This window comes from Rattus rattus, chromosome X, assembly GCF_011064425.1.
Source record: "Rattus rattus isolate New Zealand chromosome X, Rrattus_CSIRO_v1, whole genome shotgun sequence".
NCBI lineage: Eukaryota > Metazoa > Chordata > Mammalia > Rodentia > Muridae > Rattus > Rattus rattus.
Window position 1 is genome coordinate 102,598,982 of NC_046172.1, and position 72,089 is coordinate 102,671,070.

General features: G+C 42.6%; 1 protein-coding gene across 1 annotated transcript; it reads right to left on the reverse strand.

Moving 5' to 3' along the window:
- Positions 1 to 2,191: 2,191 nt before the first annotated feature.
- On the reverse strand, positions 2,192 to 46,662 carry Kiaa1210 (KIAA1210 ortholog). Its single transcript, XM_032890026.1, is given in 19 exon segments — positions 2,192 to 2,468; positions 4,235 to 4,333; positions 6,809 to 6,945; positions 7,857 to 7,983; positions 7,986 to 8,589; positions 8,591 to 8,854; positions 8,856 to 9,520; positions 9,582 to 9,744; positions 9,796 to 9,891; positions 10,084 to 10,454; positions 10,457 to 10,515; positions 10,779 to 10,975; positions 11,099 to 12,759; positions 15,050 to 15,181; positions 16,431 to 16,596; positions 24,587 to 24,736; positions 32,730 to 32,856; positions 36,861 to 37,029; positions 46,635 to 46,662. Coding segments are annotated over 19 exon segments (5,382 nt in total). The 3' UTR covers positions 2,192 to 2,301.
- Positions 46,663 to 72,089: the final 25,427 nt, after the last annotated feature.

The following is a 72,089-nucleotide window of genomic DNA, read 5'->3' on the forward strand; positions in this document are numbered from 1 at the left end:
CATCCTGGAACTTGCTCTATAAACCAGGCTGACCTTAAATTCAGGGATTCTTCTGACTCCCAAGTACTGGGATTAAAAGCATGAGCCACCACCACCAAGCCCATAAAGCATGTTTTATTGGTTGATGTAAATGTTGATATTTCCAACTGGTCTCCAATTCTGGAAATCAGTTAATCATTTCACTAGCCAGACTAAAGAAATGGTTTAGAACTCTTCTGCTTCCTTCACTGTGTGCCATGAATTTTCTGCATGATCCCAGTGCCTCCATGATGGTTCATACACCCAATCTTTCTATAAGACTTAGACTCAATCCTCAAGCTGGCTGGGTTATAGCCACCATGTTCCGTGTCCCTTCTGCCACCCAACAAGGGCACACTTGGAGGCCATCAGCTTTTGTCAGCTATAGCAACATGGAGACTACTTCTATACAAAGCAAACTCTTTTTTTTTTTGAGTTTTTTTTTATCTTTATTAACTTGGGTATTTCTTATTTACATTTCGATTGTTATTCCCTTTCCCTGTTTCGGGCCAACATCCCCTAATCCCTCCCCTCCCCTTCTTTGGGTGTTCCCCTCCCCATCCTCCCCCATTGCCGCCCTCCCCCAACAGTCTAGTTCACTGGGGTTCAGTCTTAGCACGACCCAGGGCTTCCCCTTCCACTGGTGCTCTTACTAGGATATTCAATGCTACCTATGAGGTTGGAGCCCAGGGTCAGTCCATGTGGCTTAGTCCCTGGAAACTCTTACAAAGCAAACTCTTAAAATGTTGTTCCAGTGACAATCTTCAGTCTGGGTTGTCAATATTCTATATCCCTCCTTCCCTCATTTCCCAGAATGAAATGGACTACAGAAGGATCTTTACTGCCTTTATTTGCTTTGCACTGATAAAATACAAAGAAAGCTAAAAAGAAAAAAAGAAAACTTATCAGAATATATTTTAAGACATTACAAAACTTAACCTTATAATGAAAAACTGGGTTTTCTTAGTAGTGGGAGAAATATTAATGGGGAGTTCTCAAAGTGAGAATGAGGTAATGGAGGGATAGGCAAAAAGTTGGGAAGGGAAGTGTTAGAACTGATATACTGGAATTACCTAGGTTAAGGGTATTAATTTAAACTATTCACTATGGTAACAGAAGTGGAATGAAATCCAATCAGTCAAAATGTACCAAAAGGGCAAGTCTAGAGGAGCAAAATAAAGAGGTGCTTTATAGATTAAGTGAAAAACGTCCAGCATGTTGTTGTACAGTGTCTCATTATACCATTATAAGAAAAAAAAAACAGCACAGCTATGTAAGCTGGCTATAGAACCTCATTGCCTCTCTAGACTTGGTTTCAAATGTAGAAGCATCCAACATAGATGTTCAAGGCTGCATTTCTGTTTAAACAAACACCAAGGGACAGAAGTAGATGCCCTGTGGATCTAGGAAAATGATCCTAGGTTTACTCTTAAAGCATCTAAAGGTGACTTTCTCATAATGTTTGCTAGAATTGAGAGTAAAATAAATGTGGAGAATTTATATAAAGTTTAACTAAGGTAGGGAAACCCCACCCACCGTAGGTGACACTATTCCCTACACTTGGATCCTGGACCTATGTATATGAATGGCAGAAGTGAGTTGAGGACTAGAAATCATTACTTCCCATCTCTTGCCTGGAAAAGCAATGTGACTAACTTCCTCAAGTTCCTGTTTCTAGGAATTCCCTTGTAGTGATGGGCTATGTATTCGAATTCTGCCAAAATAAGCCCTTTCTTCATTAGGTTGATTTTATCAGAGAATTTAGTACAGCAACAGGAAAATTAACTAAGACTCTGAGTTCCACAGAGTTCTCTGCCCTCATCTTGGAGCCAGAGAGGAAAGTCACTCTCCAGAGGCTGCAGACACACGGTCTAACCAGTGAACTTGCCACCTGCCTGGTGGAAAGTACATCCATACCCTGGGCTAAATCACCTGAATCTTTCCGATCAAATTATTTGGTTGAAAGGAATGGCAATCTTTAAGTTGCTGAAGCAAAATAAGGTTGTTTTCTTTCTTTATAAGGCACAATGTCAAAAGTTAAGGATTTTATAGTTCTGTACTATAGCTTTTCTGGAGAACATGCTGGGTTTGGGTATGTTGGTAGTGTGTTACTGAGGGTTAGACTTTAATAGCATTTATTTCATTCAAATAATTGAAAATGTTAATTCCTATTTCTAAAGTTATTTTCCCTAATAAAAACTAGCCCTGGCAAAAATACTATATGGTATTACCATAGCTACTGGCAACTATTACTGAAATGCTGAAGCCCCATTCAGGAGCTATTTATTGCATGAGATCTGCCATTTGGCTCCAGGCCTGGGATTTCTTCTTGGCCATTAAGAACCACTCCGGTTCCTGAGGTTGTATAAATCTGGGTGGAAGACTTGAAGATCGTCTGGTTTCTCTTTCCCTGGTGTATGGGTGAAACATCGTCTGATCATCAAATGCAACTGGAATTACAGCAAACAATGCGAAGTCAGAAAACCCAGAGACATTGGAATATGTTTCAAGCTGAAATGAAGCGGACCGTTCTTTCAGGTTTTCTCTGATCACCCAGTACTTAGTACTTTCCAACCACTGTTCTCTTAGAAGTCGCTGTTCTAAAAGTCAGTGCTTGGGCAAATGTCACAATAAGTATGTCCAGAAACAACATCAACGTAGATATGGCCATGGGGTCATAACCATAGGAAGGGATGTGACATAATTCTTGCAGTATTACAGTCAATTTTTTTTGTTATTTGAGACAGGGTTTCTATGTTTAGCCCTGGCTGTCCTGGAACTCACTCTGTAGACCAGGCTGGTCTTGAACTCAAAGATCCTCCTGCCTTTGCCTCTCAAGTGCTGGGATTAAAGGTATATGACACCACTGCCCATCTGTAACAGCCAATCTTTTGACTTTTATTATTTGGATACCTTATACTTTTGAACTCACATCCAAAAGGAAACATATTATACGTGTTCATTTTTTTAATTTAAGATCTGTTTTTAGCAGTCACTGACATTGTAAAATTAAATGACTGAAGACTCAATAGATCTATCTAATAAAAGCCTATGAAACAGTAATCTGCCAACTACTGTAGCCAAACATACTACTCTGTTTCCCAACTCCACTGCCTCCCTCACCCTGCTCTATGGATGATGAAACTAACTCAACGGTTTCAGCTAAACCAGTGGTTTTCAGTTCTAAGTACATATTGGAACCACCCAGGAATTTTTAAAAAAATACTGATGTATCTGGATGTGATGACACATGCTTGTAATCCTAGCATTTAAGAGGCTGTGGCTGAAGGCCTAGGAGTTTAATGCTCTAGATTGGGCAAAAATCAAATGACAACAACCAAAGAACAAAGAAACACACAAAAAAATAGCAGTGCTCACGCAATTTCTTGAACCAATGGAATAAGTAAGATAGATTCAGGGTCATCTATCATTTAGAAGCTTCCTGGTGGTTCTACTGTTCGGGAGAGTCGAGAATCACATTTCAGGAATAAGCTCGTAAGACCTGGAGCAAGGGGATGGCTGCTATTTCCACAGTAAATAATGGGTTCACGAGTCCCCAGTCTTTTTTTTTTTTTTTCATGAAAAGGATTGAAGGCAATAGCAAAGCTAAATGTAAAGCCATCCTCACTCCTTTAGCTCCTGGTGAGGAAATCCCTCTGGCATGATGAGGTCACAGTGTATCATTTCCTGTCACATTTATTTGCAGCTGTCAGCAAGCCTTTTCAAGTTAAAAATAAATCATTAGTACTGGGCCTTTGCAGTGGATTTTTGTCAACAGTTTCATTGAGGATAGAACAAGTGAAGACATATTGCTTTGCTATCAGCTAGAAAGTGACTTAGTCCTTTCTTCTCCCTCGAGAAAAGACTGTTTTGTGCCTTGCCTTGAAAGCTGCTTCGGTGAGGTGAAAAACTAGAAAGGGCTATGGAAATTACACACTGGACTTACCTATAACAATTGGATTTTCTTAAACTAAGTTAATGTCTGTTGCACTTCATGGAAGAGACATGAAAGAATCATGAAGCTGATTTAGAAATATTTTGCGTGGGGTTGGGGATTTAGCTCAGCAGTAGAGCGCTTGCCTAGCAAACGCAAGGCCCTGGGTTCGGTCCCCAGCTCCGAAAAAAAAAAAGAAATATTTTGCGTGAAGTTGAAATTGCGAAACATTTCACCATTCCTCCATGGCTATTTTTGACAGGTCAGAATGAGTGTTCTCACCTGATTTTATAAGCTGCCTTGACTGTGGCATCTCATGTCTGGGGTTAGTGGAAAGAAAAGTCATCTTTCCTGTGGCATCAGTTACGGATTCAGATTCCTGTAATGTCAAAATAAAAAAAAATTTAAGTCCTCACAATAAAGACAGCAAATTTCTTAGATGATTGCACGGTCCAAGCCCTGTCCAGAATACTATGAGTTCAACAGTAGTCAAAAGAAAAGAGTTAGAGATATTGGCTATAGGTATTGAGCAGAACTATACATGTAGGTAGAAATATATAAGTATAGGAATTAACTATATAGATCCATAATAAAAGATAGCGCAAAGCTCCTTGATCTTGGAATACATCCACGCATACGATTTAATGGTTGCTGTTGCTCGTCCGTGGGATATGTTCTTCTCGCTGGGTGCCCTTGTCCAGCCTCAGTGCCTAGCCCTTCAGAGATTTGATGTGCCAGGGTGCGGGGATACGAGGGAGTCTTCCACCTGCTCAGAAGGGGGAAAGGATTGGGGTAGAGGGTGACCAGGAGGGGGGCAGTGAGTGGGATGCAAAGTGAATTAAATAAATAAGAAAGAACGGTGGATTAAAAAGATGGTCATGAGGTGCGTATGGGTGGTGGAAACTGAGCCCATGTTCGCTGCAAGAACACTAAGTGCTCATAACCACTGAGCCACCTCCCCTGTCCCAGAACTTATATTATCAACAAAACTCAAACTAACTCAAGTTTGCCACCCTTCTTTCAGACTTAGAAGAAGAGATAGTGTAAACAGATTGAGATAAGATTACCTTCTTTTTTGTGTATAGACTTACCACCCTGACTGTGCTTATCTCCGCTGATCTCACAAGCTCACAAGGCCAGACCTGGTTATTGCTTGAATGGGAGAACAACCTTCTCTCTGGCTTTGTACCACCTCATAGCTGTGAGCTTACCGAATATTACACATACAAAGCCCATCTGTTGGTTGAAGTGAGCACTTTAAGACTTCTGCCTTCCAAAATGTGTTGTTATATGACTGGAAGTGCTTTTTCCTGCTAGGAAATGGTGTAGGTGTATGTTTAAGCTGATCTCTACACAACTGTTCTAAGACAACAGGTTTACACACACGAGGGTATTTTCCCCTGAAAAGAGGTAACCAGAGTGGGCTTTACCCTTACGATCCTCCTTCCACTTAAACACTAATGACTAGAAAGGGAAAGCTCTTTTAAGAAAAAGGTTAACCGCACCACATGATTCCTCGGTAAATTTAGGCAGCATTTAGAAGCATAGAATTTCAGATATAGCTTTTGATATGTAAATGTAATGTGCTTTCTTGAAGTCCGCTTTCTGCAGATTTTCTAAGAAGAAAGCAAGGCATTGTGCATCATTTCCTCATCCCCGATCTTCACGTCCAGCCCATCCTGAACATTTAAAGTCTGCAGGTAGGTATGAAACCAAACCAATCAGTACACAGAAATGCAAACATCAATACTTAATTCATGTTAAGGGACTGATATGAAAAAGTACATGTAATGAAACTCTGGATGAAAAATACATACATTTTTCTTGTGGTTTTTCTTCCCAGTTTTAATAATGCATGGTCAATTATAGTCTAGAAAATGTTCAATGAGAATTTTCATAAGTAGTTGATAAACTTTACCTTGAATGCCATATCTGGCAGCATAGAAGTCTCATCCCTCCTCATCCCAACCTGACTATGAATCTTCCCTTTGTCTAATATGCACACACTGTGCGCTGAGGTCTCTTGCCTCTTAGCTGTCTTAAATGTCTGAGGCCCTGTGATGGTATCATCATAGTGCCTGTTTCCAGACAACCTTTATTTAACACAATCATACCCCCAAAGTACAAGAGTACAAGGAAGTGGCAGCTACAAGGAAGAGAAGCTACAAGATGCCTCCATTACACTAATAAGCAAGAATCATAAACTTACTAAGAAAATATAAAAACATCATATGCTGAAGTTGCTAAAAATCTATGGTAAGAACAAATCTAATTTTGAAATTGGGAAGAACACTTGCTTTGAGCTCAAATTTAAAAGGTAACAGCCACAATGGATAAGTAATGAGTTAACATGAAAAGGGCATTCAGTCGCAGGGTTCTTTACTGTGTGAAGCCCAAGCATCCACTGAGAACCTTATTATGTATTCTCTGTGGGTAAAGGGGCCTACTGTGGTTATAGTTTGATTCTCATTTATGAAAATCATATGCATGTACTTGAAGCATATAGTTGCTCAGTCTTTACCCTACTGGTTATCTCTGTGGTTGTTGCAGTATTGTTTGTACCAATAGGACTGTTGTCTTATCTACTCGGCAACCAATTTCATGGAACACTGCTTAAGAACATTTATAGCAGGGTTTGATTTATAGACTCTCCTCATTTATAGATCCTGTAAGAGTATCAAGGCAGATATATCTGTGTGAATACAAAACAAACACCCTTGAATTGTCCTTCATTAATGCTCCAAGTAAGAGACAGTGACTGCATGTCTGTATGTCTGTCATAATTCCCAGTGCAAGCTTAATCAGTGGTTCCACTAACCTTTGATAGAAGCTCCATCTCCGGATCATATTTCGTCTCATACCTAGGTTCCTTGGTCTCAGCCCTAATTTCAGACCTGGCCCTGGATTTTTTAGGAAAGTGGGATCCAACGCCTCTTTGCCGATGTTTCACCATGGCGATCCAAGTTGGATCCATAGAGATATCTGCCTTCCAACTAGAGGTCTTGTCTGAGAAAGAAATGAGTATTAGAACCGAAGCCAGGCAGAAAGGGTGATCAGTCTGGTTGATGTTACCCACAATAGTGTTCCAAACGGGATCCCTTTGTTGGTTGCCAAGCAAAAATAAGTAGATGCCAATTGGAGAAGGGCCATTCTCTTTTGTACCCTTCCTACAAACCGGGAAGGCAGAGATCGCGTAGTTAAATAGCTATGCATTAAAATTGTCAATGTGCCACTTACTGGACCCCTTATTTCCTTTAGCCATACTCTTCCCATCACCACATCAGGGAAAACAATGCTTGACAGTTAGACTGAGAACATTCTCAAGACATCAGAGACTCAGACCAACTCTAAGGAAAACTTTACAGAGCCTGTTACTTATTAAATATCATGGTGAAATAGGTGTGATCAGAGGCAGAGACAAGACTGTGAGAGGATGATTCTGAGGGCACAATGTTTTAAATGAAGAGTAGCGCCTACAAGGTCTCCTTGATCTGAATGAAATTAAGATGTTTCGGGGTAAGAGTGCAAACATATTCCTCTTAATGAATTCAGTTTGGGGGGTTCTGTTTGGCAGATTAAAGTGACATGGTATTCAACAAGGTTAAAAAAAATACACGGAATTCTGTCCAAAGTATGGCATGCATGACGTAGATGGAGAAGGAAGAGGCGGTGTCATGAGTCTATTAATGAAAAGGGAATCAATCTCCTGAGTGCTGTCTCCCTGGGAAAAAAAGACTCCAATGGAGTTACTTCTGAATGTATTCATCCAGAATTGGACACTATCCCACCTCTAAATTCACAAGTAATCCTCCCAAAGCAACAGTACAGTTGGAAGCCTAGAGGCTAGAGAATTCACAGCCCAGCCATCTCTCTATCCTTACAAGTCAACCCTCTACCTAGAGACACAAAACTCTCACCTGGAGGCCTGAAAACTGCTGGCTTCTTCCAAGTGCTTTCATATTTGGGTCTGTTCCCTTGCTTCTCCTCCAAGTTAAATGTTGTGCTGGACTTCTCTGGGCCTCTTTCTGAGTCCTGAGAGCTCCTTTGTCTGCCTGTTCTTTGCTTACTACCAGTGAACCTGGAGCAAATGACTCGCATGGATCTGGATTCTCCATTCCAATCTTCTGAGAGATTTTTCGCAGCCGCACTCCAAAAACATTTTCGACATCACCCTTGCTGGTGGGTATGAGTGAAGGATTTCCACTTACATCACAATACTGAGGAAATGCTTTCTGAGCAGGAGCAGAAGCTAACTTGGCAGGTTTGGTACCAGAAGTTGAGGTGCTTTTAGTCAAGTCCCTGTAGCCTTGTCCATAGTTCACATTTTTTGTTGAAGCTGGGCCTTTCGGCATGGGCCTGCAGCCAATATTCTTCTCAAGAATGGCTCCTTCTGCTGCCGCATTGGGAGAGCTTCCATAACCCTGCTGCTGATAGTCAGTAATCAAGTAAGACTGAGGAGGCTGACCAGGAGGCTGATGGCCCTCAGGAATTCTCCTCTCCACAGGAACATTTGCTGAGTCTGCTGATAAAATCGGTGGCTGCAACTCAGCTACATCAAAGGCTTGAGAAGGCTGTGTGGAAGGCAGCTGTCCTTCCGACCTTTTCCGCTCATCAGGAAAACTGGCAGAAACTGAGACATTCTGCTTGTACTCTGGGCTTCCCGGAGGGCTGAGAGACATCCCTGACAGAAGTGTTCCACTTTCCAGGGACACCCTCAGAAAGTGCCAAAACTTCTTGAGGCTCTTCAGGCCTTCTGGATGACTGAAAAGGTGGCTTCGTGGGCAGATTCTTTGATTTGGTGTCTTTCTTGGGTTCATCATCCCAGTTATATAAGATACCATGCTCATCGAGTTTAGGCTTCAACAAGGATCTGGAAGGACGGGTTTCGCCCCCCCGAGCAGTAACAAGGCTTTGCATAAGTGTCCATTTCACTGGTAGCACTGTCTGAAAATACTTGCTGTGCCATGAACTTCACAAAGGACTGGGAAGATGACCTGATATTCTGTGATTTCTTGGAGCTGTCTTGAGCAGTAGCACTGTCTGGACGGCAGGACGTTTCCTGAACTTTCGATCTTACTGACAATGGGGTGGGACATGTGGGGAGCACTGGCCTCCGAGGCATGCCTCCCTCCACAGAGGTACTCTCAAAGCCTGAGGGTGTTTTCTCGACTTTATGTTTGATAATGCTTTCAGATGGATGTCCCGAAAGCCAGGCCTCCGTCAAAACACTCTCCTCTTTGGCAACATTTTCTAAACTTGAGGCTTTCTCAAATTCAGGGCCCAACCATGGTTGAGGAGCATATTTGGAAGGGATTGCCTCCGTAGAAATGCTCTGTTCTCTGGAAGCTCTCAGAGAACCTGAGGAAACTTCTTCCTTGATTTCTGAGATCACTGAGGGCTGAGAATGCTGTCTTCTGGGCCTCCTCAATGTAGTAAGTCCCTCCTCTGGGACATAGTGCTCTGGATCTGCTCTTGGCTGGATAGGGAGTCTGGAAGGTAGAAGCTCCCGAGAGCTGCTCTGTGGCACAGAAACATTCACTAACTCAGTAGAGGTTGGTTGCTTGATCACTAACTCAGTAGAGGTTGGTTGCTTGATCACTAACTCAGTAGAGGTTGGTTGCTTGAAAACGGATCCCGTCAAGGGGCTGGGAAGGTATTCCGGGAGCTGGTGGATCAATCGGGATGCTCCATGAAGCAGCAGCATGGTCTGGGGGTACTGAGACTTGTTCGAACGGAGTGCTCTGCCATGACTGCAGAGAGTACCTGGAAGGCTTTGGCTCTACAGTGAGGATCTGTTGTACAGATGTGTTCATGGGTCCTCTGGCAGCTGGCTGTTTGACTACTGATCCGATCAAGGGCTGAGAAGGCATGCTGGGAGCTGGTGAATAAATAGGAATGGCCCATGCGGCAGGAACACTGACTGGGGGTACAGATATTTGCTCAAAGGTAGGGGTCAGCCATGGCTGTGGAGGGCATCTGTTAGGAGCTAGCTGCACAGACATGCTCCCTTGGGCCTCAGGGCTACTGGAACTTACAGGGAGTTGCTTAAACTTAGGATTTGCTTGTGTTTGGAAGACATGTTTAGCAGATGTTGGCTCCGTGTGGCTGCTCCATTGGATGGAAGGGCTCACTGGATCTTGGGTCATCAGTGGCTGGAATTTGGGCTTCACGGAAGGCTGAGGAGGCAGTAGATCCACTAAAATGGCACCTTCTACGGAGGTGCTTTCTGAGACTGGTTGGCTTTGATGACTTGGTAAGGGATGAGCAGTATATTTGGTGTGCAGTTGGCCCACGGAGATCATTTTAGCAGCAACAGTCTCAGATTCTAAAGGCACTTCTTGATAAGGCTGTGACATAGGCTGGGAAAGGGTCAGAGTCATATGCTCCACAGAAGTGCTCCCTTCAAATCCTGTGTTCTCTGGAGATGAAGAAAATGATTGCTTTCCTTCAGGCTGCATCCATGGCTGGAACTGTGTCGGAAGCTTTGGATCCATAGAAAACTTCTTTCAAAAGCAGATACCTGTTGCTGAATGAAGGGTTTCAATATTGGCTGAGAATGAGGGAGGAGGAGGAGGAGGAGGAGGAGGAGGGGGAGGAGGGTGAGGAGAAAGAGGGGGAGGAGGAGGGGGGGAGGGGGAGGAGGGGGGAGGAAGAGGAGGGCGAGGAGGAGGAGCAGAGGAGAAGGAGGGCGAGGAAGAGGACGGCGAGGGAGAAAGGGAGGGAGGAGGAGGAGGAGGTGGGGGGGGAGGAGGAGGAGGAGGTGGGGAGGAGGAGGAGGGGAGGAGGAGGAGGAGGAGGGGGAGGAGGAGGAGGAGGAGGAGGAGGAGCAGGAGGTGAGGACTCCAAGGTAGTGCTCCCCTCAAATGCAGCACTTTCTGCACTCAATGATATGTCTTTCTTGATGCTTGGTCTCACTGAAGACTGGAGAGGATATCCTGAAGGCTGTGCATCAATACCCTCCTCAAAAATAATAAGTTCTGGCACTGCAGAAACTTCTTCCTCAAGTCTTGGCCTGGTTTGGGGCTGAGAATGGTGCCTGAGATGCACCGCCTCCATAGAAGCCCCCTCTTCCATGGTTACAATGTCCGAACTGGAGGAGACATTTTGCTCAACATAGTACCCCTTCAAAGCCGTTCTAGAGGACACTGGCTGCATAAAAATGTCCCAGTCAGAAGCAGTGCCTTCTGGCTCTCCAAACACTTGATGTTCAGACCGAGGGCTCAACCATGACTTGGCAGTACAGCTGGGAAGCAGTGGCTCTACAGGATTGCTTGGTCCTACAGAAATGTTCACCATGATGGGAGGTTGTTGTGGAGTAGTTGAACTTACAATCGGTGGAGAAGTGTGTATGGGACGCACTGACTTGGCAGGAGCACTCCACTGTTTTAGAGAACTCTTTGAAACTGGGGACATCTCTTCCTGCTCTTCCTCTGAACTGCTCAGATCCTCGGAACTGTGGTACTTCTCAACATAACTACTTGACTCTGTGGAGAGTTCCTTTTCCTCCAACTCCTCCTGCAAGGACTGGGAACGGCACCTGGGAGCTGGCTGCTCTTCAGAGATGGAATCTCTGGTGAAACTTCGTGATTCTGAGCATTCTTCAAACTCCTCCAAGGACTGGGAAGAGTGGGCAGATGTCATTTCCTCACAACTTCTCTCATCTTCTGAAGAGCTCTCTAGCTCTGAGGGAGCTTCTGGAGCTCTGGGGTTTCCTAATGATTGTGAAGAATACCCGAGAGGCTGCTGCCGCTCCATCTTGCTCAGTTCTACATCTACATTTTCTGATTTGAGGAAGACATCATCATCATCTTCTTCTTCATTGGCTTCTTCATCTTCATCATCTTCATCTTCTTTTTCATCGTCGCCGTCGTCGTAGTCATTATCATCGTCATAGTCATCATCATCGTCAGCAGCAGTACCAGTAGCAGCATATTTAGGCTTCAATGTAGACTGGAAAGACTGTGCAGGACTCGGTTGCATTTCAGAACTACTCTCATACTCTGAGGTACTCTTTGAATCTGAGGAGATTTCTCCTGTGTTTGGCCACCTTCTGAGAGGAAGAGGTGTTATCTGTATAGAAGAATCATCTTCTGCAGTAGCACTTGAAACACTTGCAGAAAAGGACCGGAGACCACTTCTGAGATGCTTCTCTTTGTGGTAAGTTATGCTCTCCAAGGATAACTCCATTTGGGATTGAAACCTTTGCAAATCAGGACTAGATGCGTCTTCCTCTTCTTCACAGACTTGAGAAGGATGCATATGCCCCTGGGCCTCTTCTTGGCTTGGAGATCTTCTTATCCATGGTAACACAGCAGATTTATCCTTTTTCTTCTTGCCTTCAGAAGAGACAATTTCATAGCATGATGGTGGACCACTAACCGCAGACTCTGCCACATCTGTAGATGTAGATTGCAAAGCTCTTTCAGCTTCAACATCTATGTCAGACTTTTCCATTTCCACATCCCCCTTATCTGATGGCATCTCCTGAAGACTAGTAATTTCTGCTTCTGTAGCTGTGGGCTGCCCCGTGCCTTTCTTCTCTTGGAACTGCTGCAAGAAACAGTGCTCCCCACCAGCTATCTCTTGCTTAGCTGAGGACTCAGCTTTAGCGTTCAGGCTGCTGTACCCTTGAGTGGATTTTAGAAGGCCTCTTTCTATGATCCCCCACTCATTTTTGGCCCTTCTTCTACGTCTTCTTGGATGGAGTCCTAAAATAGAGTAGCTTAAGGCAGCGTCATTACTTAGGGTCTCATCTATTGTTGTCTCCTGAGTCTCGGTTTTGTAGCTCTGTTCCTGGCTTGAGAGTCCTGCACCAAATGTAAAAAGGAATGGAGAAATGTGTGTGCTTTAGACTTCCTAAAAGAATGGTATGTTTGCCACCATACCATTCCATAGATTCCCTGGTATGGAGAAGCAACTATGTAAAGGACATTCCCATGTTCATTGTTAGCTTTAAGCTATGGGGACATGTTTAAATCAAAAAGAAGTTTCAATTCTATGAGCAGATAGCAGTGAACTGGCTCATTAGCACTTTATCAGTAATCTGGCCAACTATTAGGAATGGGATTCAGAAAGAGGCCAATTATGATCTTGTAACAATGATTACATTTGAGAAACTTGACTGGTGCAGGAGCAAGGGGAAATCTTTAAAATGCCCTTTATATTATTATTTTGTGTATGTGGCTATTTTGTCTGCATGTATGTCTACTCTCCATAGATATGCCTGATACCTGGTGCCTGTGGAGGCCAGAAGACGGCATCAGATCCCCTGAAACTGGAGTTACAGATGATTTGAGTCTCTAAATGGGGAAATTAAGCCTGGGTCCTCCAGAAAAGCACCAAGGACTCTTAACCTCTGGTGCATCCCTCTAGTCCAGAAAGGAACTTTTCACTTTCTGATTAGTAGTCTGATTTTCTATATAATACTTATCTGAACTTCTTGAAATTCTATATTATATGGATTCATGCTTCCTCCGCTCAGAAAAAAAAAAAAGTCAAAGGCATCATTTGAGAGGTTAGGATTATGATTCTTTTTCTTCCACTTTCTATCTTCTTGCCTTAAAACAGTCCTGCATGACATGTAAATCAGTTCTTTGAATACACACAAAGCAGTGCTCCCAACGCCTCAGCAATTGCATCCATGCGAATGCCCCTTTCAAGACTTTTTCTAAAAGTTTGCTCTTCATCGTGGCAAAGCCCTAGATAGTTCCTTCTTCACAGATGTCTGTAGCGCCACCTAGTGACTGCACAGGCAATATACAGCAGAGAAGAGCTGGCTATGCTTTCTCAATTAGGCCCTTCCTAAGGATGATCAACCAAAGAAAGTACCCGACCAGTATTGGTTCCGTTGTGTCTCCATGTATGAAAGAGACAACTGTGAAAAATAACATTATTCTCTTAACCTGTGTTCCCTCCTTCCTCTCTCACATCCTTCTTTGAAAGACTGTTTTTAGTGGGTTTTTTTTTTCTTTTCTGGGGAAAAAAATACATACTTAAGGAAGTGCTATCTTTGAAACCACATGCAAAATCATTTGTGGAAAAACCCTGACAACCATTCAACTTAATTGATAGAACCAAAGTTTAATTTCGTCAAACATTGCATGAAATTAGCTTGCCATCCAGCTGAAGCTAAATTCCATCTGTGCACACATAAAAACACACAGAGACTTCCTCACTCTGTAAGAATTTGTTTGGGATCGGTTAGATAATGGCTCCCAAGGAAATCTGCCTGCAGCTGTGCAAAGCTCTGGTAACCATGGGTATGTGAAGTCATTGTGAATGCAAGACCTTCTCTATACTGGAAGAAAAAGATAACTCCTATAAAAAATAGTCGGGGGACAGGTAGTTCAGTTGTTCGTATTTCGTTGTTGTTGGAGAACACTGAACAGGCCATCATTACTTGCGCTCTGCAGAACTCAGCCAGCATATTAATTTGAAAGAATGAAATGCATCTACAAACAAAGCGCTTCTCTGGTTGGAAATTCATTTAGATAGGATATAAAACTCTGTGCAAACCTTTCCACAAAGCCTGTACACATGTTCTTTTGCCAGTTTCCGTGAAGATTCTAAGGCTGGACTTGTGTGAACCTCTTTTGAGCTGAAAGTTTTGTTTTTATGAATTTTAAATTATGAGTCTGGGTATGTACCCCAGAAAAGGTCCTCAGACCTTCTCACTAGACAGCAAGCAGAGTGACAGCAGGGTTGCATAAAGTCTCTCACAGTGGAACACTTGCCTCCCTGGGCTATGGTGAGGTGTCCAGGGGTGTAATGCATGCAGAAGCCTTTAGTACCTTTTTAATTATATGTATGTGTGTGTGCAGGGAGTTGGCCACAGAAGCCACAGGTGTCAGATCTTCCTGGGGCTGCAGTTACAGGAAGCTGTGAGATGCCTTACTTGAGTGCTAAGAACCGAACTGAAGTCCTCTGAAAGCTAGGAGCCTCTTAGCTCCTGAACCCTCTCTCCAGCTCCCTTGTGTGTATCCAACACTAAAAGCTCCAAGGGAATTTAGGGTAGCAGCCCTGGGGGCATGTTTGTTTGCAGCACTCCCCTGTGCAATGAGTGCCACATCCACGGAGTGGCAGTGAACATTTGCTAACCTGGACTGTCCAGCCTCTGCTCCTTTTGCTCAACTTGTTTAACCTTGCTTGTAGTCTTCTCCTTGGATGGCACTGAATAGAGTTGTTCTTCCTGCTTTCCTTTCACCTGAAACAAAGGTGGCGGTGTTGTTTCTTTTTAAGTGAAACAGACAGAGGAAGAGACAGAGACAGAGACAGAGACATGTGTAGGCTCTGGCCTCTGGATTACCCTGTTAATGGGGCTACCCTCTCAACTCAGATTTCACCCATGTGAAAAAAAAACAGGGGTGTCTTTTTTCATTTAGTTTTGAGATTGGAATATCATTTCAATGTTTTTCCCTTCCCTCACCTCCTCCAAAACCTGTCATATATTCCTTGTTGCTTCCTTTCAAATTGGTGACAATTTTTCATAGTTATTACATGCATGTGTGTGTGTGTGTGTGTGTGTGTGTGTGTGTGTGTGTGTGTGTGCGTGTGTGACTGCAGGTACTTAAGCAGTCCAGAAGAGGACAGAGGACATTTGATCACTGGAGCCTCAGTTAGACATGGTTGTGAACCATCTGACATAGGTGCTAAGAACCAAACCCAGGTCCTCAGGAAGAGCAGTGTGAGCTATTATTGATCACTGAACCATCTCTCCAGACCCCATTGCTAAGATTCAAACTCATTAGCTTTTCCTAAATGTAGCTCTGCTTGCTAGTAACTCATGTGGTGGAACTCTGTGGAATGTGTGGAGGTTTTTGGAAGAGTTACCAGCTGAATTAGGGATTATTGGAATCACTGGATGTCTAATCTCTGAATGAGTGGGGCATTGCCACAGTTTAGAACTCCTGGGTCTCATATTATCAATAAGTCAATGAATCTTTATCCAGACTAGGACTCTGGATAAAGAGTCTTCAGAGAGGACTCTGGGGATATCCAGGCAATGAAGCCATAGGCAGGTTGAGTAGGGTTAACTCTGTTTCTGCTTTTCTCATCCCATTTATAAACATTTCAAATAGGACATTTCATGCAACCAATACAAGCTTGCTCACCCCCTGCACACATCCAGGCCAGGACAGCACCATATACGTTACTGGCCGTACTTGTATGTATTGCTCATCAAATGTAGTCAACCTATGTCCCCCAGGAAGTACATGGCCACATGTGGCCGAAGATATCTATGAATATGGCCCAACCCCAAACCACAAACTTTAAGCATTATGAGATAGTTTGGGCACCTTTTTATAATTCAGCTCATGGTTCTGAAGAATGAACTTTGTATATAACAATGCCATAGCACAATGTCAAAAGATTGGACACATCTGTACCCACATCGTTTCCTAGCAGCAGTGGGCATAGGCTAGACCTTTGCTCACATAGTTTAATGCAGGATCTCTAGAAAGACTTACAGACGAGAAACTTGTTTTCTTCTTCTGCTTCCTGGGGTTTAAAGCTATCTTGGATTTAGCAGCAGACGAATCCAAGCAACCCTGTGAGGTGGCTGGGGTGCTGAAACCCGAGGGCTGCTGACTGCTGCTTTCAGAAGACTGGGATAGCTCAGGATCCGAGGACCTTTCGGAGAAGCTCTGAATAGTGGAAGAAAAGTGCGTCAAATCCATACCGATGCTGCCCTGCTCTCAATGCAGGCAATGCTTCTTCCTTGCTAAGGAATGTACACGGAAGCCTTTTGTGGATAACTGCCCACTTTCTTTCCCCTTTCAGTTTAAATACCACACTTGGGTTCCTTTGTAAATGAAAATGAGAAATAGGAAAAAACTGGGGGTGATCCCTCTCTCAGAAAGCAACAGGGATGTTCTGCTGTCCTCACAATTAGAGCACAAGCACATAGTGGTATTTACGAGGTGGGATGCTTATGTGTTCTCTTGTCCCATGTCCTTTCTCAGTGACAGGAAGACATCTGGCTAGAAATAGAGATGCATTCTTGGATTAGTAAAACTCAGTGGGGCTCTGGGACTGCTGTGCTGGAGAGCTGGGGAGGGAGAAAATCCACTTGGAGTAAGGCTGTGTTTTCATAGAGAGCGCACTAACGTTATTTATATTTACTGTTCATAGGTGCACGGCTCATGGGAAGACTCCAGGAACTGACTTCTCCAACCTCCAATGAAACATAAACAGAGGCTGTAACCTTGTTCTCTTTGTAGTGGGCTCCAACTCTCCAATCTATTTGGAGCTGGGACACCCGGTTCCATTCCTTGGTAGGAACTTTCAAATAGGCCCAAGGTTGTGGACACAACATTTTCTATAGCCACACCAGAGCTCGCTCACTCCTAAGTACCTGCCCAGAAGTCACATTGAATTGCAGGTGGTGTGTCATCTCACTCCTGGATATCAGAAGCACTTGGTGCCATGTTCCCTTTGTGCTTCCCCTTATAAGTAGTGTTGTACAGTGCCAGGGACCCCTTGGCCAAAGGTAGAGTTCACATGCCCCCACATTTCCTAAGAACACTGTATGCTGACGCAGGGATAACCTCAGCTGCTTTTCTTGACTCTAAACATGGCCCTTGATTTCAGTGTCTGGGGGCTGAGTAGTGCCAGTGATAAACCTAGATCACCTTTCTGGTTTCACCGCTAATCAAGGAGAAGAGGATACATAGCATCTGTTTTGTGGGGTCAACCACACAGCACTAACAGTGGCTCTAAGATTTTCCTAACCTTTTTTCTTTTCTTTGTTTTGTTCTTTTTGAGACAGAGTTTCTCTGCATAGCACTAGATGTCCTGGAACTTACTCTATAGACCAGGCTAGCCACAAACTCAGAGATCTGACCGCCTCTGTCTCCCAAGTGCTGGGACTGAAGGTGTGTACACCACCACAGCCTGGCTTTTCTTAGCTTCTTTATGCAACCGTCATCCATTAACTTATAAACGCCCTTCCCAGTATAATTTAGTCAGCTTGTGTTTGTTCCTTGGGTCATTTTAGTCCTTCTGTCTATTCACTATTTGCAATTAAAAGAAGATCAACATGTAGAAATCCTAAAAGGATACCATGCAAGTTGCCTTGTATGAAAGCCAATGTAGGATGCCTAAATGGTAAATCACACAAGTTTTCATTCAGTTGACTTCCCAAACCTTGCAGTATGAAAACTAATTAATAGCATTGTTGGCTCCAGTGACACTCATTCTACAGTATAACAGAAAGATCAGGCTAAGCAAAGCCCTACTGATTTCAGGACTGGGTATGTGCAAGAAGGACTTCATTCCTTCCTAATCACAGTCCAAACCAAGGAGGTATCAAACTTAACCGTCTTCTTTTGTTAGTTCAAGTCTCATTGATCTGATTACTGACCTACATCTATCCTCCTAACTGAACTAAAAAGATAAAGAAAAATCACCTGATTGTGGGGCCTTGCACTCAGACATATGATTCAAACTAGAAACCAGAGGTCCTTTTGTAGGCTCACAGGATGTATTGTGTGGAAATGGAGTATATTTGGATTTACACATTTCCTCAAATCCACCAGTGGGTTAAAAACTATTCTTTATACTCTGGACCTCTGGACAGTATGTCTTAGCATAGGGTTCAGGAACTCATGTACCACGATATTAAAACCATCCAGAAGGGGATGTTGAAAGGAACATTTGAGGGACATATCAAGACTGGACAGTAACTGGGGGTATAGTTCAGTGGTAGAACATGCCCTTAGCATGTGAAAGGCCATGAGTTCAATTCCCGGCACCCAAAACAAAATAAAAGAGGCCTGGAGGATAAGAATATCAGGAGAAGGGCCTTAGAATGATTTGACAAACTCTTCTAGAGGGTACTTTAGGGCCAGGGTAAAGAACAAGAACTGACAACTGGTCTAGTACATTTTCAAATCAAAGCATATGGATTTCATAACTAATCCCATCAGTTTTCTTAGAACAGGATCCAGGAATCTATGGGTTTCTTCTGGTTCCTCCTTAGACCCCATCTCTTCTCTCAGCTATATTGTTTAGTATCTCCCTAGAATAGTTACCACAGAAGTCAATCATATGAGAGCATGAGTTATCCGAGAAGAGCAAATTAAACCCCCTTCTAGCAGGGAGTCTGAAAGAAAGGCGAGGGAACGGAATGAAACTCATTTCTTTAATTCTCTTTTCCCAGCTCCTCTATTTGTTCTCAGACCAACTCACACTGTCTGTACTCATGTGCAGAGTGTTAAGTACATAGGTGTGGTTTTCTTTCTGTGTGTAAGAGAGGGTTGAGTATAGACATCCTTTCTGAAGGAAGCTGGTTAGGGCTTCAGGCAAAGCAAAGTAAGGGGTCCCTCAGTACTGGCTGGTAGGGGACTGAACTGGATACTCTTCTGCTGTTAACTAGATTAATGGAGGCTCTTTCAAAAATTAAAATACATTTCAGTTCAATTTTCCTCTCCTGTCAAATATCTAGGCCCAGCTGGCAGCAGTTCAGTCAATAATGCACCCTTAGGGCATCCTTTAAATGACTGCATCTTTTGCCCTGTGTGTTGTTAGGCTTCTCTCTCGGTCTTTGTGTTGATAAGAAGATAGTGGTAAAGGGATGTGAAGAACCAGCCTGCCTCCATCTTAGGCTTAAAAAACATCTTACAATAAAGACAAACTAGGTTTATTCCTGTTTATGATTAAATCTCTGTTTCTTAAGAATTGGGCTATGCTCCACAGGTAACCTTAACGGCAAACTGTTCTGTATGCCTGTTCCAGGATTATCAGTCATGTCTTTGTTCCAAAACCACCTTGCAAACCATCCTTTATTTTAAAGGGCTGTCATGACTACCCGTTGTTATTGCTTCCTTGTTGGGATCACCTTGCAATCATGTCTTTGTTTCAGGAGGTCATTAGGCCTAACTTGTTATGCTTATGTTCCTCTCCTGTAACCCCAACTATTTTGCCCACAAAATCCCCCATTTAGAACCCCTATACTTGATCTAGAAAAGCCATTTAGCTCAGTGGTAGAGCGCGCCAGGCCCTGGTTGGTCCCCAGCTCCAAAAAAAAGAACCAAAAAAAAAAAAAAAAAAAAAAAGCCTTCTCTTCTTTACATCTAATGCTGACCTCTTGAACCCTACTTTTGGGGGAAGCAGCCCACACATGCACACACACACACACACACACACACACACACACACACACACACACACGCACACACGCACACATGCACACACACACAAAGCTTGTTTTAATTAATTGCTTACTTTAATTGGACCATGATGGTTTAGGTCACTGGTCTTTCTCCTCACATTTTTGGGATAAACGGATAGTAATTTGATTGGCTTCTCGAGACAGAGGAAAGTCCTGTCTTGTGTTAAGAGTAGTAGGCATGCTCAGTGGCACATTCTGTAACCGTAGCAACTGAGAGGCTGAAGCATGAGGATTTGGAGTGCATGTCAACCTAGGCTACATGGTGAGAGCCAACTCTTTAAGAAATGGAAAACTACACACTATTATTCCCAGGTTTAATCTACTATTTTGGGGGAGGTTGGCACTTTGGGGAAAATATACCTGCAGCTGCCCAGGAGGGTCTGACACTGAAGATGGGAGAGCCTGGGTCTATGTGAGCTGACGCTGTAAAGCACACTGCCTTGGGAATGCAGCCAGAGGAAGCAGTAGCTCATGGTGGGAAGATTGTTCTCAGTAAGAGGGGTTTCTGCTAAGAGATGCTGGCACAGGGAGAAAAATTTGCTATTGTCTGATGTTCCCCTCCTTGGGTGTGTCAAAGAAGTGTCCTGAAGTGTGTCCCCTCAGCTACTGCTTTACCTGTTCAAATGTATAGGACTGCTAAAGGTGGTTAATGAAAACTACTATGGATTTGGAACAGGATCCCAGGTTCAAGTCCCAGCTTTATCTCTGATCAGCTCTGTGGTCTTGTCCAAACCGTTTCACCTCTCTGAACCTCACTTGTTTCATCTCTAAAGGGCACAATAGTATCTTTTCTTTTACATCTTTAATGTCTTATAGAGAAAACAAAGTGCTTTGTAAACTGACAATTTCTACATGATAATTGGAAGGTGTTATTCTACGCTCCTCTGATTTATCACATGAATTTAATGAAGACATCTCATTAAGAATGAATTAATTGTGAAGAAAGTCACCCAAGATAATATAAGAATTGTAGTCAGAGGACCTCCACATCAAAACGGATACACTCAAACTAATAGAAGAAAAAGTGGGGAAGCATCTCGAACACATGGGCACTGGGGAACATTTCCTGAACAAAACACCAATGGCTTATGCTCTAAGATCAAGAATCGACAAATGGGATCTCACAAAACTACAAAGCTTCTGTAAGGCAAAGGACACTGTGGTTAGGACAAAACGGCAACCAACAGATTGGGAAAAGATCTTTACCAATCCTACAACAGATAGAGGGCTAATATCCAAAATATACAAAGAACTCAAGAAGTTAGACCGCAGGGAGACAAATAACCCTATTAAAAAATGGAGTTCAAACCAGAGCTTCCAGGGACTAAGCCACTATCCAAAGACTATACATGGACTGACCCTGGGCTCCAACGTCATAGGTAGCAATGAATATCCTAGTAAGAGCACCAGTGGAAGGGGAAGCCCTTGGTCCTGCCAAGACTGAACCCCCAGTGAACGTAATTGCTGGGGGGGAGGGTGGTAATGGGGGAGGATGGGGAGGAGAACACCCATAAAGAAGGGGAGGGGCAGGGGTTAGGGGGATGTTGGCCCAGAAACCGGGAAGGGGAATAACAATTGAAACGTAAATAAGAAATACTCAAGTTATTAAAGATAAAAAAGTAACTGAAAAAAAAAGAATTGTAATCAGAAGGAATCTGCTGGGCAGCAATCTAAAGAACTCCACTAGCCAACATGATGAAAGACCTACAAACAACCTACCCTAGAACATGTTAACATAGAAACAATTATCCTTCAATGAGGCTAAGACTGGGCTGTTTAATAAGCTGTGACTTTCACCTGTTCCACCCCATTCACTAGTGTGAAAATTTATCTGGTCCTGTGTGGATGACGACATGCAATTCTTTTTTCTTTTAAACAGGGTTCTGAAAAAAGAGTTCTATCAGTGCAGTTCTCTTATGGTTTGTGATAGCCTAGGAACAAAAGAGTGCTGGTGTTGGGAAGCTTAAGGCAAGGGAATCCCCTGGTTAAAGTATGAGGTGACTTAGGCCCTGCTCAGAGATAGCTGTTGATACTCACTGCCTTTTTCACCAAATGTGAAGAACTGAGCCCCTACCCCAGATTGGAGGCTGAAAACAGCAGAAACAAGAATAATCTGGGAGAAAACCACTGTGCTTTGCACACTGGAGTTGAAACACCAGGCACCTCACTAACTAAAGACTTGTGGAAGGAAGTAACTCTGGTGGCAGCTGTGTAAGTAATGCCTTTCAACTCCATCCCAGGGAATTCTGAGAAAGCAAGCCCGGAGCATTTAGGGGCTGGCATTGTTATTTGCATTCCCTCTTCTGCCAATAGAGGGCAGCAGCTGAGAGAGAAGAAAGAGCATGCAAATTGCTCCAAAACAGAGATTAGTCATTGTTTACTCTGATCTGTCTGGATGTTTTCTTCTACTCCGCTTAGTTCCCTTTTTGTTGTTCGGTGAGAAGGTAATGGGAACTGGGCTGTGGGGAAACATTTGGGGACGAGAGTCAGAGGCCATAGTGGGTAGGCTTTGTCATCTATCTGCTTATAGAATCATCCACCCAGGCCATCTTATCTCCTGGATGCCAATGAGAGTTGTATCCGTAGAAGCTGCTGTTGTGGCCTTTGCTGCCAACAGCGTACTCCCTGGATTCACCATAGTGAAGTAATAGGTCTAGGATCATGGCAGATAGGACACAGACACGTCTGGGAATAATTAGAAATTACACTGTAATATCAAAGGCTCGACTTCTACCTTATAGCCCAATAACTACTCTCTGTTAAGCTGACTCAACTTAGTCCAATTTGAGTAGGTTTGTTTTGATTTTGAGACATGAATGTCCATCAATAGATGAATGGCGAAAGAAAATGTAACGCCTACAAACAAAAGACAGCCATTGAGCCCCAAATAGGAACGAAGCTCTGACACATGCTGCAACATGAATGAACTTCAAAACCAATGTGCTACGTGAAAAACGCTATCTGAAAAGAACTCATATTATTCGTTCTATTTATATGAAATACATCAAATAGGAAAATGAAGGCAAAGAAATTTTGAATAGGAATAGGGAGTCACTGCTTACCAAGTACTGGGTTTCCATTGGGAGAAGCAAACAAGTACTAGATGTAGAAAGTGGTAGTGGGCGTGTGTAATTCCACTGAACCATACTCCAAAATGGTTTGTATGCTTACTTTCATGCTAGCTACATTTGCTCACAAAAAATTGTTATCTATCGAGCCCCAGAGCTCCCAGGGACTAAACCACCATCCAAAGAGTACACCTGGAGGGATCCATGACTCCAGCTGCATAGGTAGCAGAGGATGCCATTGTGGGGCGACAATGGGAGATGAGGCCCTTGGTCCTGTGAAGGCTCAATGCCCCAGTGTAGGGGAATGCCAGGGCGGGGAAGGTGGGAGTGGGTGGGTTGGTGGGTGGGTGGGGTAACACCCTCATAGAAGGAGGGGGAAGGGGATGGAAGAGGGTGGTTCCAAGGGGGGTTTGGGGAGGGGAACCAAGAAAGGGAATAACATTTGAAATATAAATTAAAAAAGTATCCAAAAACGTTATCTAATCCAACCCTTCCACCAACTCAGACATCCCATCCCAATCCATCTGATTTATTGGTGTTTGGCAGAAAATAATCATAACCCAACTCCATAAATTAATGATTTTTCCATCCACTTACTGTCAGGGTGTGCTTTTATTTTGGTTTAACCTAATTTTTGGCATATGTAGCCAAAAGCTGCTTTTCGTCATACAATCTTATTTTTTCAGTGCTGGGATTGGAAGTCAAGAGCTTGCAAAATGCTACATTGGCCAATGAATGCCTTTACAGTATCTTTTAGCATCCAAATAGAGTTTTGTTCCGACTGGCTAAAAGTATGCTTCTGTTTACTCTTAGTTCCCAGTACTAAAGGCTCCAAATTCTACAATCATCTAGGTTGACGACAACCAATTAAGGTAAACACAAATTAGACAACAGAGCTATTAATATGATTACAATCAACTAACTTGCCAGTTGTTAATGGGTAGTATTTGGTTGGCAGATCTATACATACAAAACTAGTGGGCATGCATGCCCACTAGTGTGCCAACTGCCTTTTATTAATGCTAGACAGTTATGAAATAATATTGCATTGCATAAGCTCTGAATTTTTATTTAAAAAGGTACAGAGTTGGCTTCAATTAAAGAAGCTCTATTTTAATTTTCTTAAAATAACTGAACGTATCCAGATACTATTATGTGTTTCTGAAACAATGCCTTCTATTATTTGTGAACTAAATGTGTGATTATTTGCTTTGTAAAACTGAATGAAAAATGTAAACTATGATGCAAGTCAAAAGCCAAGAATAGCAATTTCTTTTCCAAAGTACCCCTCTACTTCATCCCTGGAGTTGAGATATGGCACGAGAACACAGAACAAGAAAGTAAGTATATCGTTAATGGGTCGAACCTATTCCTGAGAATAGAACCAATATTCACCTTCCTTGATATTGAACAGTGTGAAGACCTCCTTCTGGAGATATTGGGTGTCCTGTCACTGGCAAAAAGATTTTCCAAGTCCTGAGAGACTTTCTCAGATCGGATGATAAGAGGGCTAATGCTGAGTCTCCGTGAGCGCAGGGATTGAATCTGTTAAAAGGGAGAATGGAAGAGTTTCAAACATGGGTGTTTCCCATACGGTACTGGTATTCTGATGTTCTTTTGTTCCTTAACTGGTGAAAGAAGCCAAAAAGAAAAAAATGACATACATACAAGTGTCGTAATGAAATCTAGAATTATGTACAATAAATGCTACTAAGCACTGAGAGATGGCTCAGTAGGTAAAAATGCCCACCATGCAGAGATGAGGATCTGAGTTCAAATCTCTAAAACTCATGTAGAATTAAGATGGGTTACAGAAGCATCTGTAATCCCACTGCTTTGATGGCGAAATGGGGGTCAGAGATAAGAGAATCTCTGGAAATTTGCAGGTCAGGTTTACCTGATGTATACAATAGAAAAACCGTAAAGAGACCCTGTCTGAAACAAAGGGGGTAAAAGGCAAGAATCAGTATCTGAGGTTGTGAGTTTGTCCTCTGACTCTTACTTCTACAAATGTGCCATAAAGTATGCACACACTCACAATTGCGTGTGTGTGTGTGTGTGTGTGTGTGTGTGTGTGTGTGTGTGTGTGAACAATGCCCATGAAGCCCCCATAGATTAATGTTAAAACTGAAGACACTGTGTGGTGTGTTAATAATGGCCCTCATGACTTTTGAAGTGGGATAAATGCATTTTGCATTATGCTTTGACTACAAGCCTATGGGGGCCAAGGAGTGGGATATGATGGTGGTTTGAATAGGTTCAGCCCCCCTAGACTCATGTATGTGAATGCTTGGCCCATGGGGCATGGCATTAATAGGAGATGTGACCTCATTGGAATAGATGTAATTTTGTTGGAGGAAGTGTGTCACTGTGGGGACAGGCTTTGAGGTCTTAAATGTTCAAGCTATGCCCAGCGTGAAATCACATCTCCTCCTTCTGCTGCCTATGGATCAAGATGTAGAATTCTCAGCACCTCCAGCACCTTATCTGCCTGGATGCTGCCATGCTTCCTGCCTTGATGATTATGGACTAAAACCTCTGAAACTGTAAGGCAGCGCAGCCCCCAAGAATGGCTCCACTGGCTCATATATTTGAATGCTTAATTATCAGGGAGTGGAGATTATCTATATTCATATGTGTATATATGTATGTGTTGGGAATCGGTTCTAATGCTTTGTTTTAAATCAGCTTCCAAAAGCTGCTTCCAGATCTGAAGGTCCCTACCCCAGATGGCTTGGATTGGTAATAAATAATTTGCAGTACAGCCAATGGGGAGACGAGGTAGGACTTTTAGATTGTGCTGCGGGCAAGAGATGGAGGAGGAGGATAGTCATGACTCAGAGAAAAAGGGATGAGATTTAAGATCTGCAGGAGAGAAATCATCAAGCAATTTGGGAGGAAAGGGAAAGCAGCCCGATGGGAGGGGGTGCTCAGAAGGTAACAGGGCAGCAAAGATAAAATATAGATTTAGAAAGTACTAAGACAGGGTTGGGGATTTAGCTCAGTGGTAGAGCACTTGCCTTGCAAGCGCAAGGCCCTGGGTTTGGTCCCCAGCTCCGAAAAAAAGAAAAAAGAAGAAGAAGAAAAAAGAAAGAAAGTACTAAGACAGGAATAACTGAGGGGGTGCTTGCTAGCCATGGGGAGGTTTAGAAGTGCCTAGCCACTGAGCATATATATATATGAAAAATAGGCTCTGGAAGGAATTTCTTCCCTCCTTACATGTCTAAGATATATTTAAAACAAAGATCAGCAAGCAATTTTGGTTTTTCTCTGAGTTTCTAAACACTTTTGCCAATCCCCAAACAATGTCCAAAACTCCAAATTTTTATTTGATTAAAGTCAGTCTTGGTTTCAGTCTCTTCCAGCTTCTGTCTAGAAGTCTTGCTTCATTCTGCTCTTTCTTTGAATTTTGCCCATGTATTTGAAGCCTAGAATTTACAGGGGCAAGCGAATCTTGAAGTTAGCATCTGGGGTTGATCCCCACACTACAACTGCTGTTCCTTTTGTTCCAGCAACTGTCTGGGCTGAGTCTTGACCTTGTTCATCTATTGTCTTCATATTATTAAGGTTGACTTTTCTAGAAATGTTAATGAAAATCTAGAGACCTAAGACTGGGTGTACAGTACTTCCTGAGCATGAATTCAATCTCCAGTATGAGATAAATAAATAGATTTAAAATTTTTTAAATGTATTGTTATATCTTTAACTTTATTAAAATATTTTTAAGTGGTGCATTTGGATGGAGGGTTGAATAATTTCAGACTAATGACAATTTTACATGATCCTCTTGATATGGATCGACATCTTTGATTTTATCTTTAACAAATATTGGATAAGCATCTAGAGTTTGTTACATCCAATCCTCTGAACAGGGCCTACAATACTTCACGAAACATGATTCTTTTTTCTTTTGAACTAATATCGCTTGCTTCTGTCTAAGGTTTTACATAGAGCCTCCAGATACTAGCCGGGGGGAAAATGGACACAGTGGAGTTTTGCCAACATTTTGCCCCTGGGAAACTCCTGGCCAGGGTCTCCAGTGCTCCCTTGTGACTACCAATCTAAGCCTAAATCAACTATTACTTCAATCAACCATCCCTAAGACCAGGAATAATGATGATGAGGAGGAGGAGGAGGAGGAGGAGGAGGAGGAGGAGGAGGAGGACGAGGAAGAGGACGACAAATAACTTTCACGAAGGGATTATATTATACCAGGCAGTGAAAAATCTCTTCAGTTCTTACAAAGTGATTGCTAAGTATCATGTCCATTATCTAAATGGAGAAAATGAGGTTTGAGAGATGTTGGGGCTGGCCAGTTGTAAGGCAAGTATTGGAAAGCTCTTGCCAAATTGACAGCTTGTGTTTTTAACCACTATGCACTCTAGTATCCTCTCCAGCATAAGTGCCAGGAAAGTGGGGAGGTCCCATACTGAAGACCATGTTCAGGAAGTGGAAAAGCAGCAACCAAAGCCAATGGTGTATTTGCTTCCTTAAGTAGAACTGCAGGGGGTGAGTTGGGTCTGAGTGCAGTAAGGAACCTGATTTCTACAGGGTTGGTTATGTAAACAATGAACTCAAGATCAGAAAGGTGCTAATAATATGCTATCACATTCCAACTGTTTCTAATCAAATAAAGAAAACGTCATCTAAGCAACCATGTTCCCAATACCGCATCAGGTGAATTTTGGAAGTGAATAAAATTGACTAAACCCTAGTATTTCAGACACAACTGAATACGTGGATTTCTTCCCTCCCAATCTGTAGATGCTTGCCCTGGAGGGATTGCTCATTGATTAGGAGCATGTACTACTCTTGCACAGGACCCTCATCAGGTGGCTCATAACAGTCTGTAACTCCAGTTCCAAGGGGACTCAACACTTTTGGTCTCTGGTGGCTCCTTCACGAGTGTGCACATACTCCCACAAATATATTAATTTTTTAATTTAAAAAAAGAACTCCACCCCATCAAGGGACCCACGCACTAGGTAACTCTATACTTCCACCAGGTTCTATGGAGCACTGGATACCAGAACCCTTGATTCATTCTGTTCTGTTCATTGATGTGTGTGCTGTTTTGAGACAGGGCCTCCAACTATATCCCAGGGTATCTTGTGATTCACTATGTAGAAGAGGCAAGTCTTGAATATATGATCTCCTGACTCAGTGTCCTAAATGCTTATATTACAAGGAAGAGCTTCTGGGACCCTTACCATCAACTAACCTTCATTTAGTGCCATCATCTTGGCAATTAAAGGGAGTTTTCTACCCAAAGTTTAATCTGGTTATTGATGACCTATTACCACCTATCTTGTTTGGCTTTTTTTTTCTTTCTTTTTTTTTAAGACAAATTTTCTTTGTATAGCCCCAGCTGTCCTAGAAGTCAAGCTGTAGACTAAGCTGGCCTTAGGCTCACAGAGAAGTGCCTCTGCCTCCCTCGTACTGGGATTAAAGAGTGTGCCACCACTGCTGGACTCTTTTCCCCCCAAAGTACAAGTTAGAGTTATCTGGGAAGAGAAACATCAGTGAAGAAAATGCTTCATCAGATTGCCTGTAGACAACTCTGGGAAATTGTCTTGAATGCTAATTGATAGAGAAGAGCCCAGCCCAGTGTGGGTGGGGCCACCTCTAGGAGAGGAGGCCTGAGTAGATTAAGAAACAGACTGAGCAAGCCATGGAAAGCAAGCCAGTAACCAGTTGTTCCCCTGTGCCCTCTGCTTCAGTTCCTGCCTTTAGTTCCTGCCCTGACTTCCCTCAGTGATGGACTGTTTACTTAGAAGTACAAGATGAAATAAACTCTTCCCCCCCCACACGTTGCTTTTTTTAATGCTCTTTATCACAGCAAGTAGAAAACTAATACAGCGCCCTCTGCTGTCCCTGGTCGTGTTTTGCAGGGGAAGGCCTAAAAAGGATGGGGCCCAATGTGTGAGCTATAGGCTCACTCTGGTCATTTAACAAAACTTGCCTTTGGACTATTTTCACCACCCCCTTCATCATGAAAAAGAAAGCTCCTAAACTGCTCCCCAGCAATCATCCCCCCCCGCCCCAAATTAACTCTAGTTTTTAAACTGGATGTCCCTGCTACACGAGTTTCATTGTTTCTGGGTCTAAAAGAGGAGGGAAAGAGTACAGCGAGTAGGACCTAAGCTGCTGCTTACCAAATATAATAAACAACCTGTGGTACTTTTCGTGGCCACGAGGAAGCAAGGGGGTGTGACTACAGGCCTGCAAAAGCTGGTGTTGCTATTTTGGACTGAACAGCAGTAGAGGAGACTAGGTTTTCCCTAATGTGCAGCAGGAAAACAAGAGTCCACTACCACTAGGGGCCCCAAGCCACGGAGGCACATCCTCTGCTGATTTTCGCAGTGCTATCTTCCCCACCCTTCAAGTTTAAAGCACCCAGCAGAATTTGCCCACAGTGCACAGACCACAGTCAGCCATGTGAAGTCTCTAACACGTGTCAGAAATAAACCCAACTTACTTTGGGCAAAATACAAAATTAAAATAGGACCTTAAGAGTGCGGCTGTGTCTGGAAAGCTAGGAAGAATTAAAGCGTCTTAGAAAGTGGCTAAGAGCAGGCCTGTGGATTTTGAGGTTAACACACCTGAAATACATTTTTAAGTCAACAATGTACTAGCCTAGTGGTGCTGAATAATTTCTTTTAAAAACATTTATCACATGGATTTATGTTTATTTTATGTGCGTAAGCATTTTGCCTGCATGTAAGTCTGTGTTCCATGTCGCTGGTGCCAATGGAAGCCAGAAAAGGATAGTAAGTCCCCTGGAACTAGAGTTACAGATGATTATAGGCTATCATAAGGTATTGGGTATCAAACCTGGGTGCTCTAGCAGTGCATCTAGTGGTCTTAACCACTGAGCTCTCTCTCCAGTCCCCTGAACAACTTCACTCAATCCTCATAAGCAAGTTTTTGAGGGAGATATCAAGACTGTACATTGTAGATGAGGAAAGGAAGGCTCAGAGAAGTTAAACAGCTAAAGCATGGTTTTCCACCAAGTAAGTTGAAGGACAAGAATTCAAGCAGACCTGTGTGGTGGTTTGAATGAAAATGGGACCTGTATGTCTGTAGAGAGCAGCACTATTAGGTGTGGCTTTATTGGAATAGATGTGCCCTTGCTGGAGGAAGTGTGTTGCTAAAGGTGGGCTTTGAGTCTCAGAAGCTCAAGCCAGACCTAGTGACTCACTGTCTTTTCCTGTTGCCAATCCAAATGTAGAACTCTCAGCTCCTCCAGCACCATGTCTGTCTACATGCGTCCATGCTTCCCAACAGTGTGAAAATGGACTAAACCTCTGAAACGGTAAGCCAGTCCCAATTAAATGCTGTCCTTTATAAGAGTTGCTTTGGTCAAGGTGTCTCTTCAGAGCAATAGAAACCCTTACTAAGACAGCAGTTGGTACCACGGACTGGGATACTGTTGTGATAATCCTGACCATGCTTTTGTTTGGAGGAATGTGAACTTGGAGACTTTGGATTAGAAAAGCATCTGAAATGCTTTAAATTGGGGCTTAATGGGCCACACTAGCAGAAGCATGGAAGACAGTGGTACTGGTATGATTTGAACTGTGGAGGGCCTGGCTTAAAGGCTTCAGAAGAGAAGAGAGTTGGTATATTACTTAGAAATCATTCTTTTGATATTTTGTTGAAGACTGAGACCCATTTTGCCTTTGTCCAAAGAGAGTCTGTTTGAGACTAAATTGAAGAGTTATGGATTAACTGCTCTGGCATAGGACATTTCTAAACAACCCAGCATTGCCTGTTTTGTGTGGCTACTGGAGGCCAGTGTTATGCAGATCTATACTGAAAAGGAGCAAGCTGGCTAAGGAAAAACACAAAGTGTACAGTTGGAGGAAAAGGGGGGTGGGAGCACTAGAAAGTGTAAACAGATTAAAGAAAAGCCTGATGCTAAGTGGAATAAAGGGAGTGGTGACCTCTGAGCAAAACTCCACTCAGCTAAGCTTTGAGTTTAAGGCTAGTCTGGTCTATTGAGCAAGTTCCAGGTCAGTCATGCATAGGCAATGAAGGAAACCATCAAAACCAGAAAGCTGGTGACTGTAATCGAAAGAAGGGGTCGTGTTCCATCTCCAGCAAGCAGCAGAACTTGGCAGCTTTGGCCACGTGGTTCTGGCTTTAGAGTTAAGAGCAGAAGAAAGGGGTCATGGAATCTCCCTCCAAGACCAAGGAAATCCACTGAGACCAGGCATGTGTGAGGGTGTCCCTGCATGGAAGCCTAGAGAGGCCAGTGTGGGAAGAGGTGAAGGTGAAGCCTGGACTGCCTTGGAGATCCCAAGATGTTGGAGATGCCAGAGTCAAGAGATACATGCTGAGAAAAGCTGCTAGCAGGGAGTGGAGCCAACAAAGCTGAAAGGAGTTGGAGATGTGAAGAGTACTTTGATATTAGACATGGAGACGACTTTGAAGTTTGCCCAGCTGTTTTCCAGTCTTGCTTTGGTCCAGTATTTCCCCACTATGCTCCCTTCCCTACATTTTGAAACAGTAATGTATATCTTGTGACATTATATATTGGAAGTATATGATCTGCTTTTTTTTTATTTCACAGGACATTACAGTTAAGAGATTGCATGGATCTCAGAAGAGACTTTAAACTTTGGACTTTTAAACAGTGATGATACTGTGATAGAATATGGGGACCTTTGAAGTTGGACTACGATATGGCTACAAGCCTCTGGGAGCCAGGGAATAAAATGATGTGGTTTGAATGAAAATGGCTCCCATAGGCCCCTAGATAGCAGTACTCTTAGGAGGTGTGCCCTTGTTGGAGTACATGTGGCTTTTTTGGTGGAAGTGTGTCACTGGGGACAAACTTTGAGGTCTCAGATGCTCAAGTCAGGCTCAGTGTCATTCTCTTCTTCCTGCTGCCTGTCAACCCAGCACCATGTTTGCCTGTACACGGTCATGTTTCCCACCCTGATGATGATGGACCAAACCACTGAACTATAAGCCAGTCCCAATTAAATATTGTCCTTTATAAGAGCTGGCATGGTCACGGTGTTTCTTCACAGCAATAGAAACCCTAAGACCACCTGTCTATTTGTCTTACCCCACCATGTTACACATATCCCTATGGTATTACCTCAGTAAATTTGGAGCTTGAAGCCCAGGCTCCACTGCTGGAATAGTGATCCCCAGATCCACTCAAACCTCCAAGGGCACTACTTCCTGAGACTCTAGGCAAAGTTCTGGAAATAGGCGATCTCTGTGGAGAGAAAAAAACTTGGGGGGTTGGCATGCTACCAAATAAATACTCCAGTATCAAACTAATAAACTGTCCAGTATCAAAATAATAATGGTATCCCTGTGTGTGTTAAATAAATACTATGTGTTGCCCATGTTACATAGTTAAATGTTACATAGTTAAATGCCTATTTATATTATTTGAGATTTAAGATAGTCTTGTGAGGTAGAATTAGTTAAGCAAGATCAAGTTCATTCCTCTTTTGAGGGGGAGGGGGCAGGATAGAAGAATAGTGTTTAATCAGTCTGAGGTAAAGTTCATTGTTACCTTTAGTGATCTGCTTCTCTGGGGCTCTGGAGAAGAGTGTATCTTGTCTATTCCTTTTTCAGGCTCAGGATCTGAACAGAAGACACTGTCATGAGATATGGACTTGGCTCCCATGCCACTCTTGTGCCTATGTGGAAAAGAAAAGTAAAAGCAGTGCAAAGGATTAATAATTGAAGGACAAGATATTTTCATGAAATAGATACCATAGAAAGCTCAGAAGGATATAGAGATGCACGTGTGCTGACACAGAAAACCATCTCTGCGGTTGGGGATTTAGCTCAGTGGTAGAGCGCTTGCCTAGGAAGCGCAAGGCCCTGGGTTCGGTCCCCAGCTCCGGGGGGGAAAAAACCATCTCTGAGATGGAGAGTAAGAATCAAAACAAGAGTATAGGCCCATTCAACACACACACACACACACATATTCACATATGCACCGACACACAGACACACATATATAGTTTATGTTCAGCAAAATGACTGGGAAGTATCTGTCAAACTATTAGTGGTGAGTCCCTCTGAAGAAGGGTCCTAAAGAAATGAGAGGGATTTTCATTTTCTGCCTTGTGCTTTGGATTAATTTTAATGTTTAAAAATTATTTGTGTATGCTGGTCTTTGCTGTGGTTCATAGTCATCATAAAAGCAATGAGGAGTATATGGGAGGACTTGCATGGAGGAGAGAGAACAGGAAAATGATGTAATTATATCATAATCTCCAAAAATAAAAAAATAATTAGTTTGTATATATTTTATAGGCAAATTCTACTGAGATGGTTTAGTCATCGTACAATTTGTCCGCATAGCATACAACTCCATCATGACAATCTTGAGAAATGGAAAGGTTATTAAAAAATCTTTTACACTCAAATAGCCCTTGAGGGTTTTTATTTTGATTTGTTTTGAAATTATCAAGGATCTGCCCAAATACTATTTTTTCATTTTTACATCATTTATTTATTTATTTATTTATTTATTTATTTATTTATTTATTCATTCATTCATTCATTCATGTATTGTGTGTGTCTATCTGTCTGTCTGCCTGCCTGCCTGCCTTCCTGTCTGTCTGTGTGTGTATAGGCTTGCCCATTTATATAGGTCAGAGAGAACAACTTTGGGGAGTCAGCACTCTCCTTTCCCCATGTAGGTCCCTAGAATTAAACTCAGGTTGTAAGCTTATAGCAGCAAGCAGCTTTACTCACTGAGCCATCTAACAGGCCCCACGATATAGGGGCTTTTCACTTAGTTGGTTTTTTCTCTTTGTTCCCAAGACCTTAAGGATACATCTATCCTATTTTCCAAAGCATCCTTACGCACCATTCATGTGTCAATGTTCAGAAAAATGTCTGGGTGGTATCTGTCGGATCACTTAGAAAGGTTTTCCAATGAGGAATGGGACCAGGTTGAAAGAACTTGGAGAAATGTTAGAAACAAAAGTGGCTCAGAAGACACCCGTGGGGACAAGGTAATATGTTTTTCAGCCATTTGACATGCAAGTGTGGATGCATGCCAATGCGGCTAGGGAATGATGGGGATCTTTGTGTAAGAAACAAAGGAGTAGAAGGAGAGAAGACAGGAAAAGAGCACCAGCAGCAGGTTAGTGCGGGCCGCCCACAGGCCCTGGTTTCCTCTATTTTGCTGCGTCTCAAGTTGTCTCCAGGGGAGTTCATTCTAATCCTTGTTACCTGAACTTGCCACTATCTCATATTCAGGGAGGGTCTGAATCCTGACAGCCTCACAACAGGGCACTTGTTAGTCCTCTAGCCCAGCTGCTTCAAGCACAGTTTCTTTTTTTTCCCCTTTGTGATTACAAAAACAAAAATCTGTTCTTTTAAAATTTACATATTTATTTTATCTTTGAGAATTTCATACAATATACTCTATATTCTTTCTTTTTCTTGTTAAAATATAATTACGTCATTTCCCCCTCCTCCATCTTCCCTGTAACCCCTCCATGTGCCACCTCGTCTCAAATTGATGACCCTTTTCTTTAATTGCTATTTATATATATATATATATGAATAAGTATAAAAACATAACCCGATGAGACCATTTCCTGTTGTGTGTGCTTTCAGGTTGACTACTTGGGATTCAATAATCAAATAGTATTTACTCCCCCCCTCCCCCTCCCCCTCCCCCTCCAACTACTATTTTTTCCCACTTCTCCCTCTCTGCTTCATGTCCCCTTTTAAAGTTTCAATATGCTTGGCCCTTAGGGAATGGTACTGTTAGAAGTATGGCCTTGTAGGTGGAAGTGTGTCACTCTGGGGGCTTTGAAACTCCGCCCAGTGTAAAAAAAAGCCATTATTCTCCTGTTTGCCTTCGGAACAAGATGTAGAACTCTCACCTCCTCCAGAGACATGGCTGCCTCCACTCTGCCATGCCTCCCACCATGATGATAATGGACGGAACCTCAGAACCAGTAAGCCAGCCCCAACTAAATGCTGTCTTTTTTTTTTATAAGAGTTGCCTTGGTCATGGTGTCTCTTTACAGCAATGGAATCCCTAAGAAATGGCTGATCAAAAGCCTTAACTCACTTCCAAACACCTGAGTGTCATTCTCCAAACTTTTGGTCCTATTATATTAAGCAAGGAACAAAAGCCAGGAGTGATCCTCAAGCTCTTAAGTTACACTTTATTTAACCTATGCTGCTTGCAAAACTACATCTCCCTCTTCACCTGCCTTGGTGTTTCTCAACATTTCTCAATGTGGCAAATACAGCAGAGTTAATGGACCATTTTTGAAGTGAGAAGTTACAGTCTTTGTAAAAAAAAAAAAAAAAAAAAAAGGAGCCATTACTAACTTGAAGAACCAATGTCCTACAATGGCATTGCTTGAAGGATGTGAAATAACCCCCTCTGCTGTTGTGAAATAGCCTTTGGCAAGTCCTCATGGTAGGTGCGCTCATTAAAGAACCATACATACTTCAGTGTCATCATGTCATGGGAAGCGTTTGGGGGACTTTTGGGAGAGTCTTAGCATGGCAGAGCCTCAGAGGGTGACTAGAAGCACTAGTATGATCTGCGGCACCACTAGTTGTCTGCAGTTTAATGTCATGAGAATTGGTCTAAGGAGTGCTCCATAGAGGGTTCGGATACAGGGACACCTGGAGGTGCAGGATATCCCAGAGAAAGAGAAATATGGTGCTTAAGTCAGAATATCACACATAAAGAATGTGAATGGGTGCGAGTGAGTGGCTGAGAAACAAACTTCCTCATAGCTCTGTGACCACCCGGTGCCCTGAGGGGGGATACAAGATGGAGTGAGCTTTTGTGTGCTTTTGCAGCAACAAAAGATTTTATGCTTAAGCTCTTGTATGCTAAAATGTTCTTCTTCCTGAGATTTTATTATCCAAATCTGCAACTTAGGGGTGAGGCAAGCATACTAGGCCAAAAGACTAAGCCTGTGCATGACATGGACCATTCCAATGTTATCAAATGGTTCAGAAACTTCTCATGAGCAGTAAGCCCAGCCCGGAGTCTGATTGTTCTCCTTGCTTGTGACTGTTGTATATCCAGCCCCAGCCCTGTAGGATGATGTCATTATGCAGGTGAAGGAAGGTGAAGATAGAATGAGGCCTGTCATTGGACAAGAAGGAAGGATGAGGGGAGAAGTTTTAGAGATGAGGAGGAGACTGGAGCGGGAGAGGGAGGCAGCCATGGGTGCTGATGTTAAGATTCCACACTGTACATTTACAGGTTGTTATGAATATCCTTAAGGGATGGATGTATACAGGGCTTTGTATGACTAGGTGGGCAATTATATCTTATCAATTGGATCAGAGGTTACTGTGTTGTGTGTTCTTTCATGTGCAGATTTAATTGAATTCAAGAGAGTATGTGGTAGCTGGAGACACTGGACCACTGCACAATTGGGATGTGTGTGTCTGGCATGGTGGCAACCTGCCTTGGGAACTAGATGCGTAAGGAGATTGTTGCCAGGCTCAGAAAGTAGCCATCGGCAGTGTAGGCTAGGATGGGCAAAACTGGCAAGAAGCTTTGCTAACTGAGACGAAGACATCCAACAGATGTCATGGGGCACTACGGTGCCAGATGTAGTGTGGGTTAAAAAAAAAACAACATTTTTTATAATGTTACAGCAACACAGCCCCAGTCCCTGACCCCATCTGGGCTTACATGGGCTCCATCACTTGCATTTCTAGAACTGGCTGCAGAGAAGACACACTAACACTGCTGCTGGAAAACCTTGGCTTTAGCATTGTTCCTTCTGAGACTTCTTCTGGTTCTTTCTTCTTCTTCTTGCCAAAAAAGCTCTTAAAGGCTTTAAACTTAGATTTCTTCTTTCCTGGAATCGAGAAATGGACGTGAGGCCACGTGTGATGGGGGAAGTAAAAGGAGAAGAGAGACAGAGCTGTAGTGGCAAGAAGAGGCTGGTGACTCCAGGTGCCTTGCAGATTTCGCCTCTGGTACCCGTCACACTATTCACTTGTGTGTGATACCCTTAGAAACTCAGTATGCAAGTGTCTGAATTGCAGTGGGAAGTCGAAAAACAAGCCATAGCTTGGGGTCATAAGGAGTGTCAGTTCAAGCTAAACTCATAAGATAACCACTTGTTTGTCAATTTTGGTGGCTGAGAAAGCTCGTCTGCATCCTTGTACCTTTATGTTTTTCTATTTTATGTTGTTTGAATTTATTGGAAGGAAGGCACGGGATGTCACTATATAGAGCAGCTGATCTTTTAAAATCCTCATTCGCCTGCCACAGACTTGCCAATGCTGATATTACAGACCTGGGCAACTCACCCCCCAGGTATGGCTTTTATTCTTTTAAATGCTTAAATCTAGGAAATTGCTGGGGGGAGGCAGGTTCTTATTCTGTAGCCCAGGGTTCCTGCCTGTGTGGGATTGTAAGCTTGTGCTTCCACACTGCATTTGGCCTTTTCTTTTAATCTTTTGATTTCTCAAATCTAAGAAATTGTAAGGATTAAAAATGAAACAAAACAAAACAAAACAAAAAAACCCTGTAGCCCAAACTATCCAAACCTCTCTATCCTCCTGTCTCCACTCCCTTAGTGCTGTTAGTGTAGGCCTGTGCCACCACCCCGACCTGACTTTGTCCTTTAATGTTTTAATTTTGTAAATCCACTAAATTCTAAGGATTAAAAAAAAAAACAGATCTCAAACTTTCAGTCCTCCTGCCTCCATACCACTACCTCTGCATTGTGTTTTAAACTTCTAATTTCTTAAATCTGTAAAACTGTGGGGGTTTACGAAAGTGGGGTATCACTGTGTGGTGGCAGCCTCACACTCTTGAGCCATGTGTCTCCAAAGCTAGGTTCTGGTATGACAGCCCATGCCACCACGCCAAGCCAAGCAGCAGTGCCTTCTCTTTTAATCTTCTAATTTTATTAGGCTATGAAATTAAGACTTTTTTAAAAGGTCTCAATATGTAGCCTAGGCTAGATTCATACACTTGACTCTCCTTCCCCCACAGCTCAAGTGCTGATATCACTGGGCCACCTACCAAGGCTTAACCTTCTCCTTTCATGCTAATTTCTTTAATCTAGGGAACTGTGCGTGTTTCTTTTCTAAAAAAAAAAGCATCTCTATGTAGCTAGGCGTTTCTTAAACTCCATCTTCTGGCTTCTACACCTTCGGGACTAGTATTGTACACTTGTGCCACCATCCCAGGCTTGACCATCTCTAAATACTTTCAATGATTTAAGTTGATGACATTGTGGACATTAAAAGCAACAGGGTCTCACTCTGTAGCCTAGGCTGCCCTCAAATTTGGTATTCTCTTAACTCTACACCCAGAGTGTATGTATAGCAAGCCTGTGATTCCCATGCCTGACCTTATCTTTTACTTTTAATTTATTTTCTAAGAATTTCTGGTGGTTTTTAAAAAAAAAACCTGAGTCTTACTCTATAGCCCAGGCTATCCTCAAACTTTTGATCTTTCTCCCACCATATCTGGTGTTTGGTATTGTAGGCCTGTGCTACCGCCTCAGGCTTGGCTATATTCTAGCACTGTAGGCCACCACTGCAGACTAGGCCTTCTCTTTTTAGCTTTTTTTTTTTTTTAAATTTAAGTCTTGGAAATTGTGGGGGTTTTAAAAACTAAGGTCTCATACTGTAGCCCAGGTTAGCCTGGGACTCCCAGTTCTCTCTACATATCCTGATTGCTACTGGCATTGCTAGCCTATGCCACCACCCAGGTTAGATGTTGTTATTTAGTTTCTAGTTCTTTTTTTTTTTTCAGAGCTGGGGACCGAACCCAGGGCCTTGTGCTTCCTAGGCAAGCGGCTCACCACTGAGCTAAATCCCCAACCCCTAAGTTTCTAGTTCTTAAAATCAAAGTTGTGAGGTCTTTTCTTTTAAAAAGTTAAAAAAAAAAGTACGGAGTCTCACTGTTTGGAATAGGCTAGCCTCAAACTATTCATCCTCCTGCCTCCAACTCCAAGTGCTAGCTAGTATTCTAGGCCTTCATCACCAATCTTTTAATCTTCTAACTTCTTAAATCCATGAAACTGTGAAGTGTTTTGTTCAAAGATTTTGCTTTGTAGCCTAGGCTGGCCTCAAATTGTGGATCCACCTGTCTTCACACCAAGAGTATGGCATGCAAGTGGGTGCTACCACCCCAGATTTGACTTTCTTTTTTAATTTTTTTAAGTTCTTAAATCTAGGATATTATAGAGTTGAAAAGAAAACAGGGTTTCACTTCATAGATGAAGTTCCCTCTATGCTCTGAGCACTGGGATTATAGGACTGAGTTATATGTGTGCAATTCTAATTGCTAGAATCACATTTGCAGTTTGAGTCTAAAAAATATTTCCTTGCTAGCCCCTTGTAGGGAAATGCCCTCCCTTGTCTGCATTCTTTATCTTTTGGGTGTAGTGAAAACACTCCCACCATAGCCATTTTGAATCGGTCTCTAAAACCAACTTGAGCCAGTTTGAGCCTCTCTGAAACCAGTTTGAACCAGTCTGAGCTAGTCTGGACCAGCGCCAACACACCATTCACAAATGGTCTGCCCTTGGAGAGGAGTTGGGCCAAGCAGGGAAGAATCTGCTACTTTTTAGACATTAGAGGCACTGCCATCTACTTTCAAAATACAGAGCTTAGTGCCCCACTTGCTTCAAAATCCCAGAATGGGAGACAGGAAAGCAAAGCTAGAGATTTCAGAGTTGCAAACCAGCTTCTTACAAACCAGCAAAGACAAGAGAGAAGCAGCAGCAGCCAGTAGTTCCATTTGTAACAAAACCAGCAAACATGAAACAGCTGGGTGAACCTACTAAGAAATTGGTACCCAAAAACTGGTAAAGCTATGAAGCCACATTTGCCAAACATACTCATGACGTGAACAGACAAAATCACACTGACACACTTTATCCTCCTAAATTAATAAGATGGTTTGTGTGTTAGCATTTCAATATGCACAGATTTCAAGTTTCATCTCGTTTTTCCTTCTTTGAAGGGAAGTAACAGCTTGCTTCCCAGATTCAAAAATACTTTAAAGAATGCACATCGCATCTCTTTCCACTAGGGGCACTAATGGATAAGAGACATTTCCATTGTACCATTGGGTGCTGTATGAGTATGGGGTTTGAATAGATTTGCTAGCAGAGATTTGGGGCAGCACAAAGAAATCAAACTGTTAAACATGGTGGGCCAGATGCTCACAGATCCTAAGCAGTGGCTTAGAAACAGGGCACCATCTTAGACAGTAACCAGTTGCTAAATACACACTTTTGAAAATCCCCAACCCCAATACACACTTTTGAAATCCTAATACAATCAAAGATGTTGGCCAGAGAGTGTCTCACCTCTCGAGTCTCTCATACTCTCTAGATGGTCGCCCCCCAGCTACCAGCCCCCAAGGCTGTTTATTTGCATTCATTCTATTGACCCTCTGGGCTTCTCTCCTGTCCCCTCCCCCATATCTGATTCTGTTTCCCTTTCCCCTCCCCTCTCCTTCCCAAAGCCCTCCTTTCCTCTGCCTCCCATGATTATTTCATCGTCCCCCTACACCCCCCCCCGTCTAAGTGGGGTTGAAATCTCCTCACTTGGGCATTTCTGCTTGTTGTATCCTAGGTATTCTGGGGGTGACCTTAGCCAAAATGCCCAACATTGGGGAAAGGGAACTTGAAGAGTCCACCTCTAGTAGATAGACAGGGCCTCAAGAGGAGAGACAGGGTTACTAACCCACAGTCAAAATTCCTGAACCAGAATTGTTCCTGTCTAAAAGAACTGCAGGGACAAAAATGGAGGCCCAACTTGGGATCAATCTCATGGGGGGGACACCAAGGCCTGGTACTACTATGCTATGATGTGCTTACAGTCAGTAGCCTGACATATCTCTCCTCTGAGAGCCCCAACCAGCAGCTGACTGAGACAGAAGCAGATGCTTACACCAACCATTGGACTGAAGTCAGGGACCCCCATGGTTGAATTAGGGGAAGGACTGAAGGAGTTGAAAGGATGAATGACCCCATAGGAAACCAGCAGACTCAACTAACCCAGATTCCAGGAAGCTCCCAGAGACTGAGCCACCAACCATGGGCTGATTGGAGGCCCTGGCACATATGTAGTAGAGGTCTGCCTGGTCTGGTCTCAGTGGGAGAAGATGTGCTTAATCCTCGAGAGCCTTGAGGCACCAGGGAAGGGAAAGGCCTGGTAGTAGGGAGAGCACCCTCTCAGAGGCAAAGGGGAGGAGAAATGGGATGAGGAATTGTGGGAGAGAGGAGTGAGGGGGAGCAACAACTGGAATGTCAATAAATAAAATAATTTATGAAAAAGATGGAGTTGGAGAGATGGCTCAGTGGTTAAGAGCACTGACTGCTCTTCCAGAGGTCCTGGGTTCAATTCCATATCTGTAATGAGATCTGTTGCCCTCTTCTGCTGTGTCTAAAGAGAGCTACAGTGTATTTATAATAAATAAATCAATCTTTAAGGAGCTGGAGAGTAAATAAATAAATAAATAAATAAATCTTTAAGAGGCTGGAGAGATAGCTTAGTGGTTAAGAGCACTGACTGCTCTTCCAGAGGTCCTGAGTTCAAATCCCAGCAACTACATGGGGGCTCACAACCATCTGTAATGAGATCTGATGCCCTCTTCTAGTGTGTCTGAAGACAGCGACAGTGTACTTAAATAAATAAATAAATAAATAAATAAATAAATCTTTAAGGGGCTGGAGAGATGGTTCATTGGTTAAAAGCACTGACTGCTCTTCCAGAGGTCCTGAGTTCAATTCCCAGCAACCTCATGGTGGTTCACAACAATCTGTAATGAGATCTGATGTTCTCTTCTGGTGTGTTTGAAGATAGCAACAGTGTAGCCATATACATTAAATAAATAAATCTTTTTTTAAAAGTCTTGATGAAGGGTGGGGAGAGAGAAACATCTATTCCCTAGAATTTTCAAAAGATTACATTTTTTTTTTAGAACTAGTGCTGACCAGAGAATAAAATGTCCATTTGGAGATGGAAGGGAGGAAAAGTTAGACATGTGTGTTTGTGTGTTTCCTAAGTAGCAAGGCAAAAGAACAAGGTTGTCGTTTTATATTATGCATTTTAAAGCTAGGTTCATCCCAGATAGAGTGGATTGCCCATGTGCATGGTGCTATAAGCCAGCAGTAGCAACAATTTCTTCACTGGATTTAGCTGAGATTTCTTCTAGAGGCTGTTTCATGGCACATGACACATTCATTATGGTCTTTGTTGTGTAGATGTTGAAAGTTGCTTGCTGTTTGGAAATTGGATTGAACATACAAATCAATGGCTTTGTTAGAGAAAGTCAGATAGCTGTCAGCATCCTGAGGTCAGCTATGTGCTCACTGGCCACAACAGCGACACCTTGTGGTGACATGAATTATAGTTGTATAGATGACATAATTGTTGCTAGGTATAAAGGTGAGTTTTTACTCCTATCTGCCTAATTACCTTTGTATTTTCAGTAGCTTCCGAAAACCAGCATTATATGGTTCATCTTCTGGAAATTTAAAAACAACCCTTACAAAAAGAAAACTTGAAAGGTTTTTAAGGATATTTAAGAAATGGATATATTGGTGAATCAGTGGATGAACAAATGAATGAGTGAGTCACGTGACTCCTCACCAAAGCAGACCTAATGATGTCATCAACTGACTGAAGTTGATGTCTACAGAAGAGGCAGCAGTGCAGAAGTCTTAATGAAGGACTGGAGAGATGGCTCAGTGGTTAAGAGCACTGACTGCTCTTCCAGAGGTCCTGAGTTCAATTGTCAGCAACCACATGGTGGCTCACAACCATCTGTAATGGGATCTGATGCCCTCTTCTGGTGTGTCTGAAGATAGCAACAGTGTAGCCATATACATTAAATAAATTATTTAATTTATTAAATAATTAAATAAATAAATCTGGAGTTCCTAATAACTCTCTTGAGACCCTGCTAACTAAAGATCAAAGGCCTTCAAGGCTCCACGGGCAAGCTCAGTATCCCATACCTCACATATTCAGTGAACTCAGACCTACAGGAAGCCAGGAGGAGGTTCCACTCTCCACCTTTCTAAATAGACAGTCTCTTGAGTCATACGTGACTGAAGAAAACTCAACAGGCAAATGAAAAAAACAAGCCGATTAACTGTTACATCTGGTTTTCAATGACAACTATTACTGTGTCTCATAGTTCCTTTTCTGAATGTGCTTTTAGAAATGGCGATGGGCATGGATCATACTAAAATTAAGTTACATGCATATATTAAAAACTTCACAATGAAACCTATTATTTTGTATAATTAATATACACTACAAATAAAAAAGGAAAATATAATCAGTTTTTGCAATTTATAATTTATCTCTCCATTTCTATCATTCCACTCAGGTTCAGCTATCTCTCACAGATAGATGAACAACTTAGCTAATGAATGCATATTTGGGGAAGGTTTGCAAATGAGAATTATTTTAATTTAATATTTTTATTTTTAATTAGCATACAAAGTATTAGGTTTCATTATGGTGGTTTCAAATGACGTTTTGCTCTTGATTCTCCTCCCATTTCATCTCGCCATTCGATTGTCCCCACCCCCTTCCACTCCCAGCAGCTTCCTCCATTCTTCAATACCTCTTCCCCACCCCCACCTCATGGTCACCTTCCTGCAGTCACATCTACATATGCATAAACATTACAAGCTAGGATGGGCATATGAAGCCTTTCATAATCTGAATTTAGATGCCTGTGGTGACCTCTTCTTTCTATCCCCTTTACTCCTCATCACAAATCCCTCCCTTGGTTGAATCTGTCTGCAATGAAACCTTAGTGGAATCCATGACACTGTGATTCATTTATTGGTTATTTCTGAATAAACAGAAATACCTTAATGAATAGAAACTTCTACAAAGGTTTCAGACCTTTCAGCTCCTCCCCCTCTCATGCCCCACCCTCCTTCATCCCTCCATCCTAAGCCTAGCAGCCTCCATTTTGTTTTCATGTCATGTGATTTCTATTGTGTGATTCTTCCCCTACCCCCACCACACCTCCCTTAAGACCTCTTCCCCTGTGACACTGTGATTCATTTTCTGGTTATTTCTGAATAAACAGAAAATACCTTAATGAATAAAACTTCTACAAAGGTTTCAGACCTTTCAGCTCCTCCCCCTCTCATGCCCCACCCTCCTTCATCCCTCCATCCTAAGCCTAGCAGCCTCCATTTTGTTTTCATGTCATGTGATTTCTATTGTGTGATTCTTCCCCTATCCCCCCCACACCTCCCTTAAGACCTCTTCCCCTGTGACACTGTGATTCATTTTCTGGTTATTTCTGAATAAACAAATACCTTAATAAATAGAAACTTCTACAAAGGTTTCAGGCCTTTAAGCTCCCTCCTCTCATGCCCCCACCCCTCCTTCATCCCTCCATCCTAAGCCTAGCAGCCTCCATTTTTGTTTTCATGTTTTAATTTGATTTCTATTGTGATTCTTCCCTATCCCCACCACACCTCCCTTTAAGACCTCTTCCCCTATGTGACACTGTGATTCATTTTCTGTTATTTTTGAATAAACAGAAATACCTTTTTAATGAATAGAAACTTCTGCAAAGGTTTCAGGACCTTCAGCTCCTCCCCCCTCTCATGCCCCCACCCTCCTTCATCCCTCCATGCTAAGCCCTAGCAGCCTCCCATTTTGTTTTATGTCATGTGATTTCTATTATGTGATTCTTCCCCTACCCCACCACACCTCCCTTAAGACCTCTTCCCCTGTGACACTGTGGTTCATTTTCTGGTTATTTCTGAATAAACAGAAATACCTTAATGAATAGAAACTTCTACAAAGGTTTCACACCTTTAAGCTCCTCCCCCTCTCATGCCACACACTCCTTCATCCCTCCATCCTAAGCCTAGCAGCCTCCATTTTGTTTTCATGTCATGTGATTTCTATTGTGTGATTCTTCCCCTATCCCCACCACACCTCCCTTAAGACCTCTTCCCCTGTTACACTGTGATTCATTTTCTGGTTATTTCTGAATATACACAAATACCTTAATCAATAGTAACTTCTACAAAGGTTTCAGGCCTTTAAGCTCCTCCCCCTCTCATGCCCCACCCTCCTTCATCCCTCCATCCTAAGCCTAGCAGCCTCCATTTTGTTTTCATGTCATGTGATTTCTATTGTGTGATTCTTCCCCTACCCCCACCACACCTCCCTTAAGACCTCTTCCCCTGTGACACTGTGATTCATTTTCTGGTTATTTCTGAATAAACAGAAATACCTTAATGAATAGAAACTTCTACAAAGGTTTCAGACCTTTAAGCTCCTCCCCCTCTCATGCCCCACCCTCCTTCATCCCTCCATCCTAAGCCTAGCAGCCTCCATTTTGTTTTCATGTCATGTGATTTCTATTGTGTGATTCTTCCCCTATCCCCACCACACCTCCCTTAAGACCTCTTCCCCTGTGACACTGTGATTCATTTTCTGGTTATTTCTGAATAAACAGAAATACCTTAATGAATAGAAACTTCTACGAAGGTTTCAGGCCTTTAAGCTCCTCCCCCTCTCATGCCCCACCCTCCTTCATCCCTCCATCCTAAGCCTAGCAGCCTCCATTTTGTTTTCATGTCATGTGATTTCTATTGTGTGATTCTTCCCCTATCCCCACCACACCTCCCTTAAGACCTCTTCCCCTGTGACACTGTGGTTCATTTTCTGGTTATTTCTGAATAAACAGAAATACCTTAATGAATAGAAACTTCTACAAAGGTTTCAGGCCTTTAAGCTCCTCCCCCCTCATGCCCCACCCTCCTTCATATCCTCCATCCTAAGCCTAGCAGCCTCCCATTTTGTTTTCATGTGTGTGGATTTCTATTTGTGATTCTTCCCCCTATCCCCACCACACCTCCCTTAAGACCCTTCCCTGTGACACTGTGATTCATTTTCTGGTTATTTCTGAATAAACAGAAATACCTTAATGAATAGAAACTTTCTACAAAGGTTTTAGACCTTCAGCCCTCCCCTCTCATGCCCCATCCTTCATCCCTCCATCCTAAGCCTAGCAGCCTCCATTTTGTTTTCATGTCATGTGATTTCTATTGTGTGATTCTTCCCCTATCCCCACCACACCTCCCTTAAGACCTCTTTCCCTGTGACACTGTGATTCATTTTCTGGTTATTTCTGAATAAACAGAAATACCTTTAATGAATAGAAACTTCTACAAAGTTTCAGACCTTTGCTCCTCCCCTCTCATGCCCCACCCTCCTTCATCCCTCCATCCTAAGTCTAGCAGCCTCCATTTTGTTTTCATGTCATGTGATTTCTATTGTGTGATTCTTCCCCTACCCCCACCACACCTCCCTTAAGACCTCTTCCCCTGCCCCCTTCCCTTTCTAATGGTCTTTTTTATAAGACTGAGTTCTTTTGCCTGATGGCCGTACACAGTAAATCTGGTTCTAGTCATTAAGGTTTCATTGGGTGACTTACCTTCCTCTGTGATTTCCAAACCTTCCATACTGCTGGACACTTCACTTAATGACTCAGCCATGATAGCTCACTAAAAAAAATCCAGAACAAAACAGGGAAGATGAGTCCTTTGATATATAGGATACAAAAAAATCATTACACCTTGCTACTTATCCTTTAAACTATTCAAGAAAAGACATACAAACGCAATTGCCTGCTAAGGGTAGGCATCATCTCTTTAAAAAATACAGTAATCTTAATAATAGGCAAGTACATGGATACACAGGATATCTTGCCTAGGGCTGGTGGGGAGAGAGTGTTGCCGGGAGTGATGGATGAGGAATCACTGGGACACTTGTGGCCATCTTTGTGAACATGGCAGCCCTTCCCAACATTCACACTGAGGGACAGGAAAACAAAGAAAAGGGGGTATTTTGACACCCCTGCCCCTCAGTGCCCCTATGAGAAGCAATTCTGTTTGACCCCAGAGTTCAGTCTAAAAATTTTCTTAAATACATGCCTCATTTCCTTCAACTGATCCTAAATGCCCCGCGTACATCACCACCAGGAACTACGCAATCGGACAGGATGGGTGGAACATCTCTCCTCACCACATCGGCATTCACAATAAAATGAAAAGAGCTCCCCTTCGCTGCAAATCCTTTCCTGTTACCTTCCCTAAGTCTTGTTCGCACAAAATCTAAGCATTTTTTATACTTACTCTTTCTGTGGCTTCACTCAGAGAATTCTTGTGCTCTTCCCAGGAGAGCTCCAAACCACCTGTCTCCGTCCCCACAGCAGAACTGCTCTGGCCAAAGCCAGCCGACCCACAGCTCCTCTATGCCTCCAGTCCCCCCTTTTAAAACGCTTGTATCAGCTTCTGTTCGGAACGGCACACGCCCCAATTTTCCTCTTTTCTTATTGGCTAGTCCTTCTCAGGCTGTTCTAATAGGCCATTGTCGTAGCCCTGATTTTGAAACATAGCATTTGGGCCGTTGTCCTTGGGTCTCTTCTTTATCAACAATAATGTCCTGGTCCAGCAAATGCTAGAGCAGCACAATTGTAAGCCACATGCCCAATTAAAAATGCTCTGGTAATAACACTTTAAAGAGCAACCCTGAAAATGGGCAAAATACATTTTATAAGGTATTTCATTGAATTCAATTTAAACAAAATATTATTTCACCACGGAATCACTATGAAATATTATTGGCCTATTTTACATTTTTCTTGCCACACTTAACTGTCACATCAGTCACACTTGCCCCTTGCTCTGCTTAAACTCATTCACCAACTTTCTACTGCTTGAAAGTCAAACGCCTTTCTATATACTCTGGAACCCCCTTGATCCTCTGTCTCCCAAAAGCGCCCTATACTCCCATTCCCACACCGTAGTCTCCTAGAATCAAGAGCCACACACACACACACACACACACACACACACACACACACACACACGCACACACACGCACACACACACACGAATGAGAATGAAAAATGCACATTTTCTTCCCCAGGCCAACCCAGGCCTACCCTCCCTTTCTTCCTGTCTCACTGAAAGGTTGTGAATGCTTTGAAGGTAAAACAAAGAGAAAAGGCCTATCTTTCAGGCTTGATGAAGTTGTTTAAACACCATGGCCTTATTGAGGTTCAAGAATTCGGAAAACTTTGCTTGCCGGCTCTACTTCTTTTCCAGAACAGAGAATGTTATTGTGATGCAGTTAGCCCGATACTCTCAAAACCATTTAATTACCTCCCGGAGGGTTGGGGAGGGGGGAGCACTCCTAATGGTTGTTCAGTGCCAAAGAGTCAACACTGAAAAGAGTACATGAAGTCAACAGATGGTATTTACGAATATAAGTCCATACACACACATACATGCATGCCGTAGCAATTAGTGAAAAAGGAAGCCATGAATTTGAAGGAGAGTAAGGAATGGTATAAGGGAGGGTTTGGAGAAAGGAGAGGGAGAAATATAGTCATTAAATTAAAATCTCAAACATTAAAAAATAGCCATTTGGTAGGATAAATGCTTTTCATGGGGTCTTCAGTAGACAGAATTCTTAAATAGATCCCAGGCTTTTTACTCCCTACCTACCCGCTCCCCTAACTATATGAGCCCTGTAAATGAGGATATGGATGACAGCTATGGAAGTCAGAGAGTTGCAGCTGTCACGGATGCTTTGCTATTGACCTTGACAGAACCAACTGTCATGCTGTGAAGTCCTGAGTGGCAGAGAAACGGCAGTGTTTCATAGCTGAGAGCAACCTTCAGTTAACAAGCTATCAAGAAACCAGAGACCATACAGGTAGTCATGGTGGTGCATGTCTGTAATCCCTGCACTCAGAAGACTGAGGTAAGAGCATGGCTTGAGCTCAGAAACTTGGGTTAGCCTCGGTGTAAGAGTTTGGATATTAAGTGTTCCCTCAAAGGCATTGTTGAAGACCAGCTTGCTTACTAGTGCAGAGAATAATTAAGAGGTGACTCACTGGGCATAGTGGTACACTCCTTGGGAGACATAGTCAGGAGCCTGCCTGTTCATAGAGTGAGTTCCAGGATTACTTTGAGAGGGTAGGTAAATAGGTAGATATTGATTGATAGATAGATAGATAGATAGATAGATAGATAGATAGATAGATTGATGACAGGAAACTGAGGAGTTTGGCCTAATAAATGTATTCAACACCCAACAGAGTTTTAATTTGATAGTATTAGTGATAGGTTATTGAAACTTGGGGACAAAATCTGAATGAGGGTGTCACTGGGAGCAGTGTCAAGAGCAGTATGCCCTAATTCCCCACTAGTCTTCTCCTCCATTTCATGCCTTAGGTGTTTGCTTGTTTGTTTGCTTGTCATGGTTATTAATGTTATTAGAGTTCCTAATAGTCAATAATACATGAGTTGAGAGAAGTGAACCTCTCAAAAAATAGGGTGGGAAAGAGAATTGGGTAGGTGTGGGCTCTGAATTTCCGTTAGCTACTTGACCCAGTCTTCCCTGCCTCATAATCCAGAGACACTAGAGAGCAGAGCCAGCAAGGGGATTAGGGAGAGAGGAGGCATTGAAGCCAGCCAGTCTCCTCGAACTTGGGTGCAGAGGCATAAATAAGAATGAAAAAACAGGCAGGAAACCTGGTCCCATGCTGGATCATCTGTATCCTTTGTGAAACAATTTGAAACTTTTTAGTTTCACCTTGAGAAGCTTCAGCCCACGGTGTACCGGTTGGAAGACACAATCTGCGAATCACTTCGTGATCTCAACAAGTAGCCTTTGTTCTCTCAGTTCTGTCTGGTGGGAAATAAGAATGCTGTCTGAATAATCTTCATCTTAAAGCGGAGGGGATTGGCCTTGGGAGAGAAGATTTTGCTATCCCCAGTGAGTGCATGCCCAATAAAAGAAAAAAAAATGCCTCCCAGGGGATTCCTGAACCTTCCTCATTGGGGTGATACTTGTAAGTCAGTTAGTTGGACCTTTAATTTTCTTAGATCTTAAATCCATAAGCATTCCTTCAACTGTGAAAAGGGGCAGCTGCTACCTCACATAATGAGCAGGGTGATTTGAAGTCACTCTGGATCCAAATGTCTTCCTTTACTGTACTCGTGGCACAGCCTTCTGCCTTCTTTGGCCTTAAATAGCTACTGGTAGACCTGTTCCCTTGAACATCTAGTCAGAATGTTCGTTGTCACGACCTCCTCCCTTCAGCACACCCACACTCTGTTTCAATGCATACTATGTGCTTGGGTCTGTTTTAGATACTATGGAGGCAATAGCAAAAGAAATACAGAATGTTTGCTGTTTATTGGACACTGAGCACATGCTGACACTGAAATGGTTTGCTCAAAGCCCTTCTCACTGAATCCTCAGACCTTTCCTGCTAGGTAGGTGCTATTTATTCTCACCCCCTCCTTCATATGGATATGGAAGCATGCTCACATGGTAAGTCTATGGTGCATGCAAGTTATGAAGTTAGAAGTAGAACCTAGAACTTCAGAATGCTAAATAAAATGTTCTGTTCCCTGATGACAGAAAAAAAAAAGAGGAGAGGAGAGGAGAAAGACAGAGACAGAGACAGAGAGACAGAGACAGACAGGGAGACAGAGACAGGCAGAGAGACAGACAGGCAGAGAGACAGAGACAGACAGAGAGACAGAGACAGACAGAGAGACAGAGGGAGAATAAGCACATGAGAGCCCATGCCTGTGATCCCAAGAAGAAGGAGGTAGAGGCAGAGGCTTGTAAATTCAAGACTACATAGTAGATTTCAGAATACCCTTGCCTTTAGAATGATAATGTCTTCAAGAAACCCTGCCCCTAATTTGTTCTCTAAGGTTGCTGCTGTAGAAACACCCTATGGCCAAAAGCAAAGGAAGAGGAAAGGTCGTCAGCTACAGTTCAAAGTCAGACTCATGACTTTATGTTTGTGGTAGGTGTTTGAACAAGGTACTTTTGTAGGCCAAAGTGGTGAAAGGACCGGTGGGAGAGAGATGCTTTAAGGGGGAAATAGCAATAAAACATATGTGATATCAGGGTAAAGTCAGGGAATAATGTGGGTAGAAAGGGTTAAGTGAGGGGGTGATTGAGGAGACAAGGGGCTGGGGATTAAACAAAGTGAAATTTGTATGAAAAAGCTACACGGAAACGTTCTGGTAAGGTAATTTTAAAAATACAACTTTTAAAAGGGGGTGTGTGTCAAATATCCAATAAAAAGGAAAAAAGAATAGAAAATAATAATGATGATAATAATCATAAATAAATAAATAATAATAAAGAGATGTATCTTGCGTAGGTAGATAATACTGCTCCCAGAAGCCATATTGTTTAGTAAAGAGCCCAATGCCAAATATGGGATACCTTCTTATGAATGCAGGTACGGGAGGCACTAACAGTTCCCAAAGCAATGCAAACTATTGCCATTGTTTTTGGCTTCCTGCTAGAACTAGACAATAAGATTTTATTGCTGAAGACATTCATACTTATGTTTTTGGAGCTTACAATATCAACCAGTCAGGGAAGATACTCCCTTACCCTGGCTCAATAGTGACATTAATGTTTTCAGGATAACCAACCACCTTTTGATTGGATGGATCTAAGACTCATTCCACAGGAAGAATTCAGACATGGTACCATAAAGCTGGACCCAAAGCTTCCGCGGCTGGGGATGTCATGTCCTAGAAGGACATCTTTACTATTATTGTTTAGATATTGACATGGTGTCAACAGGTGAGATCGCAAATATAGTCGCATCATTTTCAGTTAAAGTGATTTAAAAAAAAGAAAAGAAAGAAAGAAAAGTAGCAATCCGGTGGTGATGGGTACCTAGGGAGGCGGGGTGTATGACAGGCGACCCTGAGTTCGAGGCCAGTCTGGCTCATAAGGCAAGTTCCAGAATAGCCAGGGGGCTACACAGAGAAAAAAAAACATATGGAGGTGGGAGAGGAGGAAAGAAGAAAGAAAGAAAAATATAAATAATACAACGCCCAGTAAGATGTCAACATTTTTTCACCACTAGAAATGAAAATTAAATTACTCTGTGAGACTTCATCAAAGTCAGAATCACAGTAGTCAGAATAACAGGGGGAATTTAGTAGGACTGTGAGGGGAAAAACCTTTTTCAGTACTGGTGGGAGGTATACACCAGTTTAGCCAGTATAGAAATAAACATGGAGGTTTCTCAAAAAACTAACTCTAAAAAATCATGTGTGACCCACCCGTACTTGGACACCACAGGATTAATCCTCCTCCAATACAGATACCTTATCATTCATGATTATTGCAGCTTTTTTTTCACAATAATCAGTAGCTGATGTTCACCCAAAATGCAATACATATACACAATTGAATTTTACCCCATTACAAAGAAAAAAATTTGAAAGAAATAGATAGATAGATAGATAGATAGATAGATAGATATCAATACGATCATATTAAGTGAGCTATCCCCAAATCAGAAAGATACAGGGTTGGGGATTTAGCTCAGTGGTAGAGCGTTTGCCTAGCAAGCTCAAGGCCCTGGGTTCGGTCCCCAGCTCCGAAAAAAAAAAAAGAAAAAAGAAAAAGAAAAGAAAGATACATAGCGCATGATCTGTCACATGCAGGATGTGACTTCTAATCTTTAGATACGTGTGTTTATCTGGGAGTGAATGTCTTTCAAGATCTTGTGAGCTACAAAAGGTCCCATGACAGGTCCCAAGCTTCTGAAAAGTATAGGAAGATAATAAGATATGAGAATGAAAGGAGGGACTGTAGGAGCCAGAAGGATGTGAGCCAAAACTGGGGGAATGGGGAGGAGGAAGGACACTCAACTAAAGAAAGCACGTATAAAAAGGCCTTGGAGGGGGCACCAGTGGAGGGAAGCCCTGGTCCTGCCAAGACTGAACCCCCAGTGAACGTGATTACAGTGGGAGGGCGGTATTGGGGGGAAGATGGGGAAGGAAGCCCTATAGAAGGAAGGGGATTTAGAGGGACAAGACTCGAAACCGGAAAGGAATAACATTCAAACAAAATAAGAAATACTCAAGTTAATAAAGAGGAGAGAAAAAAGAAAACATAAAAAAATAAAATAAAATAAATGCCTTAAGAAACTGGTTACTCTGTACACTAATTAAAAGAAAATGAGGTGGGAGGTAGGAGGCGGGCCATTAATCCCAGAACTTGGAAGGCAGAGGCAGGTAGATCTTGTGAGTTCGAGGGCCAGCCTGGTCTACAGAGTGAGCTCCAAGACAGCCAGGGCTACACAGAGAAGCCCTGTCTCAAACCCCCCCCCAAAAAAAGGGCGGGAGAGATGGCTCAGTGGTTAAGAGCACTGACTGCTCTTCCAGAGGTCCTGAGTTCAAATCCCAGCAACCACATGGTGGCTCACAACCATCTGTAATGAGGTCTGATGTCCTCTTCTGCTGTGTCTGAAGATAGCTACAGTGTACTCATATATAATAAATAAATAAATCTTTTAAAAAAGAACACACACTGATTTTAAAAAAAGGTGTGTACCATTATTTAAAAAAATTAAATGAACAAAAATAATATGAACCATGAGGCAAATTACTTACGGTAAAAATAGAAATGATAATTGGATGAAATAACAAAAGAAGGGGAAAAAGAATGTAGCTTAAGGGGTTGGGGATTTAGCTCAGTGGTAGAGTGCTTGCCTAGCAAGCGCAAGGCCCTGGGTTCAGTCCCCAGCTCCGAAAAAAAGAAAAGAGAAAAAAAAAGAATGTAGCTTAAATGAAAAAAGAAACAAGCAGATAACAGATAAAGGATTTTAGGTAGAGAGAAGAAGAGATACAAAACTCTTCTTTCACAATAGAGGAAAATGTCTAAGCCATGTTATTTAAGTATAAAAGAGGAATAAAAACCACAAATTACTTTTTTAAAAGATAAAATCAATACATATAGGAAAATGAAAACACAAAGGCGAACTAAGAATAAAGTCCCAGTTAATAAAAAACAAGATATTAACACAGTTTCATTCTGAGTTCTCTAACAGTGGTGCCTACAGGGACCTGGTTGAAGGTAGTGATTCTTTTCATCCAGTTCAAGCTGATGCTGAAGCCAAAGTTGTTGAGGACCAGTTGATCAGTAGTGTTGTGATCATTGGAGAGGCTGCCGTGGATGAACATGGTCAGCATCTTATCCTCTGTTCTCACCCTCTTCAGAGGGACACATGCGCGCACACACACAGACACACGCACACAGAGACATAGACATGCGTGCACACACACCCACACACAGACACACACACACACACACAGACACACATGCGCGCACACACACGCACACGCGCACACAGACACACACAGACACACACACACTTTTCACACCTGTGAGTAACTAATTTCCAAGTCAAGGGCTATCTCTCAAGTGTGTTAGTTGGGGGAAGTAGGTGGAGTCTGAGATCTGTAACTACAGGACCCATCCTGATGCTTTCTGGTCCTGTTCAGTATTAAACATGTTACAGAGTGAGGAGGTTTGAGGAGTGACCACTGGACCTGAACCTTAGAATTTTCCATCTTGTAAGAAGTAAATTGCCTGTAGAAAGGGTGTCCTAGACTTTGCATGGCCTGCAGGCCTCTGGTTTGGTACTATCAATTTCCACAGTTACCTGGTATTTGTTTTCATTTTGTTTTTGTTCGAAGTTTTTTTTTTTTTTTTTTTTGCCACAAAGGAACAGTTCAATGAACACTGGTTGGGGTCTACTAATCTCCAAAAAGCAGCTAAGAGGATAGGACCAACTCCTGTGGGAGAGATTCACAGGAGAGACTCTATATATCCAGTCTCATCCCCACCAAATCCAACAACTGCAAAGAAATCTAGAAAAGGAGCAGTGGTGGAGGGCTCATGGTTATACACATGCAGTGTTCTTGAAGAGAACTGGAATCAATTTCCATCACCTACATTGTGTGGCTCACAACCACCTGTAATATTAGCCCAGGTGGGGAACCTTAGCCTTTGGCTTCCCAGTCATTTGAGCCATGGCATATACATACTCACACACATAGACCCACCCACAGGAGATAATTAAAAGATATTAAAACAAATTCAAAAAGGTAGTTCTCTGGCGCACAGAAAAGGTAGCTACACAGACAGGTGTTTTTGTCCCTGGATGAGGCAGAAAAACTAGAAGGTACATTGTATGTGTAATACAAGGCCCAGAGGTCAAAATAAGGGGCAAGGACAAGGGTATGCTAGAGAAGTATGTCCTTCCTATTCCATGTGCTGAGTTTATCAGGAAACACAGAAGCAATACCAAGACCCTGAGACTTAGGGATGAATGTGGTTAAAGAAGTGAAGGTGAAAGCTGAAAGGAACAACACAAAGAATGCCGGGATAGGAAGCCTCTCTGGCCACAAGAAGGCTTCCCAGGCATGTTTCACAGCCTACAGGCTGCACGTGACTGAAGAAAGCTATGAATGCAGCCAAACACAACATCATAAACTTATTTACATTGCTATGAGAGAGCTTGACAATTTTAAAAACTCTGTTGCAGTTCGTGGGCATCAACTTAGTGGAAAACAACATTATGCCACCATGCTAAAAGGTCAGACAGGCAGAGCTCTGGGGCTCACTGGGCTGGTGAATCTACTTGGCTGGCTCCAGGGCAAGGGAAAGACCCTGCTCACAAAACAAGGTGAGAGCACCTGAGAAACGGGGTAACCAAGGTTGCTTTCCAACTAACATGTACACAGAAGGAGGCAGCAGAGCAATAGGTTGGGAAATGGAGTGCATGCCCTGAGGCCCCACGGCTGCTTGGGACAACAGTAGAAAAGGGTCTTATTTGATTACATGGCCTAGAACTGAATCAGGATAGAAGGCAACCTGTTAGAAAAGAGACAACGACCCAGACCCCTACTCTTGATTACACATCTGCAATCCCAGCACTCTAGAGAGGCAAGAGGAGATGCAAGTTCGAAGCCAGTGTGAGCTGCATACTGAAATCTTGACTCAAAGAAAACCAGGCACAGTGACTAGTGTCTTTAATCCCAGAATTCAGGAGGCAAAAGCATGTGGATCTTTGTTAGCCTGATCTATATATAGCCTTTTGGAGGCTATACAGTAAGATACTGTATAAACACACACACACACACACACACACACACACACACACACACACACACACACACACACAGAAGGAAAAGGGGTATGGAGGGGAAAGAGGAGAAAGGAAGGGGAAAAACAAAGCCAGTCCAAGGAATATGTCCCAAAAAAGTTTGCCACTATCCACATTCCTACGGCACACTACTGCTAAGTCACAAAAAAGCAGCATGTGACTGATAAGAACTCTTTATAAAAGAACTTTATAAGAACCTTGGTGCTTAGAAACTTTTCCATGAAGGAATACTAATACAAGGAAGAGTGGTAGTGAGTAGTGTAGCAGGAGAGCTGAAACCTGGGTATCTTAGGCACAAGAATCCCTGGTCATCAGGGACTGGGTAATGAAAAGGCCACACTGGGAGCAGAGTCTCCTGTGTCCTCACAGTGCCCAGAACACAGATGCTCGTGGAAGGGCCAGAGAGGCTTGCCCTGTACTGAGTTCACTGATCTGCCAGAAGTCCAGGAAGAATAAAACGCACCACACGCAAAGAGTAGTACGTTCTTGTATGGAGATGAGCTCCAGCAGAGCTTTCCAAACTATGACCGTGATAAGAGTGATTGAGGTTGGACAGAAGAAGACTGTAAATCAATAGCAACATCGAACTCCCAAAGGAAGTGGGGACACGATGAGAGATAAAGAAAGTAATAGCTTTAGGATTTGGGACAAACTGTGACAGAAAAGGAAATTGGCTTTTGGTTTGAGGGACGGTGGCATTTTAAAAGATTTATTTGTATTTATGTGTATATGTGTGTATGCATGTAGATATGTCAGTGAGAAGCACAACCTGCAGGAGCTTCAAACCCAACTAGGATTCTCTGGAGGAGGAGCAAGAATTCTTTTTCTTTTAAAGATATATTTATTATATATGAGTACACTGTAGCTGTCACCACCAGAAGAGGCCATCAGATGTCATTACAGATGGTTGTGAGTCACTATGTGGTTGCTAAGATTTGAACTCAGGACCTCTGGAAGGACAGTCTGGAAGAACTCTTAACCACTGAGCCATCTCTCTAACCCAGGAACAAGCATTCTTAGTCAGGGAGCCAATAACTCCTTAGCCCCAGAAGAATGTATTTTTTTAGAATAAAAGCATAAATCTGACTCTCCATAGAGGACTCTAGGAATTTTTGACGAGAGCAGACCTGAGCCACCAATTAGTTGTAAGGTGTTTAAACAAACCAAGTCTTTTCAGTGAGCCCAAGTTCCTCATCCAAGTGCTTAAAGGATGAGCTAGATTTGGACAGTGGGCTTCATTTTAGTCCCTTAAACACGTGATTTTATAGCCACTGGGACCCTCTTCCAAAGTTTCTCTTAGGTCACATTTTGCAGCCTCACTACCAAGTGTTCCTGTATTAACCAGCTGGGCCTCACTTTAAGACGAAGTTCTGAAAGCCTGGTAATATTTTCAATACAATCTCCTTTTTCTAGTTATTTAGACGTTCAAATGGTTTTTCCATTTTTAAAATATACAGAGTGGCACACCTCATGAAACTTCATCAAACTTTTCCCTCTACTCCTAAAAAGACTGTTTATCCCCAGGTCTGGGGTGCACGTGTGTAGATGCACCCTCATGTAGTGGCCGGAAGACAACTACAAATGTTCTTTCTCCTCACGAACCAGCCACCTGTTTTCTTAATAGAGTCTCTCACTGACCTGGAACTCATCAATTAGGCTAGGCCGTATAGCCAGGACCCCAAGGATCCCTTTCCCCCACCAACCCAGGTCTGGGATCATAGATTCATTCCATATCACTCCCGTGGATCTCAAAAAAGTTTTCCTCTGACTTTACTTCCCATTTTTCTTGGACAGGCAGGTTTATTGGTGGGGAGGGGGGCAAATAAGGATGCAGAGGTAACACCACGACCCTCAGTTTGTAGAATCTGCTCTTGGGCACATGAAGACCACATGGTCAGAAATAATGACGACCTTGGATATGCAAGTACACTTTATCTCTTTAGTAACCTCATTTTTTTCCGAAAAACAATGCCTATGGTGTCGCTGTTCTTTTTCCTTACCCATATCTAGACTTTCCCATGTTCCTATCACTTCCATGCGTCATTTATCATTTCTAGCCCTCGCTTTAGAGCATCTCCCTTACATGCTGTCCTAGATAACTGAGTTCTGTTGTTAAAATGTATTGCTTGTAATAGATAGCTCTGTACTAAATGTTCGAGCTTCCATTCAGATCAGATGAATAAGCTACTTTATGTTTCTACTTTCAAAAATTTTTAACTGCTATAACAATACAAAGCCTATTCTTAATTTTTTCCCCCACTGAGCCTCAGCTACATAGAATGAAAATCTCCCTAACAGAAATTAAAGTGTTATAAGGACCAGAAGCCCCAAATGATGTAAGTCTGTTGTTCTGTAAGTTGTGACCCCTTTGGGGGTCCGCATATCAAATATCCTGTATATCAGATAGTAATTAACATTATGATTTGTAACAGTAGTAAAATTACAGCTATGAAATAGCAACGAGAATAATTTTGTGGTTGGGGGTCATCACAACATGAGGAACTATATTAAAGGGTTGCAGCATTAAGAAAGTTGAGAGCCACCGCTGTAGACTCAGACAAATTGTAAGGCCTTCAGCAAGTCAGACAATCTCTGTAAACCTGTTTCCTGCCCTATAAAAGGAGTGAAATAGAACATGTCTAGCAGCAGATTGAGAGGTGGAGAGAGTAGGAGAAGGAAGTATGGTCTTTATAATTCAGGTCTTTTGCCTGTACTTTTCTGACCCATCAGGTTCTCAGGAGGCATGTCTTTCTCACAAAGACAAGAGCAAAACACTAATGCATTTGCAAGGGGGTAAGCTATGGAGTTGGACAAGTCTAGGTTTGAATCCTGCCTCTTGTGAATATTATGATCTTGAGCAAAACACAGAACCGAGGCCTAAATTTTCCTGCTAAATGAAACCATTTAGCACCTATATCATAAGCTAATGGTGATGGCTCATTAATTTAATAACAGTCACTTGAATACCTACTATATGCTAAGAAAAGCTCAGAGGGTAGTCTGAATAGAGGAGGCACTTGTCTCACAGATACTTTGATGAATCTCTGTATATAGGACGTCCTCAGCATAGTATAGTCTGCAGATGTTGACTCTGCTTCCCCGTGGAAAGATTTCCCTCCTTGTGGTAGAAATGGTCCTCCTTCTCTCCTCCCTTCTCCCCTCTCCTCCCCCCCTCTTCCCTCCCCCCATCCCCTTCCCATCTCCTCTCATCCCCTCCCCTCTCCCCTCCACTCTCCTTCCCTCCCCTCCCATTCCCTCCTCTCCCAGCTCCTCCATCTCCTCCTGTCCTCTTTTCTCATCTCTATCCTCTCCCCTCCCCTCTTCTTCTTTCCCTTTCCTTCCCTTCCTTTCTCTTCTCTTCATAGGTTTTCCAAACTAAGGTATAAGACATGTCACAGTTAGTTCTTCACCCTCTGTCCTGAAGCCCCTTCCAAAGGGTTAGTTGAGCTGGGGCTCATGAATCATCGAGGGCAATGCTAAATAGGTCCAACTCTTTTACAGTAAAGGTAGTTCACACAACCACAGATGTTGCTGAACTTTAAACTGTGGAATCCTTAGTAATCTACTGCCTCTAGAAAGCTTGTCTTTGCTGTACAAATTTGGGGGAATCTCTTGGAGGGAACTTGCAAAGCCGAGCAAGGGTGCTGAGGCTCCTCATAAGCTGCATTTGCAACTATTTCCAAGCTCTGTGATGTATAGTTTACCCTGGTCAGTCTCTAGGATCTCTCTGTCTCTCTGTCTCTGTCTCTATCTCTCTGTCTCTGTCTCTCTATCTCTGTTTCTGTCATTGTCTGTCTCTCCCCCTATCTCCCTTCCTCCTCCTCCTTCTCCCTTTTCCTCCCTAACAGGCTGGCCTTGAATTCATTAAGTAGCTGAAGATGGTCTTGAACCTTTGATTCTTTCTGCCTTCACTTCCCAAGTGCTGGCATTACAAGTGTGTTCCAGTAACATTCAGTTTATACATTAAGATAGAACGGAAGGCATCACACATGACAGATTAGCACTCCATCAATTGAGCTACATGTGAAGCCACCCCAGTTTCCTCTTTGTACAAAAGACCTAAATAGTTTCCCATGCCAATAGTCAAAACTTTCATTTCTTTTTTTCTATCCCAAAGGAGCAAAATTTTGCCACATGCTACTTAGCCATTAGTAATTGCTCTTTGTTTGTCAACATTAGGTGACAAGGGAACTCTAAGGAGGGTAACCTACTGTAGCTGATCTAAACGTTGTCGATAGTTCTAGTAGGTAAGAGTCACCTCATTTTACAGACAAAGAAAGTAAAGCCCTGAATGGCTAAAGCAGTCACTCACTACCCTACAGAGAACAGCATTATGTAAACTTAAATCCAAGTCTGACTCTAAAGCCTACTGCTCCTTCTACTATATGAAGCTGAAATATTTTGGTACGTGTAAGTACATGTGTAAGTGCACATCTCTTGTTTCTAGTAGGTGGATAGTAATGCCCTCGAGTCATTATGACCTTCGCCAGCATGGTGGTTCCCCAGCTAAGGAGCTGTTATGAAATGCCCAATTGTCTTCCCTTTGGCCAGTTGTCTTACTCCCTCATTAGAAACCTGGAACCAGTCAAGTCTCTACAGTGCTCTGGTCCCTTAGCCCCACACACCAGATGTGTAGGTTGTCCTGCCACACTACTAGCCAGGTGACCAACAGGAGGATCCAACACTGCGAGGAGCAACTGCCTTCTGGCTACTCTCCAGTGCCACCTCCCCAGTTCAGACACTCTTCTTCCATATTGAGGGTAATCCCCCTGACACTGAGCAGAAATACTATGTACAAACTACTAGGATATTCCTGAAACTTAGAGAGGGCCTGAAACTCTGCAAAGCACTTCCTCTTTCCTGCAACCCCATGTAGTGGTTCCCCAGGCAAATGGCCTCATTGTGATTATCAGTGTTCATGATTCCCACACAGAGAGACACCAACCAAGGTCCAAAGAGACATAGGGATATGCCTCTAGAATTGCTGTGAAGCCAAAGTGGCATTTTTTTTTTCGGAGCTGGGGACTGAACCCAGGGCCTTGTGCTTGCTAGGCAAGCGCTCTACCACTGAGCTAAATCCCCAACCCCCAAAGTGGCATTTTTAAAATAAAATCTTGGGGTAGATTTTCTTCTTAATCCTTTCATTTGCATAATACCAGCTGCTAAACATTATCATAAATCCCTGGTAGTTATATCCCGTAGCTCTCTGCACTGGACATTGTACTACATATGTTCATCATATGGTTCCTGTGGTGCTCACAGGCCGTAACAGTGGATCCCTTGGCTAATTCCTGTTTTAGAGATGGGGGAACGGATACACAAATGGCTTAAGTGACAGACCCAAGGCCATAAAGCTAGAAAGCACTATTGTGAAGATGTTCTAATGTTTTACTGGACTATGCCCCTAAAGCAAAGCCCCTGCACCCAGATCAGATGGGTTACAAGGTAACTCCAATTCCTGGGATTTTCAGGCCCACAAGTGGTATACAGATATACATGTAGGCAAAACACTCATATACATAAAATAAAAATAAAAATGTATGTCTGTATCACAACCCTCCTCTTCAAGGCTCAAGGATCTCTGTGGAAGCGAGCATATAAAAAGTGGTGAATGACTTCCAGGCAACTGCATTTTCCAGGCACAACAACACTGATACATAGATGAACTCACAGAGAGATTGACAGCATTCACAAGACCTGCACAAGCTCAAGCCAGACAAAATCCCAACATGGTAGCAGGGAAGGAGGTGTGAACTCCTACCCCTAGCTAAGGAACTATTGACAATTGATATCTATGGGGAGGAGAGTCAGTTTTCTTCAATGGGGTGACACTGGGTACATCAACCACATCCCAGGGCAGGCTTCATGCTTAAAATATAAACAACTACAAATGAGACTCTGTAATTTTTTCTTGCTTTTTTCTGTTTTTTTTTTTTTAATAGAAAAGACATAAAAGTTGGGTGGATAGGAGGGTGGGGGTGATCTGGGATGGTTGAAGGAGTGGGGATAATATGATCGACATTAAAAAAGAATGTCATGGCAGTACTCAACCCAACGTAGACTGTTTTGGTGGGATAAGCCGCATGCTATCTGAGTAGACTTCACACATGCCACAACATCATATTGTATAGTCCGTATTCAAAACTCTTAAGATTAATTAATTAATATTAATTAATTTTTCTGGCTTGAGCATTCATTAAATTTAGTGGAGAGACATTTAGATTCTAGTTTTTATTGATACTTGTAAGTAGGTGACTCACAAATTCCTTTTTGTTTCCTAATAATTTGTACATAAATACATTAAAACAACACATCTTGGCAATCTTTGAAACATAAATATTGAAAAAAATTTAAATTAAGATAATAGTGCAGAGGACTTCCATAGAGAAGACACTAACCACCTGTGCCAACTTAACTTGAATTGAATTCAATAAAATCAAACGTCCAATTCCTTAGTCATACTGATGCAAGTCTTACTCAGTAGTCACACTGAAGGCCGTTACATAAAATCAGACAGGTAGCGATCACTTCCATCACTGAAGAAACTTCTATTGGTCAGTAGTAGTCTGAACACTGTGAAGGTTAGTCTTCCTCATTTGGTTAATCCTCCAGACTTAGGCCTTGGTAAAAATATTAATTGAAGACAGTATTTTTCACTAGCAGCACATTTGAATGGATAGTTAGTGGCATCTCTCCTCTGCAACCACTAGATGGCAGTACTGTACCCTTTCTCCAATTTTGACACCAAAACTATCTCAATGCTTTGCCAAGTGTTCTCAAGGGAACGAAATTGCTCATCGCTTCACAAGGAAGTTGGGAAGTTCTAGCTTACCAGTATCATATGGACTTAGGCAAATGGCAAGTCTTACTAACTTAACCTAGCCTTCAGAGTATAAGTTAGCTTTGTTGACATATTTTTCTGGCAGATTATAAAGTAATTACATCATTTATGTTGAACAAGTTGCTTTAATAGTTTATTAAAGATGTCGTAAAAGTGACAAGCCATGCACATCAGCTGAAGTATGGTGACTATGCCAAGATGAGATAAGTAGAATGACTAGCTCTTCAAATCGCATAAGCAGGAACCATAACTAGGACATTGGTGAAAGAAATATAAGAGATAGATTGACTTATAACGTAAAAATGAGAGGATAGAGAGGAAAGTATAGAGAATTGAGTGAGCTGTTACACACTACCCTTTGGCTACTAATTTCTAGAATTAACAAATAACAAAGAATTATGGTACTTGAGAAATTGGTGAGTGAACTCAGTATAAAGATGCTAGAGCAGCAAAAAGTATTCAAAGTACTGAAAGTGAATTTGTGCAGGGAGCAAGTTATATAGCATGATAGATACATGAATCTCATTTGAGCACACCACAGTGTATATGATACATAAAGGCAATCTGCTTGAGGACTGTGCAGATGGCTTAGTCGTAAGTGTGTGCTTGCCACTCAGACATAAGAATCTGAGTTCATATCTGTAGCACCCACATGTAAGGAAAAAAGCTAGGTGTGTCGATGAGCGTCTATAACCCCAGTGTTGTGCGGGATGCAGACAGGGGAAAAAACTGGAGTTCATTGGTCATCCAGCCTAACTCCAGGTTCAGTGAGAGACCCTGTCCCAGAGGAATAAGGCAGGCAGTGACGAAAAAAGGACACTGGGCTTTCGTCTCTGGCCTCTACAGGTGCACACACAGGCACACATACCAAAAATGTGTGTGCACACACACAAGCTACACCATACTGCATAACATAAGCATATACAATTATTCACTTGCCAATTCAGTTGGAAAACAAATAAAAAACTTACAAATAAATATATGCATTTCTATATAGGGCTGAAATTTAGGTCCCTACTGAAATAGGACTTTTCCAAAGGAAATGAAATCTTGGTCTAACAAGAGGATTCCTCCCTAGAATGTTTCTAATGATCAAATGAAACCAGTCAACTGGACCCTTAGAGAAACTCCAAGCATTTTCCAAAGTGTTCCCTCCTAAGTGAATTTTCGCAAAGACAAATATTTTTAACTGTGTTGTAAATAATCAACGTTAAAGGAGTTACCCAAGGGACAGAACTTATCCATCCCTATATACCTGTCACTTCATTAACGCCTATTAATCTGCCCATTGTTCTTGAGTAGAAAACCTGTAGACTTACACCACAGTGTGTCAGTTAGCAAAGAGCAGTGCCCATGTGTCTTGCTGGGGACTTGGAGTTTTAACATCATTTCTTCAAAACCAGGGGAAAGTATGGGTTTATCTCAAAAGCATGGGATTTTCTAGCATGCACAAAGTCCTGAGTTCCATCTTCAACACAATAAGTAAAGAAAGAAATGGATAAATAAATAACCTGGGGGGAAAGCAGGAAAGATTCACTGATTCGTCCTCACAACCAATCAAAAAAGCTTCTCTCTTTGTAGCAGCCAGAGAAAAGCATTGCAGAAAGCCGCAACTTGTCAAAATGCAGAGAACTACGGCCATGGGTGGTTCGCCCAGGCTCAGTTGATACACCTGCAACACAATCCCCACGCCTAAGGTTCAGAGAACATCTCACAAGATTTGTAGTGGACAGAGGACAGGGATGTCAGCCATAAGGTTGTGTCCTCCAGATTTGACAGTATGTCTACCTAAAGGAGACCTGAGTCAGGACAACACTAGTTGACATGGCGATGTGGATGGGGAAATCTCATGGGGCCCAAACCTTAGATGGATTACTACAGGCAATCGATGAATGCAAAAAGGGAGAATTCGTTTTCCAAAAGGATGAACCCCTTAATTGGTTATTCAATACCAAGTGGTCGACCTCAAACCAAAACACAGAAGCAATACTAAATCAACTCAGTAGGTTGTAGTTATGTGCTTATAATATATTATGAATATATAACATATAATTAAAGAAAATAGGCTATGGATTTGAGAAGGAGCGTCAGTGACCTGGGAAGGGTTGGAGGGGGTAGAGGGTGAAGAAATGATGTAATTATATTTGAATTAAAAATAAAATACGTTGTTTTATATTTATATATTTAGTTTTGTGTGTAAGAGTATTTTGCCTTCATGTATGTCTGTGCACTGCATGAATGCCTGAGGCCAGCAGAGCCCGAGAAGGTGGGATCCTCTGGGACTGAAGAGTTACAAACGGTGTGGACATGGGTTATTGAACTCGGGTGTTCTGGAAGAGCAGCCAGAGCTCTTTACTGCTAAGCCATATCTTCAGCCCCAAACTAAGTTAATTTTTTCAAAGAAGAGAGAGAGAGAGAGAGAGAGAGAGAGAATGTTATAAGGACCACTAATTGCGAATCAGTATTAACCATCATAGAAGGTTTTTCAATCCTAGTTCCTAAAACTACTTCCTCATTTAAAATAAAAAGAAAAGGACACAGAAAATCAACTTGAAATTAGTCTAAGAGCATCAAGAAAAAAAATGGCTTGTCAATCATCTCCAAATGCTCTCTCTCTCTCTCTCTCTCTCTCTCTCTCTCTCTCTCTCTCTCTCTCTCTCTCTCTCTCTCTCTCTCTCCTCCCTCTCTGATTATCAATCACCATGGCTACCCTTAAGGAACATGATTTCAGATTGGAAGATTGTATTTCTTAGGATGATGAAAGATTCTCTCAAATAGAGCTCTTAACCTTCCATTACAGAAAAGAATGAACAACATCAAAGAAATTGACAATATTTCCTGACTATGTAAGGATCACAATCTGCTCCTCTGTCAGTGTTCATCCCCAGCCTGAGCATGAAAACCCAGGTAACTAGAAAGACTTGCCACCTCTGAAAATGTCCTTACAGGGATGGGGAGATGAATCAGAGGGTTAAACATTTGTTGTGGGAGCATAGGACCTATGTTTCCAATTCCCACCCCATACATAAAATCTGTGCATGGGGTATGTGCCTATAAACCCATTACTGTGGGGCTGCGGGGGTGGACTTGGAGCTTGCTGGCCATCAAGTCTAGCAGAAATAGTAAACTTCGGGTTCAATAATGATGATGATATGCAAGCCCATCAACCCTCCCCCACCTGTGACCTGTGTCTCGCTCTGACCCTTTTAGGTGGCTTCTGGGTAGTGCATGGTTGCTTTGCATTATGGGTAGCTGAAGAAGAATGGCTTGAAATCTCTTGTCAGTATACTGTCTGAAGGAGGTTAGCGGGAAAGTGAAAGTGAAGTCGCCTAGCCCCATTCTGAGCCTACAGTCCCAAGGGCGATTTCCTAGACCCTGGCCACTGCGGTCCGGTGGCCTTGGGAGAAAGCAGGGACAGCACTAGGCACCGCACAGTGTTTCCAGTAGGAAGGGCGTCTAGAGCACCCTGGGAATGAGCGGCGGGAGTGGTTATTGAACATCATCCTGCTCTCGTGTGAGTTTCTTTCCAGGCTGAGCAAACACCCCCCTGGTCACTGCAGTCAGGGCTCTTGACTCGGCCCAGAATGGGCCAGGGGAAGGGGCAAATGTTTCTCTGTCCAAAGGCACAGCTGTTTTGAATAACCAGGAAAGCCAGCCTGGCCAGAGGCCTGTAAGGCCCAAGGTGATGAGTGCCCCATCATAGAACTTAGGCTCTCTCACCTTTCTCCCCCAGCCATGGCTGCCTCTTTGCTGGTCCTCGACTGCCAGGCATGCCCCAGCACCAGAACCTCTACAGTTACCAAGTTGAATTGATTAAGATAGGAGGATGTTTGGTAAATTGTCGAACAAGCAGGGTGACTAAGTGAGCTCTCTGCTTATACCTTAGTTTCTCAGAAATCCCCGCTAAGCTCCTCCCACAAAATTCTGACCAGTTACATTTCTCTTTTGCTGAGAAAAATCAGAGATATCAAGACCTTATGCCTAGCTCTTCAAAGACTCTACTGCCCCAGCAAGCCAGAAGTCTCTGGGAAGAAAAATAGCCACATGCTTGCTAGCCATGGCCCCAGCGTGGTTTCCTAAGTTCCTTCTGTTGGTGAAAGTCCCCTGCCCTGTCTCTAAATCCTTTATCACAGGAGGACAGGCCCGGGTCCTTGTTGGAGGACAGAAGGATGGATGACTGGCTCACTCACTTGTGTCATCTCATTTTCAGGGGTCTGCATGGCAAGTGCCCTCTGGAGCCTCTTTATACTCATTTGCACCCACAGTTTGTCCAGCCGCCCCACCCTTCTGTGGTAGAGGCAATCAGACACGTTTCCCTAAGCATAATTACCAAGGAGATACACACACACACACACACACACACACACACACACAGGCATACACACAGGCATACACACAGGCACACACAGAGACACATACACACACACACACACACAGAGGCACACACACACTCACACATATCAGTTGCCTAAGGCACCCTCTGACCCACACTCCAGTAAAAGTCCAAAGGTAATCATAGGAGACCAGAAGGCCAGTGAAGGCAAGATTATGTTTGGTTCTTGATTTCCAAAGGCTGGTGCAAACCCAGAGATAGGAGGTAAAGGGTAAAAGTCACATGCAGAGGGCGGAGATGGCTCGGTGGGTATGTGCACCTGCTGTGAAAGCAAAAGAACGTGAATTCACAGGCTCTACTTAGCAATGTGAGCTAAGCTATGTGGTTAGCAGACACACACACACACACACTCACACACACACACACACATACTCACACACTCAAAATAGGTATGTGTATGTATATGTGTGTGTCACATGTCAGTTACACAGTTGCTAGAAAAAAGAGTGGTAAAGCAATGAATGGTAAGAGAAAGTAAGAAAATCCAGTTGCTTTGAGGACAGCATGGAGTGGGTACAAGAGGTTGAGGCAAAACCACAAGCCTAAGCGTGAATGAAATTACCATTGAGTTAGAGCCTAGGATCAGCCTCAGGGGGATGTTACACCTTTCTGGTCCAGCCTTGCCAGAACCTTGTCTTCAGTGGCTCTGAAATAAGCAGACCTTTTCACAGAATGCCAGGGGTTCATGTGATTCAAATCCAACACTAGTGTTTTAAAGCCTTAGGTCTCTTAAATATTGAAGCTAACGAAGGCCATTGGCATTATAGTGAACTGTCCTATACAGAAGAAGGTGTCACTGTTGCCACTCCCGCGGGGCTTAAAATGAGGTTTTAGTTTGTTTCCGGTACGTTGAAACAAAGGGACCCCGACTCAGACACATACTTTCATCAAATCTTCATTGTGATGAAGGAAACACACTTGCCAAATTGGGCTGGCTTCACTATCACAAGTTTCCTTCCTGATGCACAGGTCAGCCTCCTACTCACAAAGGCACCTCCTGGGCATGAAACATTTCAGAATCAGCCTGGCCTTGAGAGTGTAATAACAATAAGTCCTGCTTGATAACAGAAGGCAACAGAACCCTGAGGGTCCAGATATCAAACTGACTTGCTACTAAGTCTTTTAAAGAGTGCTTTTCTGTGGGGTCCAGCAAGCCATCCTGGGTCTGTTGATCCTCTCACCTTGGCTTTTCCGGTGTAAGGATTAAGGATGTGTATCGCCATATTCATCTTTCTAATACTGTTGTTTCTTTCTTTCTTTCCTTCTTTCTTTCTTTCTTTTTTTTTTTGAGGAAGAGTCTCTTTTAGTTCAGGTTGTCCTCGAGCTTGGTGTGTAGCTCACGGTAACTTTGAACTCCTCATTGTCCTGCCTTCACCTCCTGAAGGCTGGAATCCCAGATGAGAAAAGAATCATGACATTCTGCTGATTCTTTTACGATCTCTACAATTTAATAAGAAAAACAACCAATCTTTATAAACTTCCCCCTTGGGTGGAGAGAAAGTAGAACCCTTTTGTGAACTGATGAAAAATTCTGTGATTTTTTTTAACAAGAATAATAACAACCATACAATTGAGATTTTATTTATTTTTAATTAGTTTAGAGAGCAATGGGTTTAGAGTTTTTGATGTATGGCACTATGTGCATGCTTTGGATATGCTACCTAACCTAATTCTTACCACTGTCCTACTCTCCAAGTAGGCCCACATCTCAGTAAACACCAGAGACTTGCCCCAGGTCACATGGCTAATATGAGACAGAACCAACTTCAGATCTAGTTCTGTAGATTCCAGACTCCACCAGACCTATTGACAGAGTCCTGAAGGGTGGGGCACAGGAAACCACACTCCATACCAAACTGATGGGTTGTGTGGCAGTCAGAAATAGTCTTAGTGATACCATGTGGCCTTGTGAATCTGTCCTACAGAGAGCTACCTTAAGACTAACACTGCTCAGTAGTGTTGCTTGTTGGAAACCATGGTTGTTGTGCCAGATGTAGTCCTAGAAGCTGAGATTCAGAGGCAGCAGGATCAGTAATTCAAGGTCATCCTTGACTACATATTGACGGTTTTGTACTACTTACTGCAAAGGAAACTGCTATCTGACTGAAGAGGGAGTCTCCAAAACGAGGGGAAAATCTTTGTCAACTATACCTCTGTGGTACATCAGTTTCTAGAACATACAAATGAGTTAAAAATCTAAACATCAGTGAAACAAAGAGCCCAATTATAAAATAAGATCTGAAACTGAAATAATCACAAGACACACATCCATGTTCAGTTCAGATGCAATCCCCAACCACGGCTCCTTCCTCCTTCTGCCAGTTCCACTGCACCTTTCTGCCTCCGTAATTTCCCAGTCCTGGTTTGTATCTCATGAATCCTGGGTTCTTTTCTCCATTTTGTCCCTTAAATCCTTTCATGATGGCACATGCCCGTAGGCAAATGTTGAAGAGAATATGGCAAGAGGATCGTGAGTTTAAGGCCAGCCTGGTCTACACATGCACGCATGCATGTGCAGCATATGTATGTCTCTCTCCCACTGTAACTACTTCATGAAAAAAGAAATAGCAATAGTCTCTCCTCAGAGGGTTCCTGGGAGGACTTTGCTCTCCCTTTGTAGCACTAGACATTGAACCGAGCATACTGTAACACTGAACTACCCCTACCTCTGATGTGAGATTTACGTAAAACCGTTCAGGTAAGAGCCCCGCAAAGTCCTGGGAATAAATCCCCTTTGTAGACATCAGCAGTCCTCACTATTGCTGCCTCCTTTTGGTTAATGCAGTTTAAGTGAAGCCATCCTTCAATGTAGCAGAGAAGAGACCGGTGGAATCCCCATGGCCTCTATTTTCTCACTCCACTTATGTGACTCCCGGCTGCTGATGCAGAGGACATACTTGGGATGAAGTGGAACAGAGGTAAAGGTTAGAGGCAGTGAGTTCTGCCCACCTTAGAAAGACCTAGAAGTCTGTTCTATCCCTCCACATCCTTTCATCCACCTAGTGAGTAATATCTCCTAGGCCTTCCTTTCCCATGAGGTACACTTTTCCTTCAACTTCACCTTGATATGAACCAAACAAGAGGGGGAGTGGCCAGAGTCTCATGGCCCCTCCCAGTCCTACCCAGGGATCGTCATCAATGTGCCAACAGCCCAGGTACACCAGTGAAACTGGACTTTGATCCACATGCTATTTCTCCTCTCTTTCAAGTATTTAGTTTGCATCAAAGAGAAATGGGGGCTTCAAGCCCGCCCCTATTTTATTCTCTTGCTTTAAATGTATAGTAAAGTCTGTTTATTTCTTTAACTAGACTTTCTATCAAGAAGTTCATGAAGACATTTTAAACAGGCCCATCCTTTAAGAGATGCTCCCTGAAAGCTAACAGGCCAGCAGCATCGCAAGGAGAGATCTGTAGTGTGCTTCTTTTTTTAAAAAAAAAGTTGCTATTTTGTGAAGCTGGGACTTGAGTTTAAGACCTGATGTATGCTGGGCCAGAGCTCTATGCCTATTTTTATGTTTCGTTTTGAGATAAAGTCCCACTAAATTGCCTAGGTTAACCTTGAACTCACACTTGTCCTACTTCAGCCTCCAGAGGAGTTGAGATCAAACATTTACTGATGGTACGTTAGAAGACATTGATTTTAAGACAGTTCTTTGGCATATATATAATTTAGTATTTAGTAAAGATTAAAGTAAATTTACATACCAATTAAATAGAGGTGCTCATTTACATCCTGGCTGAATATTTGCTATTGCAGGAAGCAGAAGAGCAACTTCAACGATATTTAGAGTTGATTCATACTTTTATTTTATAACCATTAATGCTGAGAACAGGACTTTGCATATATATATATATATATATATATATATATATATATATGAAAGAAGAATGTTTCAGGCCATTTGAGAAGCTATATAGAACAACCCTTATCTATAACCATATCACCCTGATCTCAGAAGCTGTTGCAAATTCTGTCCTATCTCAAGCCAAAATTCACTTAATGTTTAGTTCATAAAACTCAAGTCTGCAGTTCAAACAGCAATTAAAAATCAACACTGCAATATAGCTAAAAAGATACACTGATTGGATACTTACGTACTGGGACTGATGGCAGGAACACATTAAAAAGCCTTTATTTTCCACAATGAAACCCTTATCCTTCTACAACACCAGAAAACTTTATATATACAGTGAAAACACCATAATTTATAACATACCATAGTTTTTAATCTGAGCCCAAGTGGTTAGTATTGTCTGGTATGATGGCACACGTGCCCAGTGCAAAGTGCACGTGTGTGTCCAGAAAGAATTATGCGATGCAGTCACAAGATGAACGTGGGGGAAATGCTGCCATAGTCTCGGGTGGAGAGACAAATCTGAGGAACAGTTGGGGAAAGGAGAGACAGATGCTGCCATCTAAAACCCAGGAGACGTGGTTCAAGCAGAGAAGTACGCAGGGAAACATACTTGTGTACTTGGTAGCTAGGAACAGATTTTATCACCTGAGAGAATAGCTGTAGATCTTGACAGTCCTAAGCCTGGTGTCAGCAGGTGGATCAACCTCTGGGAGACAATAGAGCCTGTCTTAGGGTTTTACTGCTGTGAATAGACACCATGACTCTTATAAGGACAACACTTA